The following is a 72,089-nucleotide window of genomic DNA, read 5'->3' on the forward strand; positions in this document are numbered from 1 at the left end:
AAAGTCATCAAACTAGCTATGCACTAATGTCATGGACTCCCTGGATCAAAACATATCTTTAAGGCATTTTGAAGAACTGTGAGAAATGAATTGACAAGCAATAATTTTTTAATTACTTTATATTTATTGGAACATATAAATAATGTTAGTCACGTTCAATTCTATTAACACATATATATCAATAATATAAAGTGAAATGAAACAAGTATGTAATTTCTACTTTATGGCAAGAATAAAATGAAATAGTAGATTGTTAACATGATATAGCTCTATTTTCATTTCTTTTACCTTAATCGTTTTGTTTTCATTAATTGTTTATTATTATAATTATTTTTCTAACTTATTCATCTTTTATGATAATTTTCACTATGTCAAATTTATCAAAACTTGAATTTGTGGCAGTTGACATTACCGGAAGGAACTATTTATCATGGGTTCTTGATGCTGAAATTCACCTTGACGCTAAAGGTCTTGGAAATACTATTATACAAGGAAATGAAGCATCAAATCAGGATAAAGCGAAGGCCATGATTTTCCTTCGTCATCATCTACATTAAGGGTTGAAAACTGAATATTTAACCGTAAAAGATCCACTTGAATTATGGATTAATTTGAAGGATCGATATGACCACCTAAAACTTACGGTATTACCGAAAGCTCAGTATGAGTGGATACATTTAAGGTTGCAAGACTTTAAAACCGTAAGTGAGTATAATTCTGCTATCTTTAAAGTAAGTTCTCTATTAAAATTATGTGGAGACACTATCACAGATGAGGACTTATTGGAAAAAATATTTTCTACTTTTCACGCTTCAAATGTGGTGCTACAACAACAATACCGTGAAAAAGATTTTAAGAAATATTCTGAGTTAATCACATGCCTACTTGTGGCTGAGCAGAATAATACTCTATTAATGAAAAATCATGAAGCTCGTCCCACTGGCTCAGCTCCATTTCCGGAAGTGAATGTTGTAGCAACATATGATAAGTTTGAAAGAAAACAAAATAATTACCGTGGTCGTGGACATGGTCGTAAACGTGGACGTGGCAGGGGGCGAAACAATTATCGTCATTGTGGTGGAAATAAATTGGAGAACAATAAGGGTTCTCAAATTAATCATTCAAAAGGTAAAGCTAGTATGTGTCACCGATGTGGTATGAGAGGTCATTGGGCACACATTTGTCGTACGCCAGAACATTTTGTCAAACTTTATCAAGTCTCCCTCAAGAAAAAAGAAAATAATGTGGAGACACACTTGACCTTTCAAAATAATGATGATGAAGCAGGTCCCTCAAATAAATATGATTCTAAGGCACATCTTGCATATAAAGATGATGATTTCGAAGGCCTAACAAATATTACTCATTTAGAAGTTGGAGACTTCTTTGAGGATATTGACTGAAGAACTAATCATCTTACTGGGGAATGAAGCTATAAAAGTTGTTATTTTTATGTTTGCAACTAGTTTATTTTTCTTGAGTGTATTTTCCTAATGCATTATGTGTTGCTAGTTTCTACATTCCTAATGTATTTCTTAATGTTTTTTTTCCCGCTTGTCTTTCATATTTCTTATGATGTATTATTTGTTTTTTTTATGAAGAATATGAAAATTTCCCAATCTTCAGTTGGACTCAAGATTAATAAAGATGATATATGTCTTCTGGATAGTGCTACAACACACGCTATTTTAAAAGATAAGAGATATTTCTCTCATTTGGTAATGAAAGAAGCGAATATCAATACAATATCCGGTAGTACAAGATTAATTGAAGGTTCTGGAAGAGCCAATTTATTACTACCAGGAGGAACAAATTTGGCTATTGATGAAGCACTATATTGTAGTAAATCTCAAAGAAACTTATTAAGTTTCAAAGATATTCGCCAAAATGGCTATCATATTGAGACTACAAATGATGAAAAGATTAAATATCTTTATATTACTACAATAATGTCCGGTAAGAAATATGTGCTTGAAATGTTACCTGCTCTTTCCTCCGGCTTATACTACACAAGTATTAGCAGGATTGAAACACATGCCATAGTAAACGAGAAGTTTACTAATCAAGATAATTTTATTATTTGGCATGACCGGTTGGGCCATCCTGGTTCTAATATGATGCGTAAAATAATTGAGAATTCACATGGACATGCAATGAAGAATCAGAAGATTCTTCAATTTAAGGAATTCTCTTGTGCTGCATGTTCTCAAGGAAAATTAATTATTAGACCATCAACTATTAAAGTTAGGATGGAATCCCCTACATTTCTGGAACGTATACAGGGTGATATATGTGGGCTCATTCACCCTCCATGTGGACCATTCAAATATTATATGGTTTTGGTAGATGCATCTACAAGATGGTCACATGTGTGCTTACTATCAACTCGCAATATGGCATTTGCGAGATTGTTGGCTCAAATAATAAAGCTAAGAGCACAATTTCCAGATTATGCAATTAAGACAATTCGTCTTGATAATGCTGGTGAGTTTACATCCCAAGCCTTTAATGATTATTGTATTTCAACTGGGATAACAATTGAGCATCCGGTTGCTCATGTTCATACACAAAATGGTCTAACAGAATCATTGATCAAACGCCTCCAATTAATTGCTAGACCAATGCTTATGAGAACAAAACTTCCCATTTCAGTATGGGGTCATGCTATTTTGCACGCAGCAGCACTTGTGCGGATAAGGCCCACAAGTTATCATAAAGTCTCCCCATTGCAATTGGCTTTTGGTCAGGAGCCAAATATTTCCCATCTTAGGATCTTTGGTTGTGCGATATATGTTCCAATTGCTCCACCACAACGCACAAAGATGGGTCCTCAAAGAAGGTTGGGGATATATGTTGGATATGAGTCTCCTTCTATTATAAAATATCTAGAGCCGATGACTGGAGATTTATTTACGGCAAGATTTTCTGATTGCCATTTTGATGAATCAGTATATCCAACATTAGGGGGAGAAAATAAGCAGCTGGAAAAGAAGATAGATTGGAATGCATTGTCACTGTCTCATTTATATCCTCGAACAAATCAATGTGGAAAAGAGGTTCAAAAGATTATTCATTTACAAAATATTGCAAATCAATTGCCAGATGTATTCACTAACCTACCAAGGGTGACTAAGTCACATATTCCAACTGTTAATGCTCCAATTCGAGTTGATATCCCGGCAGGACAATTAATTAAAGCAAATGAGTCTAAGCCATGCTTGAAACGTGGTAGACCAATCGGTTCTAAAGATAAAAATCCTCGAAGAAGAAAAGGAGCAAGTGATCAAAGTGAACATAACACAGAGGTAGTGGCTCAAGAAGAGCCCCAAGACGTAACAAATGATAAGACCTTAGGAAAGGTCCAGATACCTGAAAATAATAAAAATGAAGAGATATCAATAAGTTATGTCTCAACCGGGAAAAGATGGAACCGAAATAATATTGTTATCGATAACATTTTTGCTTATAATGTTGCTGTTGAAATAATGCAACAAGATGAGGATCTTGAACCAAAATCTGTCAATGAATGTAGACAGAGAAATGATTGGCCAAAATGGAAAGACACTATCCAGGCAGAGTTAACTTCACTTGGAAAACGTGAAGTCTTCGGACCTATAGTTCGAACACCTGAAGACATAAATCCAGTAGGATATAAATGGGTTTTTGTGCGAAAACAAAATAATAAAAATAAAGTCATTAGATATAAAGCGCGACTTGTAGTACAAGGGTTTTCCCAAAGGCCTGGAATTGATTATATGGAAACATATTCTCCTGTAGTGGATGCTATCACCTTTAAGTATCTCATAAATATGGCAGTGCAAGAAAAACTTGATATGCATCTAATGGATGTTGTTATAGCCTATTTGTATGGATCATTAGACAACGAAATTTTTATGAAAGTATCTGAGGGATTTAAAGTGCCAGAAGCATATAAAAGTTTTCGAGAAACTTGTTCAATAAAGCTTCAGAAATCTTTATACGGATTGAAACAATCAGGTCGTATGTGGTACAATCGTCTGAGTGAATACCTGTTGAAAGAAGGCTACAAGAATGATCCAATTTGTCCTTGTGTCTTTATAAAAAGGTCTGGATCTGAATTTGTTATAATCGTCGTGTATGTTGATGATTTAAATATCATTGGAACTCCTGGAGAGCTTCCAAAAACAGTAGACTGTTTGAAGAAAGAATTTGAAATGAAAGATCTTGGAAAGACAAAATTTTGTCTTGGTCTACAAATTAAGTATATGAAAGATGGAATATTTGTCCATCAATCAACATACACCAAAAAGATTTTAAAGTGATTCTATATGGATAAAACACATCTATTGAGTACCCCGATGGTTGTGAGATCACTTGATATAAAGAAAGATCCATTCCGACCTCATGAAAATGATGAAGAGCTTCGTGGTGCCGAAGTACCATATCTTAGTGCAATTGGGGCATTAATGTATCTTGCCAATAATTCCCGACCAGATATAGCTTTCTCAGTAAGCTTATGGCAAGATTTAGTACTTCGCCAACACAAAGACACTGGAATGGTATTAAACATATATTCAGATACCTTCAAGGGACCATTGATATGGGTTTATTTTATTCAAATAAATCCATTGTCTGATCCACACAAAGGTCGATCTCAGACAAGCTATTTAGTTACAAGTGGAGGTACAGCCATATCATGGTGTTCGACAAAACAAACTATGGTTGCTACTTCTTCAAATCATGCAGAGATAATAGCCATTCACGAAGCAAGTCGAGAATGTGTTTGGTTAAGATCTATAACTCAACACATTCAGCAAACATGTGGGTTTTTTTCGAAAGAGAATATTTCAATAATATTGTATGAAGACAATGCTGCATGCATAACTCAATGGAAAGGAGGATATATCAAAGGAGATAGAACAAAACACATTTCACCGAAATTCTTTTTTCACTCATGATCTTCAGAAGAATGGTGAAATAGATGTACAACAAGTTCGTTCAAGTGATAATTTGGCTGATCTATTCACTAAGGCGTTACCAACCTCAATATTTGAAAAGCTGATATATAAGATTGGAATGCGTCGTCTTCGAGACATTAAGTGATTTTTCATCAGGTGGAGTAACTACACGCTGCACTCTTTTACTTAACTAAGGTTTTGTCCCACTGGGTTTTCCTGGTAAAGTTTTTAATGAGACAGCAAGCAATGCATATTATAAATAACTATGTACATCCCAATATTTTTTTTTTGTAAGTTTTTAATAAGGCACATTATCTTACATGGACATCCAAAGGGGAGTGTTATGAATAGTTTGTACATTGGATACTACTTTGGATACTACATTGGATATTATATTGGATGCCCATGTTGTGAATAACTTAAAGATTAAATTTCTTACTTTATGTCCATCATCTTTACTTTTTATACCTATAAAAGGCCATGTAATTGCAATGGAAAAATACACCAAAGTGAAAGAAGAAAACACTTCTCCCTTCTTTCTATCTCTTCTTATTTACATTTTACTGCATTACTTTTATTTTATTACATGTTATCAGCACGAAGCTCTAATTTTATTCTTAGCTCCCGCTAAGTTGATATATATATATATAAAATAAAAAAAATTGCAGACTTGGACATGCAGTTCCAAGCCAACAACCATCACTACATCTCCTACACGCTAAGACAACTATTACCCAATACTAAGGGTAAAAATTCAGACTATCCAACTTCCTATTCAATTTAGGTACCTTCGCTCCTCTACAATGAACATATTTAATAACTTGCCTTTCCAGCATCTCAGCAGTTCGTCACTTATGTTGGAACAATCTTGTATTCCTCTCATGCCATACACGATATAAACAGCAAGCCAACGTCAGTCTATATAGAGTTGCATCAGTAGATTTCTCCTGCCCATACCTCACAGCCCAATAGAGCTTCTCCTGCCACCCCATGGACTTTCTATAAATCCCTTGCCACATCTATATCTTGTCCCAGATGGTAGCAGAGTAATGTCAATGAAAAACAGGTGATCAATAGATTCATCTTCATTATTGCACATAGCGCATTTCAAGTCATCAACATGCCTCCACTTTGCGACCCTATCTTTGGTAAGTAGTTCTATGGACAGCAATGTAAAGAATGAAGACTCACCTTGGTGACCCAGGATTGTCGCAAATTAGTCTCTTCCAACCGACTTTTTTGGAAGTCCCCTCTAATCTTGCAGTACACTTCTTTTGTGGAGAAAATAGTTATTTGAGTTACCTGATCTTTATTATATCTAGCTTGCTCAAATACTGTTTTTGTATGCAAAATCTTTTTTACCACCCATGAAGCTTTATCAACCTTTCATCCCATATCCTACCTTACTTGATGTAGTAGGCATGAACCCATCGAATCCAAAGCTTGTCCTTTTTCCCACACACATTCCATAAATGTTTGCATATGGTATCTCTATTCCAACCATATATATCAAGTCGTCCTAGACCCCCAGCAGATTTTGGATAGCATAGTCGGTCCTAAGCAATTAATGCTTTCTTTGATATGTCATCTCCAGCAGTCCACATGAACCTTCTATACAATGATTCAATCAATTGCACGACTTTCTTTGGTAGGACAAAAACTTGCGACCAAAAGATTTGTATAGAAAATAATACAAATTTTATCACCTGCACTCGTCCAGCATAAGATAAGAATTTTACAGTCCATGATGTGATTTTGCTAAGCATCATGTCCAACAATGGTTTGAATTGCATCACATTAGTCTTTTTGGTACTCAGTGGGATCCCCAAATACCTGAAAGGCAACTCCCCTTGTAAGAACCCTAAGGTCTGCAAGATAGCAGTTTGATCTTATCTACATACTCCTCCAAAATAAATGGAGCTTTTCTCAGCATTCGCAGACAAACTAGAGGTTATGGAGAACTCTTAAAAATAGTCAAACATCCTTCTAACCGATATAGGGTCTCCTCTACAGAAAAATAATAAATCATCTACAAACCCAAGATGGGTTATATTCAGCTTCTCACATTTCAGATAGAAATTAAAATCAGGTTGCCTTCTCAAAGTCTTCAATCGCCTGTTCAAATATTCCATATCCAAAACAAATAAAAACGGTGACAAAGGATCCCCTTGCCTGAGCCCTTTCTTTGATTTGAATCGGGCAGTAGGTACACCATTGATAATAATTGAGTAGGAAACAGTACTAACACATACCATTATCCATCTGACAAATATTGCTGGAAAGTTTAAGCTAGTAAGAATTTGCTCCAGAAAAGGCCATTCCACCGAGTTGTATGCTTTCCTCATATCAATCTTCAACATACATCTAGGCGAGATTCCTTTCTTTCCGTACCCTTTAACCAATTCGTGACTCATGATAATGTTGTCAGTAATCACTCTTCCCGGCACAAATGCAGACTGGCTAGAATCAACTAACATCTCCATGACTTGTTGTAATCTGTGTGTTATAATCTTCGAGATCAACTTGTAGAGTATGATGTAACATGAAATCGGTCTGAACTCCAATACTCTTGAAAGGTTCTTTATTTTAGGTATGAGAGTAGTAGTGGTGCAATTTACATGTTCATGCATGCAACCTGATGAAAAAAACTCCAAAACAACTTTAATAATGCCAAGCTCTTTTGAAGAACAAAGCATTGTAACCATCGCACCCCGATGCCTTTAAATCATTTATACCCTTCAGAGCTTAAACCACCTCACCATTGGTGACTGGTGCTATAAGATAAAGTTGGTGTTGTCTATCCAAGATACTACCTTCCTTCATAACACTTGGATTGATAGCTGGCAAGTGAGCCGCTGCTAAGCCCAATAAATTTTTGTAAAATATAGTAATTTCCTCAGTAATGGCTTCTTGAGTCTGTAGTAAAACACCATCTACATTGATCAAATTCCTGATCTTATTTTGGGTCACCCTATTCTTCATGTTTGCCAAGAAAAAAAACATTATTTGAATCCTCCAATTTTAACCACTGAACACATGACTTTTGCCTAAAGATGTTTTCCTCTATGGTATCCCACTTCTCCAGCTATTTTGATATCTTTTTCCTATTCAAAGAAAGTTGGGGTGTGCTTATGGCTCCTCATTTGTACTAGCACCTCTGTGAGTTGTTGCCTCAAGGTCTTGATTATCATATCTACCCCTCTAAATTCCTTTGTATTGATCTGCTTCAGCCCCTCTTTCATACCTTTCAGCCTCATCCACACACTATCCATCCAACCTCCTCTCATAGGTATTTGCCACGCATCATTAACAACTTTCAGGAAATCATTGTGCTCAGCTATGCAATTTAGAAATCTAAAAGTTCTTGGCCCCTGAAAGATCTCCTCATCCAATTTTATACATAAAGGAGAATGATCAGAAAGATTTGGGTCCATGACAATAACCTCTTTTTGAGGGAACCTGATCATCCACTCAGCACTGACTAAGGCCCTATCAATTTTACTGAATACATGGCTATTCGTCCATGTAAACCACCTACCAATGTATCTTATTTTATTCATACTAGTATCCAATAGGTAATCATTAAAATCTCTAATCCCCATCTCTTGAACTGGTGCTCCACAATGTCTATCCTCTACATGTAGGATGATATTAAAATCACCCATGACTAACCAGGGCTCTAGTTGTAGATGGTTCAGTGATCTCAAATCATCCCACATCTTCCTCCTGTCCTCAATGGTATGCAATTCATAAATGGCAGTAAAATTGAACATCAAATTCAGCCTCTGAATGGTCACCACCCCATGTATGTATTGATCACACATACTGACCATACTATAATTAATTTAGTTTGGATCCTATAGGATCCAAATTCTACCTCTATTGCTAAAGTTATAGTTATGGTACTAGCCCCAACCTCTAGAAATTTTTCTAATTATTTTAGCGGTATTTTGCTCTTTCACCCTATGATCAAGAACAACTATAATTGCTACATTGTTATTCTTTATAAACGACCTGAACTCCTTTTGCTTATAGGTCTTGTTCAAGCCTCTCACATTCCAAGTTATGAGATTCATGTTAGGATAAAAGGAGTGATTGAATCCCTAGGATCCTTACTACAACTACTCTGACCTCTGTTCCCCTCATCAAAACGGTTACGCACCAGGTGCTGAGAATAATGCTCACCAAGAGGACTAAATCCATTTGACACATTCACCACCTGCTTAGCTACATTCTGAACTCCTTTCATAGAAAAATTTCTCCTTGCAAGTTGCCATTGATCTGTTGTTGGTTTCCCTGCTGGATTGGAATCCTTTGTGGCATGGGTTAACTTCACTACTTGTATTAGTTGATCACCTTTTGTAGCTTCCACCCGTGTATCCACAGTCTTCTCAGGCTTCTTTATCCAAGCTTGCTTTTGGTTTGTATTCCTTATCTTTGGACCTGTTGCTGGAGGATGTTTTTGCACTGGTTTACACATATGTCCAACTTACAAGCAATGAGGTCAGTATGCTGGTACCCAATCATACTCTACTTCTTGTTCAAATATCCTCCCATTTGGATCTAACACCTTGAACATAGCTGGTAGTTCTCTGGAAACATCCATTTCAATCAAGATCCTAGCATGCGAAATCTGTTCCACTTTTGTTGTGCATTCATCAACATATAGAGGAACCCCTAACCCACTTCTAATTCTGCTCAGAGAATCCATTCCCCAACAGCTTAGGGGAAGGTTGGGGAGTTTAGCCCATATTGGAACAGTTTGTAGGACTTCAGCCTGAAAATCAAACTCAGCTGTCCGTAGCTTTATAATTATTGGCTTATTGCTGATTGTGTATAGACTTGAGTAAAGTACATCATCCATGTCGTTCATGCAATTGAACCTCACTACAAATTACCCATCATTGTGATAGAACACTTTTGGTTTCGAAGCAAAGTTCCAATGCGCTGAAATAAACCTCTCAAGAGCTCCAATACAATTAAACCTTACTACAAATTACCCATCATTGTGATAGAACACTTTTGGTTTCGAGGAAAAGTTCCAATGCACCGAAATAAACCTCTCAAGAACTCCAATAGTTGGGGTATCACCAACCACATACAGTATCAATGCTTGCCTCCACTTAGCATTTTCTCTTTTTATTTCCTCCTTGTTTAGTTCAATAGTTTTCTCCCCATCCTTCACAATTGAGGCAATAAAGCTCAAATTCATGCCCCTTGCCGCAATTTTATTACCCGCAAAAAGGGTTTTTCATTCCTTCATTCCAGTTGGATTATTTGTGGTTTTATCCCTCTGAGCCCCCAAAGGTGCTTCCTCCTATATTTTGTCTGAATATACATGTATATTATGTATTAATGTACAAAGAAATATTTTTTATCAGCTATTATTTTTTGAAACGGTTATACTGTATAATTTTCCCTTTAAAAAACAAAATATTACTCAATATGTAAGATCAGTAGAATAATTGGTTATACATTTCATTATTTAATTCTTTTTTTGAATTATGAGAATAATTTGAAAGAAATCTTTGATTGAATTCTTTAAATGAAATGTGTGCATTTTTTAATGTGGAATATTAAATTAAATTAATTTAACTCCAAAAATCGTTTAGGCTGGTCTCTGAAAAGAGGAAAAGCACTATATGAGCCAAAATAATGCAGGTACAAAAATTTTGAACTACATATAATCATGTAAAGTACTTATTTAATCAACTTATTATGGAAAAATATATTTCATTATTACCGATCAGTATGTCGAATTGGGAAAAAATAATAAAAAAGAGAAGAGGTATTAAGGGTAAATACTTAGTTTATCAGTTGTTTACCTCAAATTAAATCACATAATTTTAAAATTAAAGTAAGAATATAATCAAGCAATAAATGTTTATAGTAAATTTTTATCGTTAGGAAGCAGTTGGTTAAGTCAACTTAATTTCAGGATTTACAGTTATAAGAATCACAATTCGTCATACGTTGTACTATTATGGTAGAAGTCAAATTCTTTTAACCCTACCTCTCTTTACCCTTTTTACTGCCCCATTCCTCCACCTCTCTCATACACCACCACTTTTACATACAGTCCCTGTTTCTGCTGTGGGAATCAATTTTAGGAATTCTGTGCGATGCTTTTCTCTTCCTTCTAGGCAGTTTTCCAGCTGGAGTTTTCACAGGTAAGTTAAAATTTCATAGAACCTGTTTCTAGTTACACATTTATCTGTGGGTAAAAACAAATTTAACTTTGCGAAAAGCAATTTGGTTAAAGTTTCTTCCTTTTTTTTTTTGACTTCGATCTCTTATTCAATTGCTAGTTTAATTTCCGTTACTGTTTTTAGGTTTTTAATCCTGATGATTTTTCTTGTGTTTTTCATGTAATTGAAATAGGAGAAGAAGTAGAGATGGAACTGGGCAATGCTGCGCAGGAACAGTTGCAGAAAGCAGTTTCATGGGCACCAATAACACCCGACAAGTGCATGTTAGCAACACCAGAATTTAACTCTAATATTGCTGGTTTCAACAAAGTTTCGTCCATAAGTAGTTCAGGTAAGTTATATACACTGACACTGTTGATATTTTTATAGGATCAGTATAGCTTTACCTATTATAACGGTTAATTATCATTAAAGTGACCTCATTGTACAAATATTTTTTTACTGTAATTTTAGTATCACAGTTTCAGTAGGTTGGATTTTTCAATAATTATTATAAGAAATTGATCCTGTGTATTTTGTTTCTGCGTGATGGTTGCATCAATAGATTATGGAACACTTTTTTTCCAAGTATATGCAAGCTCCTTTTCTGCAAATATCCAACAGTTTTTGTATAACCTTCTCAATGTATAAGTAACACTTTATATAATGATGCTTTTTGGTCATTTCATGTAACTAACAATGATGTAATTTGTTGAGTAGTTTAGTAAACTTTCCATCCAATGTTGTTTTAAGTAACTGCGGCATCTATTATAGCAACATTTGAGAGTAATTCTTTTAGATTGCCGAATAGTTAATGGAACTTAGCGATCGTAGTTGAATGTATGACTGAAGCAATTAATACAGCTGAAGCTAATCCCAAATAAGCCATGCAGATAGAAAAGAAGGAAAACAGTAAGAATAAGGAAGAGAGAAAAGATTAGTTTTCACTCAAGTCATGCTTTACGATGCTCAGTCTAAACGAGAAGTAAAAGCCTAATGATGAACTATCTAGCAAAGTTTCTGTTGACGGTACTGATATATTGTCTCTTCTCGTCTTTTCCGTAAAAAGCTGAGGATCTATCGGAAACAACCTCTCTGCCCCATTGGGGTAGGGGTAAGGTCTGCGTACACACTACCCTCTCCATGCCCCACTTGTGGAATTTTACTGGGTCGTGTTGTTGTTGTTGTTGTTGATGATGTTGTTGTTGTTGTTGTTGTTGCTGCTGCTGCTGCTGCTGCTACTGAAATTAACAAAAAATGTAGGACTAAAATATAAGGATGGAAGAACCTCATGCTACCATTCGTTACAATAACCACTGGAAGATTAGTGTTAGAATGGTAGAATACATGACAACACTGCAAAGCATTCATTACAATAACCACTGGAAGATTGGTATTAGAATGGTAGAATACACGATAATGCTGCACTTAGTGGCTCAATTTTGATTCCTTGATGCTTAATTAAATTCTTCTTAGTTTTCCTTTTTTTTTTTCCCTTGTATTATTGTTGGAATTATAATGAGCTACCTGTTTTTGATGTACTTAAATGTAATTGATGTAATTTTTCAAAAGAAAGGGCACCAACAAAATCACTGTCAACTAATCCATGTCCAAATTTCTAGTAAGTTCAAATGTTTTAAATGTTGAGCGTCCAAATTTCTTTTTGCAGATAACAGCCTAAAAAAGGATGAGGAGGTTTCTGCTGTGATTGAAGGGAGGATCAAAGTCCAAAGTGGAAAACTGGATTGTGATTCTAGATCAGCTTCCATGTTTCCTTCAACTCCTATCCAGAAGGGTTATCCCAGGAAGAAACAGGGTGGTAGCTTTGACCTGAATGACAGACCAAGGAAGAAACCTAGATTGAAAAAACACACACCAAAAATCTTTGATGAAAGCAAGCCCAAAAAGACTCCAAAGCCTAAGATAAAGCCTTTGACTCCAAAACCAGTTAACTTAAAGGCAAGTGCTAGGACAAAGAGTAAACTAAGAAAGGACTGTGACAAAGTCTCAGATGATTTATCAGGAGATAGTGATATGCAAGCACCTAACAGAAAGACTCCAGGAACTATTCCTGAATCTCTAGTCCTAAAGGTTTCAACTCCTCAGCCGGAAATGGAGCATAATATTCATGTAGATCTTGGGCATGATGTGAAGTCATGCAGACGAGCTCTAGATTTTAATTTGGAAATTGAGAATGATGTTATTTCCGAGAGAGCTGCAGAAGTGATCAGAGATCATGTAACACATAGTTGCAACAAATTCTTGACAAATAGACTGGACGGTGTTAACGAGCAAGCAGTTGAAACTGATGTCAACTGTGCTACAAATGTAGACAAGGAGTCACTGATTCCGAACTTGATTGTTCTGGCAAAAGATGAAAGCAGCCATGTCACACGTGCTAGCCTGTTGAAAGCTAATTTACATGACGGTTATGATATTAGCACCACTGGCTTAGAACATAAATTAGAGGCAGAGTCAACTTCGCAGCCCAACCGAGGTAACCAAATTCCATTGTATGACTATTCTTTTGTTGTAAGTCTTTTACTTCTCAAAGAATTCTTGGAACTGATCTCACTTTTCGAAGAATTAACATTGGCACCATGTCTTTGGCAGAAAATGAAGCTAGTATCTGCCAAATTGACCAAAGAACCTGTCAGCATCATATTCTGAACGTTTATAAAAGGAGGACCAAAAGTAAAACAGGTATGATGTCCTTGCCAAGAAATGAAGCTGGTATCTACCAGAATGACCATGGAACGACGGACCAAATTAGTTGTCGGGATCGTTTTCTGAAAGTTTATGGAAGGAGGAGAAGAAGAAACATCGGTACCTTGTCTTTGGCAGGAAATGAAGCTGATATCTACCCAAATGACCATGAAGCCCCAGATCAAAGTGGTTCTCAGCATCATTTTCCAAAAGTTTATAAAAGAAGGACAAGAGGTGACATTGGTACTATATCTTTTATAGGAGATGAAGCTAATCTCTACCAGAATGACCGAGGAGCTGCGGACCAGACTGGTTGGCATTTTCCAATAATATGCAAGAAAAGGAGGACAAAAAGGAGAAAAGCACTTGTGTTTTTCAATTTTTTGAATGCTCATCATGTAGACAAAGGCCAGAATGTATTGAATACTGATATGAGGTGCAAAGTGCCTTCCAGTGCAAAGAGGAGGTATGGAAGATTTGGTGCAAAGAGAGCTACAAAAAAGCGTTTTAAAATTGCCAAGAGAGCTAAAAAGAGTTGTTTTATAATTGCCAAGAGAGCTACAAGGAGAAGTTCTAAAACTGCCAGTGGTACTAAAAAGATATGGTTTTCAACTGTGAACTTGGAGCAGAATGTAAACTTAAAATCACATTTTGTTGGAGAGGTTCTACCTACCGAATATCAAATTAGAGCTGCAATGGCTGATCCAGAATCTTTTGATTGTGTGTTTGGCTTGTCCCCTATAGTGAAGTCTCGGAGGAAGAGATCTATCCATCCTAAGAGGACCAAGTCTGCTTATGGGGAAGAAAACACAGATCTAGAACCTTTAAGTCTTGCCTTAACTTTGCCTCCACTAGTCATGTCCAAAAGGAAAAGATCTAAAAATAGTGAAAGATCAACTGCTATTCTAGATTCCCTCTGCCTTACATCAGAAATAAGTGCAATTAACAGGATTGAACCTTTTATAGATAAATCAGCTTGCCGTGAAATTCAAGGATGCCCACAACATGAATATTTGTGGCCTAAAACAGATAAATCAGCTCGCAATGAAATTCAGGAATGCCAACAACATGAAGATATATGGCCTAGAACAGATAAATCAGCTTGCAATGAAATCCAAGAATGCCCACCACATGAAGATCTGTGGCCTAGAAGAGATAAATCAGCTTGCAATGAAATTCGAGAATGCCCACGACATGAAGAGCTGTGGCCTAGAACAGATAAATCAGCTTGCAATGAAATTCGAGAATGCCCACGACATGAAGATCTGTGGCGTAGAACAGATAAATCAGCTTGCAATGAAATTCAAGAATGCCTACGGCATGAAAATCTGTGGTCCAGATCACAGAGTAATCTACTTCTGACCTGCATTTATCCTTTTCTCACTTATTGTAATAATTGTAATGTATATATTGATACAATTTTGCAGGTTCAACGGACTTGGAATCCTTGGTTGCATCACTTATTCAGAGGTTAGAGAATATAAGAATCTGCGATCAGAGAACCTATAGAAAAAGAATAGCGATCAGTAAGAAAAAAACCAGTAATAAAGCTGGCCAGCTTGTCTTGTGGAATCCTTTTGGTCCAATAACTGTTCACAAGGGAAAGTATAAACCCTTGAGACCAAAACTGCCCAAGGTTGATATTGATACGGAGTCACTGCGAGTGTGGAGACTACTTATAGAAAATGAAGGTGAAATTGATGAAGACCTGGATAAAGAGAAGGAGATATGGTGGGAGGAGCAAAGAAAAATATTTCAAGGAAGGGCGGCATCATTCATTGCCCGCATGCGTCTTGTCTTAGGTACATCTTAAACTTTTCTGTCTTACAAGTAGTTTGATGCTTTAACTTTCATGCTAAAAGGAAACTTCCAGGTGATAGGCGCTTTTCCCAATGGAAAGGGTCCGTGGTAGACTCTGTGGTTGGCGTTTACCTAACACAAAATGTATCAGATAATCTTTCAAGGTAAACTTCATTGTATTACATGCCCAATTTTTTTCATTCCTGGAGTCTAAATAATCTTATTGCACCCACTATGCAGCAATGCCTTCATGCTTCTTGCTTCAGCATTCCCACCGCAAAATAAGCAAGAAATGACTACCCCGCAAGGACAACCTTTTATGATAGGAGAGGGAATGCGAGATTCATTTGAAAGAGAAGTTTGTGCCAATCAGAATGATCCTGGGTTTGCTGGCTCTTCTCGAAGTGCAATGTCCATATGTAGGTCAAGTTTAGATGAATTATCTTTTGTAGATGATATACATACATCAGAAAATTTGCCTACATCATATAGCCACTTACCTCATGTGGGGGACTGCATGAATGAGAGATTGGATGGAACTCGAGAGGAAAAAAACATAGCTGAGGATACTTGTGGAAGTCAGGTTACAGTCACTTCTTGCAGCTCAGAAGTGATAATCTCCACTGAGAGTGGTGACTGCATAAATGAGAGATTGGATGGAACTCGAGAGGATACTTGTGGAAGTCAGGTTACAGTCACTTCTTGCAGCTCAGAAGTGATAATCTCCACTAAGTGTGGTGACTGTATAAATGAGAGATTGGATGGAATTCGAGAGGAAAAAATTAGAGCTGAGGATACTTGTGGAAGTCAGGTTACAGTCGCTTCATGCAGCTCAGAAGTGATAATCTCCGCTAACAGTGGTGACTGCATAAATGAGAGATTGGATGGAATTCGAGAGGAAAAAAATAGATCTAAGGATACTTGTGGAAGTCAGGTTACAGCCACTTCTTGCAGTTCAGAAGTGATAATCTCTGCTAACAGTGGTGACTGCATTAATGAGAGATTGGATGGAACTCGAGAGGATGCTTGTGGAAGTCAGGTTACAGTCACTTCATGCAGCTCAGAAGTGATAATCTCCGCTAACAGTGGTGACTACATAAATGAGAGATCGGATGGAACTCGAGAAGAGAAAATTATAGCTGAGCATACTTGTGGAAGTCAGGTTACAGCCATTTCTTGCAGTTCAGAAGTGATAATCTCCGCTAAGAGTGGTGATTTAGGAAATGAAGCGGTCAATTTGCCCAAGACAATATCGAGAAAGAAAGATGAATTCCCAAAAAAAGAAATTGATTGGGATGAATTGAGGAAGACCTATTCTACTGGTAGATCCGGTGTTCTTACCGAAAGAAATAGGGATTCTGTCAATTGGGAAGCCGTTAGACATGCAGATGTTGAAAAGATTTTTGAGCCAATCAAAGGTCGAGGACAGGGTAATGTTCTTGCTGCAAAGATCAAGGTACACTGTAGTGGTTTCAGTTCTCTCATTTTATTTATAATCTATGTGTACCACACTTAGAGTAGGGCATAGTTGATTGATTGATCTGCTTACATTGGTGTTCTTTTAATCAATCGGTTGGTGATTTAATCTTTTCAGAATTTTCTTAATCGATTGGTTAAAGATCATGGAAGCATTGACCTTGAGTGGTTAAGAGATGTCCCACGAGATAAAGTGAAGTAAGAACGTAAATTATTTACTCAAAATTATGGTCATTGTGATATTTAAAGTTAAGATGTTGTCGAGCATTGTTTTATTACTCTGCTTCTGTTCAGAGAATACTTGTTGAGCATAGATGGGATTGGACCGAAGAGTGTGGATTGTGTTCGACTTTTGACACTTCGGAATCTTGCTTTTCCTGTAAGTTTTCAGCAGGGAGTTTTTGTCCACTTTTTTTGGCCTTAGGAATCTCAACATTCTGTGTTTTTCTTATTTTCTCATTTTTTGCTCACAAGGTTGACATAAATGTTGCTCGAATAGCAGTACGTCTAGGATGGGTCCCTTTGCAACCATTACCTGATGGCATCCAGATGCATCTTCTGGAGAGGTTTTAATTGAATAAATTCTATTTAGTGTTGCTAAGGTTGAGCTAGTGTATATTAAGTGTTGATTTTCGTTCCAATTAGGTACCCCCTGGAGAGTGACATACAAAAGTACCTTTGGCCACGTCTTTGCAACCTTGATCTGCTAACACTGTAATGAATTTCCACTTTCTTTAGTGTTTTCGTGTTAATGGATTTGCTTGTTACCTTTAATTCTAAGTAACCGAAAATTTGTTCCGGAAAATCTTATGCTCATTAAGTTTGGTACGTGTGGCAGATATGAACTGCATTATCACATGATCACATTTGGAAAGGTCAGATTTACACTCAACCGTCAATGAGAGCAGAGTTTGATTAGCTATATTATTTCTTCAGAGAGCACTAACAGGGGGAGTTTTCTTCAATATCACACAGGTTTTCTGTACGAAGAGAAGTCCAAACTGTAATGCCTGCCCAATGAGAGCCGACTGCAGACACTTTGCAAGTGCATTTGCAAGGTTCGCATCGGATTACTACCCAACTATAAAATAAACAATTTTTTTTTGATGCAATTGATATCTAGGCCTGTTTAGTATACGAAAATATCTGAAGTATTAACAATTCCCATAGGTAAAGAAAATAGAAGGAGACAAGATAGGAAAAGAAGAGAAGAAAATTTGGTAAAGAAGTATCACTAGTTGGTTACTTCCTGTTTGGTGTTGGTAGAAAAACCTATATACCTGAATAACCTCAGGTGCAACAAAATGATTCTCCAAACAATGAATACTTCATATTCCAGGAAACCTTGTCAAATTCATCCTCGTGCATCAGAATATTTATAAATTTGCACTATGCAGTTCTAGGCTTCGCCTCCCAGGACCACAGCAGAAAGGAGTGGTCACCGTTAAGCAGCCTGTTAGAGTTGATGAAGTCCCAAACATGTGTCTGCCGTCACCAGCTTTGTCCCTTTCTAGCAGAAGCTTCTTGGAGTCCGGGTTCCAGAATCAAGATTGTGAGCCTATCATAGAAATGCCAGCATCTCCGGAGCACAAACCTCTAGAATCACTGGAACGAGACATTGAAGACTTTCCTTATGAGGTGGAGCATGAGCAGGAGATACCTACCATCCGACTCAACACTGAAGAGTTTCGAGAAAATGTCTTGAACTTTATCAACAAGTCCAACACTAAAGAGTTTCAAGAAAGTGTGTTGAACATTGTTGATGAGATCAGTACATTGAATCGAGATGAAGAAGTGTCAAAAGCCTTGGTTCTTTTGAATCCAGTGTCTGCTTCACATCCTGCTCGTAAACTGAAGTATGAGAGTCGACTAAGGACTGAGCACTTAGTGTAAGTAATAATTCCATCTTTTTTGCGTATAGCAAGTATTTCAAGTAACAGAACCTTATGCTTATAACACGAGCAAATAGTATGTTAAATTGAACACATGCAGTTGTTATTTGCTTAAGCTTTTGGCATACAGCATTTGGCTGATTATAACTATGACAGGGTTTGATGTTTTTGACATCAAAATTTTCATCAGGCAGCATATTACTAAGTCTTGATACTTATATTTCTTATGTGAGAAAATATCTAGAAAGTTTCATAAAAGCTAACAATTCCTCATTCGGTTGCAGGTATGAGCTTCCAGATTCACATCCTCTTTTGAGTGGGGTAATTTCTTATACATCTTAATATGTCAATTTTTTTATGCAACTACATGCATTAATGTCTACTACTTTACAGTTTGAGGAACGGGAGCCTGATGACCCCTGCCCTTACCTTCTTGCCATCTGCCGAACAGGTAAAGAAGTATTGGTGGATGCTTACTATGAATGTCATCTCCTAATAATGCATCTCTCCTGACGTAGTTCAAACTAACTATTTTTTTTAACTATAAGAGGAACTAGAAAGACGTGATGCAGAGATATGTTCAGGCAGTCCAAGTTCCTCCCAATATGATCAGATAGTTTATGGAACTATTTTGGTAAGTTCATCATGAACATTACTTCAGATTGTTTCCTAAGAGATTCTTCATTTGGATATGAGACATACTACCATGATTATACAGATACCATGTCGGACGGCGAACAGGGGAAGTTTTCCACTTAATGGAACGTACTTTCAAGTTAATGAGGTACTCATATTGTGATATTGTTTCCCCATGAACTCCTCTTTGTTGCTGCATAGTCACTACTTCATTGTGTTACAGTCAGCCTCACAAATATTTTTCTTGTACACCAGGTTTTTGCTGATCATGAGTCAAGCAAAAACCCAATTCCTGTTCCGAGGACGTCAATATGGCATTTGAGACGAAGAACTTTATTGTGTGGAACTTCAGTTACGACCATTTTTAAAGGTAGAAAATATTCTGTTGCTTGTAATATTTCACTTTGATCTGGTCATGTTTTATCAAGACTTGGCTTCATAAAAGCTGATATTACTCATAATTCAAACCAGGCATGTCAACAGAAGACATTCAATATTGCTTTTGGAGAGGTATGGCACATCTCTTCTGTATATACAAAATTGGAAAAAGTGTGGCTATTTTGTGAGGTTCTACACCTTCATATCTCTTCTGAACTTGATATATTAAATAGAATTACTAAGAATTGTCAGAAGTCTAGTGAAAATTGAAAGGAAATCTTGGCTAAAATGGATTTCACAATATATAAGTTTCTATTATTGTGGAAATCTTGGAAATACATAATGAAATGACTAGGATATCTTGCCTACGAACTAGGTGATAGAGAAATGTTGGAAAAAATACAGTATCATGTCTTTAGTATACAACGTCGGGCCAAATATTATACTCCAATGACAGTGAAAAGGCATTTCCACAAGCATATTAGCCCTGTTCATCTTTTATGTTTGATTTGATGATGGTAAGTTTCGTAACAAGGCAAGTAATATCATGACCGTAATTCACAATCACCTTATGTTTAGATGAATAAAAATTACAAGAAACAGTACTTTCTTGCTGAAGGAAAAAATTGTCTTATGTTTCCGATCTTGTATCTTTTTGCAGGATATATGACTGTGAGAGGATATGACAGAGAGCAGAGGGCACCCAGACCCCTCCATGATCGGTTCCATTCAGGATCAAAAAGTAAAAGATAGTCAATTCTGATGATTTGCATTTAGAGGTGGCAAAATTATTTGATAGGTGATAAAAGCGTAAAACTGTACCCATTTATCATTCGTTTAACATAATTTTCTTGTGAGAATCATGATCGTCCTTTGATGGAAAAGGTCATCCTAGTCGCTCATATAGTTGCTAGAATTGTTTCATTCTTTTGCTATTTCTATTACTTGACAGGATTTTCTTGTTGTAGTTATTCCAATCATTGCTTTGATCATTTGGTTAGTCTATTTTCCTGATTGAGAGCTATCCTGCCAAGTTACAAGGACATAACTTATGCTAGATCCTGGGAGACCTTTATTCTCTGTGAAACAAAGGAAGATATCTATTCTCATTTGGGATGCACTCAAATGGTATATGACTTGAAAAATATCAAGGAAAAAGATGGTGTATGACTTGAGTGCCTTTATTTAGGAGGAGTCGAACATATGTCAGTCAGCTCATTGTCATACAAAGTGTTTGATGTATTCTGGACACTATAAATTTATGGTTGTTTATTCTTCTTTGTATGGTACTTGCTCTTTCCCTCTTTATTTATTTTTTCCGTGGGAACAACCTCTTGCAGAAATGCTGGGTAAGGCTGCGTACAATAGACCCTTGTGGTCCGGTCCTTCCCCGGACCCGCGCATAGCAGGAGTTTAGTTCACCGGGCTGCCCTTTTTTTTTGATAGTCTTATGTTAGCTAAATTCATCCTTAAATTGCTTCATATAGTAGAGTCGTATGTTGATTGTTTGTTTAAGCAGGTCATAGGTGCCTAAAATTGAGGGATTGTAGCTGCGTGCAATTCATGTCAAAGCAGATTGTTGATATATTGTATTTCTATTCTCTCTTACACAGCATAACTTTTGGTTTGACGGTAAGTTGTTGGTTAACTATGCATGCTCCATGCCATGGTTCATAACGCCTTTAACAGGTAAACATATAACTTTATATATCACTCCTTATCATCTAAGTACAATTTAATTTCTTCTATAATAGATTTCGTAGAGTATGATTAACATTATCGATCCTGAACGTTGAACTGCTATACCATTATCCTGTGAAGTATACATGGATGTTTTCCATAAGTATCGGAAGTTCAGAGAATTCTTTCTGCTCCCACCATTGTCACCCACTGATTTCTGTATGGTTAGCATACTTCTGATTGTTTTGTAATGTAGAGGGCCTCAGAAAACAACTGGAATTTCTTTAGTTCAATTTAACTTGTACTCTGAACACTTGAAGGATGTTATGCTCTTCAACTTGGCAACCGCTGAGAGGATTTCATTTAGAATGCATTTCCATCCATACCATTAGGTTTGCACATAATGTTTGGGTCTTGTAAGAAATGAGACTTAGTTAAAACTTGAGAGGATGATTCAGTGAAGCACCATATCTATTGATGTTGAACTCCAACAGAAATGCTGTCTAAGAATTTCAAGTTCTAACTTCTATGCTTGGAGCCCAGTTGTTCTACAGCAATTTTTTTTAATATAGGTCTTATAGCTGTTATAATCCATGTATGAATTAGTTTACGTAATTTATGTATGAAGCGATCGGCTATTTGTGTAAAGATCCCTCTAAAATGGGTGGCCCAATGTAAAGCCGCGAAGGTTAGGTCCATTGCCTGCCATGGTATTTAGTTATACAAGGATTGTAATACCTGGATTATTATACAGTAAATAATAATACTACCGTGAAAATGTTTGTCATAGTATATTGATAAAGGGGTAGTACCTGAAGGAGTTAATGAGATTGTTAAGTTGGAGGGTATCACCCAGAGATGGTAAGTACCCTCCATTCTCATGTTTAAGCCTTCGAAATGGAGTCGCTTTTAGTAGAACACGCTTCACCCCTAAAGTGAGACTTTCATGCATGATTTAGTATTAATCGAACTCTAAGGGGTTGTTTGGTTGGAAAGATGTTCTCCCGGAGTTAATTATTCCGGGATTAGTTATTTCAACTTTTTACGGGGATAAAAAAATACTATAATTTGGGATAATTAATCTCGAGATTAATTATTCCGCAATTTTCTCTCAATCAAATATGGGATAAACTCTTCTTAAATTTAGTTCGGGATTAATTATTCATCTCTCCTACCAAACGAGCCCTAAATCGGAAAACAAAACAAAAAAGTATTGAAGGGTAGAGATTGGAAGTGTAGGAATACAGTGCATTTGGGCAGAAGCATACAAGAATGGTGTGCATTTGTAAGGCGTTTCTCTCCCTAATGTTCTCACCTGACGAACTGCTGGTCTGTGCTCGGCCTTCAGCACTGCCAAAGCTGAGAAACGAAATGAAATGAAAGGAAACGAAAGGGGAGGAACGAAAATCGAGGCACCTCTATAATGAACCACAATCCATAGTCTACTCTCTCCCTGCTCTGCGTACGTCTCAGACTCTTTGATAATCCGATAAAAATATTAGATTCTCATATACTCCTCCCCACTACTGTATTTGTTATGAATATCCAAACCCCATTATACTAGCCATCGGTACACTGAAGAATTTGGAAGCAGTGAGAAAAAAGTCTTTATACGGTAAACAGAACTAAAAGTTGTAATTTTTCAACTGTACTTTACACGAAAACAGAAAATAGAAAAAGCCTTTAAAGGTATATTTTCTAAAATTGCAAGAATTTAGTGGATTGTAAAGCATTTAATTTTTTCAAGTTATTTGGTGGGGGGTGGCGAGAGGGGAAGGGTTGGACCAAACCTGCCCCTCTGCATTTTCACCTGACTGTCATGACTTATTACTGTATATGATTTGAAAAAATGGCACTATACAATTTTATCGTCATATGCCAAAGTCAGCCATTACCTTACTACTCCTATTATGTATTCAATTGTTTATACCGGAAACTTTATTCAATCAGTTTAACCATCTATACATAAACAAAAAGAGGGGCGGTGATAATAATAATTAATAGGGTTAAATAATACGTACTTAATAATAATAATTATTATTATTAAGTTTTTGAACTAATTTTTCATTTTCTCTCAAATTAATTTTGTGGAGTGTCCAACTTTTGTATGTATGCTCATATGAATGTGAATACAAAAAAAATTGTTGTTCTCATCTTATATTTTCCACTAGTCCACTTGACTAGCGAAAATAAGACATTTAATTGGCACCGGTTGAATACAACATAAATCCATCCTACATATATATGTACGTACACGCGAGTCTCCTTCACTGAATCTTCGAAGTATGAGCTCAAACTCCATAGAAGCAACACAAAAAACGCTCACGGAGTTCTAGAGAGAGAGAGAAACATATATTTTCAGAGTATAACATTTGAGTTTTTCTATCTCGTTTTGCTCCGTAAAATGAGTACTTGGTTGGGTTTCTCTCTCACTCCCGACTTCAACATTGGCGACGATGACGAAGAAGAAGAAGTAATAAAAGATTATCAAAGTCGCAACGAAAATCAAGCTACTGGAAATGACGCTAACTCAGTAGAAGAAACTCATTTGTCGGTTATGCCTTCATACCCTTTCCCTCGCTGTGACACAACCACTGAAGGTCTAAATTTTTCACACATTGTTTTACTTATTAATTTGTTCATTTTTACGAAATTGATATGTAATATTTTTCTCCTTATTTGAATAGATTGTTGGAGGTATGAGAATCATGAGATGACTAGTGCTACTAATCCGGGCGAAGAAGGCCCAAAGCTTGAAGATTTCTTAGGATGTTGTTGCTCAAATTCTCCTCCTGATAATGAACAACAAATTGCTGATATCAACGTTAACATTCCACCAACAATAAACCCCTCTGATCACGAACAACAATTTCAGGTAATGATACCAAACGGCCAATTTCAGAGCTCTAATGAGTTTGCAAACTCTACTACTGGTAGTGTCTATCATTTGCCATTTGATGGAGCTACTTCAGTTTCTGGATTTAAATCTTGGTTACGCCAATCTGTTGCTGCTGCACCATTAATTTCATCTGCTGAAGAAAATAGTACTAACAATTGCCAAACGCTGTCGCTTGCTGCGGCTCCGAAAAAGCGGCCAGTTGCTGTTAAGAATGTTACCGGTTCAAGGGAACCGGTTCCGAGAAAATCCATTGATACTTTTGGCCAAAGAACCTCTCAGTATCGCGGTGTCACAAGGTAAAAAAACAATTACCTTAAACTCTTTGTTTAAACTTATGTTAACGGTATAACTGCTTAATAATTTCGAATATCATTGATTTGTGAAATTAATGGACCAAATTAGACATCGGTGGACTGGAAGATACGAGGCTCATTTGTGGGATAACAGCTGCAGAAAAGAAGGGCAAACTAGGAAAGGCAGACAAGGTGTGTATTATTACTGCTTCATGTACTGAAATTTAATTAATTTCTCTCTTGAAAATGTTACTCCTCAGCGAATATACTGACCTTTTTTTCTTGTTTAATTTGTTGTTTTACCTTTGCTTCCTCCAACATTTGGATCAATCAGTCTATCTAGGTATTCGATATTCTCTTATCCCTTTTTTCTTTTCGAATCTCTGACAATAGTTTCTATTATTGTTTTTTTTTATTAAAATATTTTTTGACATTTCAAAAGGAAAACTGTGTATGTGTAGTGTGTTTAAACGGTTTGGATGGAGGTATTAGTGATTAAATTAATTGTTCAACTTAAATAAACTTCAGGTGGTTATGATACAGAGGAAAAGGCAGCTAGAGCATACGATTTAGCTGCTTTAAAATACTGGGGTCCCACCACGCATATTAATTTTCCCGTAAGTACCTTTCCTTTTATAATCTTCAGATAATCAAGTTTTAAACTTGACTAGTTCTAACTTTTCTGCTCTCACCATTAAATCATTACATGTATATTTGTTGTAATTTTAGTTATTTTTCACATGTCTCTATACTTCGTTTTTGTTGAAAAAATATTGGATTCAGTTGATCCCTTAGCTTACGCAACATCCTCCATAATGGCTTATGTAGGAATTTTTGTAAGCAGTGTCAATATTTGTAAAAGTGAACAAATAAATAAATTACTGTAACAGTAAGCAGTGTCATTTTTTATGTATATACCCAATATTTTAATTTTATTTTGTTATTTATGCATACAGTTTAAAAAAAAAAGTTTGACGAAGCGATGTCTTGTGACACCGCTTCAAGCAAGGTGCCTACACCCTGATCCTCCCTGCTAATTTTTAATGATAAGAATATTAAACAGTGAAATTTTCTGTATCAGCTAAACACTTATGAAAAGGAGCTGGAGGAGATGAAACACATGAATAGGCAAGAATTTGTTGCACACTTGAGAAGGTAATGTTCCTTCCATTTTTTTCACTAGTCTTATTTTTCTTTTCCTTTTTGATGGTGTGTTACACTGAAAAAGATGAAACATACTTGTAACTCAATTGCTAAATTTGACCTTCCCATTTTTATGTTAAAAAGGAAAAGCAGTGGGTTTTCAAGAGGGGCATCAATGTACAGAGGAGTAACGAGGTTCGTAGCATAGCATTAAATCAAAAGGCAACCTTTTTTTTTAACGATTAAAGTGTTTTCACATTCACTATTTTTGCTGCAAAATTTTGCAGCTTTCTTTGAATGCAATTATCTTTGTTCAATAATAGGGCAACAGGCAAACTTTAAGATGCATGTGCAATCATGCAAACCAATGAACCATACCTATTAAAATCTAGTGCTGAAGGAAAATATATTGTATTAGTTCTATGAAAGCTCTTTACCATTCTAATAAATTTCCACAAATCTCCGATTCTCCACACACTTCGCTGCCCATAAAATAAACTATTAATACCTTTATTTATAATAGTACGAAACCCATATTAGTTCTGACTACAAATTTTATTTAGACATGAATTAAATAAACTAGCAAATATCAAATCCTAAACAATTAAGATTTTGTAGTACAACTTTCGATTAGTTTTCCAACAAGTACTACTTCCTTTGCTTCAATTTAGATAACACACTTTCCTTATTTGTCCGTTCGAAAAAGAATGACACATTTTTATAATTGGAAATAATTCAACTTTAAACTCTTAATTTTACTCATTTTACCTTTAATGACTTATTTTAGAACCACACAAAATTCATGGCTCCACAAAGTTTTTAACACTTAAGCTTTTAAAACCACAAGTTTTAAAAGTCTTACAAGTCAAACTAGCTTATCTAAATTGAAACGGAGGGACCAGGCGTATAGAATTGGGCAATACCCATTGATTAAACTTGGGAAATTGGGCAGGCATCATCAGCATGGGAGGTGGCAAGCCAGAATTGGAAGAGTTGCAGGCAACAAGGACTTGTACCTTGGTACCTTCAGTAAGTAATTTGTTTGTCTTATTGTTTTACTGTGTAAAATTTTTTATTCATTTTCTGTTCGTGTAGCTGTCTTCCTATTTCTTTTTCTTTTTTTTTCCTTTAATTTTCTAACAGGCCATTTTGCTTTTAGTCTCTTCAATGTGCTATAAAGTTATTGAAAAGGAACTACTTCTACGTCTTTAAAGTGAATTTTGGGCCAAATTTCTCATGAATAACGAACCATAAGTTCAGTAATTTTAAAGTGATAAAAATTAGTTGAGCGACTTATGTACACCAATGTGTTTTTCTCTTGTTACAGATTGGTGAAAGCAAGTTTTAATTCGTGAGACCCAAATATAAGAATTACGTAGTTACAAAAAGAATTCTCATCTCACAAAATATTAACCGAAAACAAACATTACTAAATCGGGTTTGGACAAACATTACTAATGTATCTAATTTCAGGTACTCAAGAGGAAGCAGCTGAAGCGTATGATATTGCTGCAATCAAGTTCAGGGGAACAAGCGCTGTAACCAATTTTGATATTAGTAGGTACGACGTCAAGAGGATTTGCTCAAGCTCGACTTTAATTGCTAGTGATCTAGCCAAGCGCTCCCCATCAAAGGATTCTGGCGTCAGCCCGTCTTCCTTTGAGGACTATAATAATTCATGCACATCTTTACCTCAACCCATTTTGGCCATAACAAATGGGGAGCAATTGCAGCAGCCTGCAGATAATTCATTCATGGACATGGTGCCGTTGATGACTGCAGGATCAAGCAGCAGGAGCTCTTCTAGTGCCCAGAGTCCCAAATGCTCGGGCTCTGGCTCTGCTGAAATGAGTTGTGATTTCGGAGTTGGATTAGAGTATCCCCAGGCTTATTATTCGTCCATAAATATTCAAGGCCACAAGTTTGAAGATGAACGCAAGGGAAATGATGAAAATCCTCAGAGCTCAGGCCGGATTGGGAATATGGACCTAGTTCATCCAGTTCCCATGTTTGCGTTGTGGAATCAATGAAAATTAAATACCGAGACCCTTAATTTGGTGTTTTCAACTGGTGATGATTAGTGAATGATGGTATATTTCTCTAGAGTTTAGTCTTAACTCTCAATCCTTAACTGGCCCGAAGGAAAATTAAATTCTTGATAGTATCTAAAATGCCTTAGATTAGAATTTTAGATGTTTCCACTGTTTTGGATGTTAATTCGATGGCAATGAAAACAAAAGATGAATGCAGCTTTGGTAGTCTGAAGCGGTTTTTCTGCTCATAGAACTCTCTGAAACTTATGTGGTATTCTCCTACCTCATTATTCCATCCTTTGTCAAGAATACTATTTTATAAAGCATGCATTATAATATATTGACATTCGACTATTCGAGCAGTAGATCAACTCCAGAAAATTCACATGCAGTTTCTTCACACACAATTTACTACGCTCTCGTCTATATTAAGTGTTGGTGCGAAAAGTTTATCTGCTATTAGAGAAAATTAAGATGAAGTACAGAAGAGTAAAGAGATAAAAGTCTTTGTCTAAATCTTTTCAGAAGCCTAATTTATAATTTGTGTTCCTTCGGTTCCAATTCATGTGAGATTCATATTCCAAAATACTTGAGTTAGGACTATACAATATTGGCTTTTAAGTTAAACTCAATGTAAATTATACTTGAGCTTGTCAATTTTTCATGTAGTACTGCGCCTACCTGGCTAGAGAAAAAAATAGATGAGTCAAGTGTAAGTATGTTTATTTGGTAGAGTCCGGAACCAAAATGTGGTATTTTTTGACTCAAAATACGCAAATAAGTGTTAAAAAAAAGTTACCAAACTATATATAACGCCACAAAAAGTGGCGCTATACAGTAACGATAACTGCACCGTTTCTGTATAGCGCCACTTTTTGTGGCGTTATATATAATAAAACTGACACACCTTACATAGCGCCATTAATAGTGGCGTTATACCCCAAAATCCCATCTCACATAGCGCCACTATTAATGGCGCTATACCCCTTAATAAAAATCCTCCCGTCTTCTTCTTCTTCGTTTCATCTCCATCATTTTTTACTCCCTTTTGGTCCCCCCCCCCCCCCCGATTCTGCCCCAATTTAAAAATAAAAAAAAATTGGGTCCCCCGGCACATAAAAGTTGAAGATTGGTGGTCCCACTGTCGAGTAGAGCTTCGTGTTATTGTGGATTCACTCTTCCGGAGTCAAAATTTCGATCTATTTACATTCCAAAAATTCTAAATCGAGATATTTCGATTTATTTTAAGTTGAAACTTATATAACAATGCATATTACTTGATTTGTATGTGTTCTATTTCGGTTTGTGTTTATTTTTTTCGAAACTAGCATGTTAAATTTTATCCGGATTTAATTTTAGTGTTGTATAAAATGTGTTTGTTAATATCCTCATGTATATTTATGTGTTTTTATGCTGTTTAGTTTAGATTATTTTTTAGCGTAGTAAAATGTAGACCTTTTTAGCGTAGTAAAACGTAGACCCTTTTAGCGTAGTAAAATTTAGAGCCTTGTAGCGTAGTATTGTGTAGTATTTTAGCTTAGAATTCATTTTGTTTAATTATCTTATATTCTAGCACGAAACCCATAATTATAAAAAATTTATATATATATAATTTTTACAATTAATTTATTAAAAAATATGAATAAAAATTATAAAAAAAACATAAAATTATTAATGATAGTTTGGTACCACTGGGCCTCAGAAAATCTAGCACGAAAATTATATATATATAATTTATACAATTAAGTTATTAAATAAATATGAATAAAAATTATTAAAAAACATAAAATTATTAATGATAGTTTGGTACCACTGGGCTTCAGAAAATCTAGCACGAAACCCATAATTATAAAAATTATATATATATATAATTTTTACAATTAAGTTATTAAAAAATATGAATAAAAATTATTAAAAAAACATAAAATTATTAATGATAGTTTGGTACCACTAGGCCTCAGAAAATCTAGCACGAAACCCATAAGTATATATATAATTTTTACAATTAAGTTGTTAAAAAATATGAATTTAAATTATAAAAAAACACATAATTATTAATGATAGTTATTAAAAATTATGAATTTGCAGTTGACGACATGGATGCACCTATACATCCCGGCCCTCGGACGTCGGAGCTACTACCCCTACAGCCCCAGCATAGATCCGAGCATATATGGGGGGGAGAGTTACTTACGCAGACTTTTCGGGGCTGGAGAGTGAATTTATTGTGGGAGTTTTTGACTCATCCCCGCGTTCTACATCCCCGTGTGGTCCATCACCTGGAGGAGATGGGATTATATAGGATCATTAGCATTGGTCGGATACAGCTCGACTATGCTTTGATCACGACGTTGATTGAGCGGTGGCGACCGGAGACGCACACTTTCCATCTGCCCATCGGCGAAGCCACCATCACACTCCAGGACGTCGAGATTTTATATGGCCTGTCCACCGATGGCTTGCCAGTTTTACTGCCTGGGAATATGAGATATTTTAACCGGGCTTCATATATGGATATGCTGCACAGGCTCACGGGCTTCAGGTCCGAGGACCCAGATGTAGCAATTGGGAGCAGTCGTATGCAGTTGGTCCCCATTAGAGACCACTTGGTGCAGATCCACGATACTATCACCGACGACTCAGCGGAGGTGGATGTGGAGCAATATACGAGGTTGTTGTTGCTCCTTCTATTTGGGGGGGGTCTTGTTCCCGAATACTTCGAGGAACCTAGTGAGCATCCGTTTTCTGCATCATATTGCGGACTTCGATGATACAGTCAGCTACAACTGGGGTGGTGTTGTCCTATCATTTTTGTATAGGCAGATGTGCCGGGCATCCATGGGCACATAGAGAGACGTTTCTGGCTTTCTGCCACTTCTACAGGTGACAACTTATTCAAATAATATGTCGTTTAGTTACAATTCTACCTAGTTATAGTTAATCTTTACGTCAACTTTGTATGTTAGGTTTGGGCGTGGGAGCGATTTCTGCAGCTTCGGCCACCTCTACCACAGCTACCGGCTAATGTACATATTCCTGATCTCCCTCTAGCTTGTAGGTGGGTATTGCGTCGTAGACTTGCACGAGAGTATCATGGCCATCATAATCTCCCCTTCTGTAGGGATGTGTTGGATTTTCTGGAGGACGCACAAGTGAATATCTAACTAAACTTACCAATTATTGTTTAACTAGGTGTTGCGCATACTAACGGTTTGTGTTATTATTTGATAGTTCATCTGGACGCCGTACAACGAAGAGCTGATAGGTACCCTGCCAGCGTATTGCACGCACGACCGCCATATTTGGAGGGCTTCCGTCCCTCTCACGTGCCTCGATATTGTCGAGCATCATGCCTCAGGGCGAGTATTTCGTCAGTTTGAATTTCCGCAGCCTATACCGACTCGGCCTGCATGGGATCATTTACATTATGAGAGGGATGATCGGATGAGGGTGGACGACACATTTATTGATTGGCTGACAGCATAGTTGGGTATTTGGGACAGCCGAGGGGACTTGTCCCCAGCTCCGCAACACTTTCCTATCGAAGTTTATATGGCATGGTACCGCATTATTTCTCGCTGCTCATTCGCCGACGGTGGTAAATTTAAATCAAGAAAAAATCTTTCATCCGGAACATGTCCGGCAAAAACTGATCTAGAATAATTACCCGATGACTGGGGGTTATCTTTACTACGCACAACCTCGTTTTTTGGAACGTCTTCGACCTTCACGTACATCTCCAACATTGTGATTACAAGAAATTCCCGGCATTCGTCCGGAGTCCTCAGGAAATTACTCAAAGTGTCATCATCTGAGTAAAAAGCAACCCCTTGCGGTGTAACGGAATACGGATATATTCCGGTTACTTTGAGTATCACTGAACGTTTTCTCACACTTATTTTTTTGCATAACAACGATATCAATGTTTCGTACTCCATTGAAAGTGGCAATTTAACATTACACTTAGCAGGTAAACTGTAGCCCACAGAGTTATTCTCCATCACAACCTCACCCCCCAATATAATGATACTCTTATTCTACGTTCTTCAGACATAATGAAAAAATGCTGGAGAATTTAACAACAATAGAAACCAACAAGAGTTAAAAAAAAATTTTGAATGAAGTTGTGGCGATTCTACGATGTTTATATAGGAAATGGCTAGCCGGGGAGGTTTTTTTTTTTTGTATATAGCGCCACAAAAAATGGCTTTATACGCTTTTGAATTATTGAACCCATAAATTATTGGTGGGGTTAGGTAATAAGGGGTATAGCGCCATTAATAGTGGCGCTATGTAAGATGTGTCAGTTTTACTATGTATAGCGCCACTTTTACGGTGCAATTACCGTTACTGTGTAGCGCCACTATTTGTGGCGTTATATATAGTTTGGTAACTTTTTTTTAACACTTATTTGCGTATTTTGAGTAAAAAAAATCACATTTTGGTTCCGGACTCTTATTTGGTACTACACGTATTAATATTAGAATTTCTACTTTTATTTATTTCGAAACTTTTTACAAAAGAAACAAGACTTTTTGCCTTAATATGCGTGCCTCGATGTCAAGTCTCTCTCTGGTTCTCTTTTTCTTGTGACAACTGCTGGAGGAGTTTCTTCTTTTTCCTATACTGATTTTATTCCCCCATTTATTTCAACCGTCAGCCTATTGAACCTACAATTTGACCATCACAAAAGAACAAAACACCATTGCAAAAAGTTTTCAGTAGTTTTCTATTTTCCCTTTTGCTTTTGTTTATTCAGTCTAAAACAAAAATATCAAATAAAACAAAGAGATAACATCAACAATATACTATCAACCTTTTTATATGCAGTCTCGTGATCTGGATATGTTCATTCTGCAGTTAATTTGTATGCATGTTAAGTAAATATATGAGGCTCCTTTGCACATTTGAAATAAACTCGTAAAATCTAATTTCAACGCTTACCAAATATTTTAAGTTATATCTAAATGAATTTAAAATATATAAAGTATACAAAAAATTATTACTCATATTATAGTTTAACATGTGATAGCTAAATATTACTCTAAATCTATTCCCATATTATCAATGAATATATATTATTAAAATTTCCTTATAGTAATTAGTAACATGAATATTTTTTACATCAAGAAGAATTAATCAAAATAGCAGCCAACTCAATTATTTAAATTAAAAATAGCCAGAGAATGTAAAATATATTAGTATAATATGTGTATAATTATATATAATTAGTGTATAATCTATGTATATCTATTAATAAAAGTAAACACTAAAACTGGTAAGCTATTTGTGTAAAGATTTAAATTAAGTAGCCCTTTTCTCGAGAATGTTAAGATGAGTTGAGAATATACATGGATAGATTCGACTACTGAGTTTCTGAATGTATTACTGAAAATTGGTTTGGTCGTAGCTAATTGTACGAAAAAGCAAAATGAAGAAGCTACGTACTGACACATTTCTCTTTTTTCTTCCTCAGAGCTGGTAATGCTGCATTCCCATGCATCCATCTTTTACGTAACGCCAACACATATATCCTTTCCTTTTTCTTCTGCTTCACACTTTTGGGGTTTTGAGCTTTGTATTTTTCTGCTCATCATTCATTTCTCTTTTTTCCTTTTCTATTCCTTCTTTCTGTTTGAATAAGCAAACATCATAAAACAATACTACGAATCAGTAAACAATAACTTCTAATATGCAGTTCTTATTATGTTTTGCTTAAATATATATATATATCTATATATATTTGAAGCAACAATTCCCAATGCCTTTTTGGTGTTTTGAAAGATACAACAGTATACGCACATGCAATGGGCCCCAATACGTATTAGGCCCACATTCCATATTCATGGCCCATACCCCCCTAAATGATGAGTGAGTTAATACTGTACAATTTCAACTCCTGCCTCTTCAATTCCAACATCTCTCTTTGTATGCACATTATGTTTCTTTTTAGGGATCAATAAGGAAATGCATTCTTTAGAAGAAGAAAAAAAGGGAATAGAAAACAAAATAGGGAATTCATTACTTTTCGTTCGAATTATGCATATAAAATAAGATTATACTTGTTCTAAATTCATCGCTTTAAATTCTAAATTTGCCTTTAATTTAGTGATATCCTGATCCTTTCTTTTTAAAAAAATGAATTGAGAATATAACACTTGGAAATTCATAATAAAGATTCATGATTGAAGAATTAAAAACAAACTTCATGCGTCTTAATTTGTAACGAATGATTTTCTTATCGTGGACCGGAGAGAGTATATGTTTCCATTGAGTACAAATACTAGTAGTAGTAATTTTTTTCCTGAAGAAGGTTAGCTAATTTATGAACAGTGCCAGAGGAGCGTTGTGACCTTAGGTGTTAACAAACAAAGGCCAGGCCTCACGAATTAGGGCCTAGATCCAGTATTGAGTTTCATATCCCAATCAGATCAACAATTTTTGGGCTCTATCTTACAAACAGTTCTTTGGGCATTTGTATCTATACCTGCTTTTTGGGTCACGTTTTAACTTGTGCCCGCTTTGAAAAAAAATTGCAAGCGTATCCACTTTTTCGCGTAACTTCAGCATACGGGCTTGAAGTAGCAAAGACAATCACGCAAAACTTCAGCATTCTAGTAGACGGACCTGAAGTAGCAAAAATTGCTGAATCAAGCGTCCTGAAGTTTCTGTTTGTAATTGCTGAACTTAAGCATAGTAGCTGAAGTTTTGTTCTCTATTTGTTGAAGTTTTTTTTAATTGCTGAATTTAAGCATAGTAGCTGCAGTTTTGTTCTCTATTTGTTGAAGTTTTTGTTCGTAATTGCTAAACTTAAGCATTCTAGTAGCTGAAGTTTTGTTCTCTATTTGCTGAACTTCAGCATGTTTTAGCTGAAGTTTTGTTCTATATTTGCTGAACTTCAACATATTTTATGCTATCATGTAATTGATTTTTTGTACAGATAATAAGTTTATCATAAGTAGAATTAGTAACTTAAAAAACTTGATAATGATTTAGCACAGTAGGTTAAAATGCATTGATAATGTTACACCCCACGTTTTCATATGTGAGAGTACGCTGTAAGCCATTGATGTAAGCTCGGAAATGAGATTATATTTGGAAGCAAATAAAGTAAGTTAAACATGTTACCTTGGAGGTTACAAATATTTAAGATCATGAATAACGAGTACCAAGAGGGTTGGAAAGCTTAGAAGCTAAACCAATTGAAGAAAATAAGTTTCGTCGAAAGTCGACAAGTTTGGAATGTTATAACATGTACTTTGGGGTGAGACTAGGGTTCTTAACATGATAAGGAGGTTATGCTACGAGTTATTTTAGTCGTATGATAGTCATTTTCTACGTCTTGAAGGCAAGCAAGTTGTGGAACAAAAGTTGGCAAAGGTCATCATAAGTTACATTCATAAATTTGCTGAAAATTAGGTCAAATATAGCTGAGTTTTTCTCCAAATAAACTTGGAATTATGGGGTGATCTACCTACCAAATTGAAGATATACGAGTCTAATTTATAACACATTAAACCGTTTGTCGATACGACATGGAGTAGAGAGATATTTGCATTTTCGCGAGACCGCGCAAGCAGCTCCCAATGGGACCCACTTAGGCGGTGGTCGACCTACTTCACTTTATAAACTATTTGGATGCCTATTTTTAACTCATTTTCATCTAAATTTCATCTCCAAACTTCTCCTAACCCTTCTAAACAGATACCACAAGAGTTTGAAGTGATTCCAAAGTGATTACACCATATTTTAACATCAAAACTTAGTTCTAGTGAAGAACAACACCTCTTTGAGGTTGTGTTGTCATTGAGGATTATTGTGGGTTGTGTTTGACTGAAATTCCAAGTTGTTGCTACTAGCTAAGGTGAGTATAACAACCTACTAATTGTGCTTAAGCTTGCTTTTATGTTGGTTAAGTTGTTATGATGATAAACTACAAGATAATACTTGGATTAACTTAAGTCACTTCTATGGTGTTGTATTGCCATTGAGGGTTGTTGTAAGCTGAATATAACTTGGATTTCGACTTGAAGTTACTGTAGGAGGTATGTGTATTGTGTTCTTGCAGGTGCTTAAGGTTATATTGATGTTGATTAAGTTAAATGGATGGAGTAGACATGAACTAGTAAATAAAGTTACTAATTAAAGACAGTTGGAGTTGAGGATTGTTTCCTTTGTTATAAATATATTGTATAAGGATGGAATCAATGATGAATGACTTCACTATCATGTTAATGATATTGTTAAGTTAATGTAAGAAGTCTATATGGGGTGATATGGGTTATACGGATTCCAATCGGAGCTTTCCGCTCGTCGTGAAGTAGTTAGGATTTGTTGTTACTATATTAAATAATGTTACTAACTGAAGACAGTTGGAGTTGAGAATTGTTTCCTTTGTTATAAATATATGGTATAAGAATGGAATCAATGATAAATGACTTCATTATCATGTTAATGATATTGTTAAGTTAATGTAAGAAGTCTATATGGGTTGATATGGGTTATACAGATTCCAATCGGAGCTTGCCGCTCGTCGTGAAGTAGTTAGGGCTTGTTGTTGTTATATGGTGTCTTGTTATTGATATTTATATGTTGATGGATATCTCTGGTTGTTGTTGTTGGTATATGGTATTGTAGGAGGCCCTTGTTACAGGGGAGATGCTGCCCGAATTTACGTAAATGAGCTACTAGCTTAAGTTACAGAATTAGCCTTTGCTCAGCACTGATTTTAAATCTCCTTATACTATGATAGATTGAGTTGACTTGTTTGAAGAGTTGCTTGGAAGGTATTAAGGACTCAACGGATTTAAGGTATGTTAAGGCACTTCATTCTTTCTTTTGGCATGATCTAAAGTGGAATGAACATAAACGATACGCTATTTCATAACGGATCTACTCCTAGGAACTAATGTTGTCCATGTTGTTCTTTCCTTATAAAGTTATTCTAAGCAAGTGTGTATGATTCTTGAATCCTACTGAGATTCACATTGAGGGTATGGATGTCCATAATGTTAATCGAAGGTGCAACAACCTTAAGTCCCTCCGAAAGTTTTTAAACGTGATTCCATGAGTCTAGCATACATTATATATAGTATCTATTTTACTCTATTGAGCCGCGCTATAGTCGGTCGGGTACGACACCTATTGTGCAACCACTGTTCAGTTGGGTTTACCGAGCTCCACGTGGTCGGGTACGATTCTATCAAGCCTTATGATGGTGGGGTACGTTTTTACCGAGTCCTCTTTGAGGCTGGGTACGATTCATGAGTTAGTTTGGGTAGAATGAGGTCTAACAGGCTTGCTTGGTCGGGTTTACTCGGTTGAGCGCCGGTCGCGCTCCTCGGATTTTTGGGCATGACAGGTTGTATCTCCTCTATCTCTCTTTACATTATTGTTCTTGTTTATGTTTTCCTGCCTTACATACTCGGTACTTTATTCGTACTGACGTCCCTTTTGCCTGGGGACACTGCATTTCATGCTTGCAGGTCCCGATTGATAGGTTGACAATTCTCCAAGTAGGCTATCAGCTCAGTAGAAGGTGTTGGTGCACTCCACTTGCTCCGGAGTTACCTATTTGGTCAGTATGCATTGGATGTGTATTGATTGGTATGGCGGGGCCATGTCCCAACCTTTATGATTTTATGTACTCTTAGAGGTTTGTAGACAGATGCCAGGTGTATGGATACTTGTATGGCCTTGTCAGCCTATGTTTTGAGTTTTCAAATCGTCATGTCGACCTCATAGGCCCGTATGTCACATGTATACGTTTGTATATCATGTTGGGTCGTCATATGTTGAGTCTTCTCTTATGTTTTATTCTTATTATCTCATGACGGATTTTCTAGTTCATTTACCCATGATAGTATGATAAGAAAGATATGTTACGTTGGTACTCGGTTGAGTAAGGCATTGGATGCCCGTCGCGGCCCTTTCGGTTTGGGTCGTGACAGATAATGTACAAAGCTGAATCCAAAAAAAATAATAGAATGTGAATTAAAAGAAATTGACTTACACATACATGTAAGTACTTACTTTAGAAAGTTATTTATAATTTATTTTTAAATAATCTGATAAACATACTTATGACAATCATCCCCAAATATCTATTTATGGTCACGTCCTACCTTTAAGCCATTAAATACGCCGTGTATTATTTTTCTCTCTCTATCTCTCTTCCTTCTCTCCTCCTTTCTCTTTCCTCTTTCTTCTCTTTTCCCCCAGATTTTTTCTCCTCTGCTTTTAGAAACCCTAGCAGGGGCTGTGTTCCACCAACGACAGATCCGGCCGGCGACCACTTCCCCCATTCGTTGTTGTATTGCCCCTAACCCCCTCCTCCGGCCAGCGATACTTTCTTCTTTTTCTGAAGTGATGATTACATTAGAAAACCATTTGGTTTCCAAACGTGACGATCTAAATTAGTTGAAGTTGAAAAACTATAAGATCCAACATTTTTCACGCCATTTTGAATGGAAAGTAGAGAAGTGCTTTTTTTGCTTAACTACTCGTTATTCAAAATTCACGGTCTAACTAATTCAAATTCATTCTACGAGATTATAAGAAGAATATTTCAATAAGGTGAAGGAATGCGAAAATAAAACGGCAAAAGGGAAAAAAAGAAGTAGCTGCTTTGCCTTGAAGAGTCTGTTATATTTTTTTCATTGTATTTCAATGTATCTCGCTGTATTCCATGTATTTCATTGTATTCACTATCTTTTTTTTTATTGTATTTCAATATATCTCGCTGTATTCCATGTATTTCATTGTATTCACTATCTTTTTTTCATTGTATTTCAATGTATCTCGCTGTATTCCATGTATTTTATTGTATTCACTGACTCGTTGTATTCCATTGTGTGTGTGTGTGTGTGTGTGTATATATATATATATATATATATATATATATATATATATATATATATATATATATATATATATATTCAAATGTATCTGCAGTATGTATTCATATTTATTCATGAATGTATTCATATATTTTTTTAATTAATATACTTTATGTATTCAGATATATTTGCAGTATGTATTCATGTGTTTTTGCACTATAGATGACATGCTATACTTCATGTATTCAATGCATTTTTATGTATTTAAATGTATTCAATATAATTATATAATTTCAATATACAAATCTATTTGTAAAGATACCACTAAAAAATATTTTGGTAAAGATACCACTAAAAAAAGAAACGATAGATTGAATCTCTGAAGATTGCTTTGTTTTTGGGGTATTTTTCGGTTGAGAATCTTTCTATAACTGGAAATACAAATTTTGTGTGTTATAATTGAGTTTGTTGAGTTATATTAGGAGTCTATCGCGTTAATTGATTCACTTACCGTTTTTAAACAGCTGAAGACTTTTTTTCCCTCAAATTCCATTACTGTATTCACGAATACAACTCGCGAATACAGTCGAATACATTCTCTGCTTAACTGGACTCCCCTATTTTCCGCCGAGTTTTGCTACTGTATTCATGAATACAGTAGCAAAAATACACTGAATACAGTTTATAACAACTGAAAACATAGCTATAGGAAGTAATTTAGTAAATGATAGCTATAGCAAGCTAATAATCACTAAAACATAGTGGTTTCTGAAAATTTCTCTATATATTTACCGGTTAGTATATTGGAGTGCGGCTATATTGTGTAAAAATTCCCTATACCAATCCCTCTATTTGTTTTTGTTTTTCATACCACATAAAATGTTTTACAAGGAAAAATTTATCTTCCGCGATTTCAAAGTATGTTATTTATGACTTTTACGAGACAGTAAGCCATTAAAAATAAGAGAGGAAAGTTGATAATGAAATACGAGGGAGACCTCTTAATCAATTCGGATGACAGTGCACCTAGTGCCAGAACCTGAAGAGGCGTGGCCGGCACCCGGTGCCATACTCGGCCCGAACGTACCACTCTGTAACTGTGAACTCTGGAGGGGTAACCCTCAACTTAGGCTGATAAGGCCATATCTTGAATCATCTGAAAATAACGCCTACAACCAGCAATACCAAACTAAACATCTACATAAGGCTGGGAAAAGCAACAATACTGATATAAAAAATGTACAAGACTCGTCTACAAGCCTCTAGTGATAACTGAACTGTATCATGGTCGGGACAGGGCCTCAACCTACCCATCAAACCTGTATATATAAAATGGACTCCAAGGTATAGACCTGGTAACTCCGAGGAAGTGGAGCTTACCAACCAAGCTGATGTTTGACTTTGTCTACTTGGAAGGTCTATCCAGCTGTCTATCAGGACCCACATGCATGAAATACAGCGTCCCCAGCAAAAGGGAAATATAATTCGAATATATGCTACTTCTAGGTCATACTAGGCTTTGTACCTTGCTTCCGGGCTCGCTCATAGGCGCTCGGCCATAGTAGGCTCGGTATATAACTTACCATCTTATCAGAGGTTGCCCAATAGGGGCCTGCCCATCGATTATAGCTCGATGGTGGTGAAAATATGTGTGTGTGTATATATATATATATATATATATATATATATATATATATATATATATATATATATATATATATATATAGAGAGTCCGCTCCCCTGACTGAAAGAAGATAATACTTAACTGAATATAACGTCTCGATAAGGGAGAATACTGTAGCTTATGAGACTAAGATAATGTACATAAATTCAGGAATACAAACTTCTCTTTATGCCTCGTTATCAAACGCATGTAGTAACGGGATCATACCAAAATGAAGGAAAGGTTTAGTCTTAACATACCTCAAGTCATCAATGCAACTCAACAACAAGCTTACGACAACTAGAGCGCCAACCCTATAACAAAGAAATACATGTACAACTTAGATGACGCTAGTATATCACGTATCTCAAACGATAACTCGATTCTAAAATAAAATGGGCAGCATTTCCCTAGATTTTACGGCTCCCTCAAGCCTACAATAATCGAGACAACAACACAATACAACCAGCAACTCAAAAACAACCTAACTACAATTCGAGACTTACTCATACATACCATAACACACCCAATTAACAAATTATTACTTAGTCTGAAATTGCAACGACGAGCGACCATCCCACTAGCCTACCACGTGTGGTGTTTCTCCACGTATTTTATCCTTCCAAACTCCATAAGTCAGTAGCACAATAGGCCAACACGAGTGGACTACAAAACAGTCCACTAGAAGTGAATTAAATCGAACTCACGGCTTCCGATCACTGTCCCGTGAACTCTAACTATTAGGAAGTGAATTTGTCAACTTTCCTTGATATTTAAGATCTTAAATACAGAAAGTAGGCATTTTATTAACTATGAAGTACCTTCCAAAATTCAAACTACAAAGAAAAAGAGAGACGATATAGCGATACTAAATCGTAAGGATCGTTTTAATGTTATTGCTTCTTGATTTCGTACCCAGGATATTAATCTTCTTTAGAACACTTGTAGAGAGTTTAAGGATAATTTTATGGGGGTTCTCTAGTCGTGTTATAAAATGAAGAGAAAAACAATTTAAAACCTATATATATCAACTTTTGAAAAGTCAAAGAGGTGCTAACTTGGCACCCTCGCATTGACCCTTCTTCCGATGCTTATATTTTTTATCCGGATATCGTATGAATGAACAGTTAAGAGCATTGGAAACTAAATTCCAAGCCCTTAAATTTTGTATATAATATATCCCCAGAAGATCTTATATAACACACGAAATGTATTGCTCAAAGAGCTTCAGTGACACACATACTTGTCACCTATGCAGTCTGTGTAATCTAGCGAAACTGCAAATATCTCTCTACTCTGATGTCGTATTGACAAACAGTTTAATGAATTAGAAAATAGACTCATAGATAGTCAATTTTATGGGTGGATCACCCTATAACTCTAAGTATATTTGGATAAAATCGTAATGACATTTGACCTAATATTCAACATATTTATGAATGTAACTTGTGATGACCTTTGCAATCTTTTGTTCCACAACTCGCTTGACTTAAAAAACATAACACATGACTATGATATGACTAAAATAACTCATAGCATAACCTTCTTAATATGTTAATCACCCTAGTCTCACCCCAAAAGTACATATTATAACATTCCCAACTTGTTGACTTTTGACGAGACTTATTTTCTTCAATTCATTTAGCATCTAAGCCTTCCAAATCTCTTGGTACTTGTTATTCATGATCTAAAATATTTGTAACCTCTATGGTAACATGATTAACTTACTTTATATACTTTCAAAGGTGATCTCATTTCTGAGCTTACATCAATTGACTTACGACGTACTCTTATGTACAAAAACAAGGGGTGTAACACCAAAAAAGGTCAATTTTTTGCTTTTTGTTTGAGTGGGTGTTATTAGAATAGATTGGGTACATCTTGAAGAGCTTGAATCTCAGTTATGGAATGATTTGGTGGAGTTTTGAGATTGACAATTCGAAGTAGAAGATGAACATAAAAAACAAATGATATGTGTATCACATATGTATCATATTTGTATCAAATGTGTATCACATGTATATCCATATATACCTGTGTGTGAGATACATGCGTGATACATGTTTGATACCTATGTCGCAGAAGAATTTTTTGAACTTGATTTTAACTACCAATTTTGATATCAAATCAGTCCAAATCACCTCCAATCTTTCTCAAAATTCGTATATTGACTCATCTATATGTTTTAATGAATTTCAACCCTACCCATTGAAAAAAGTCTTTTTTGCTTAGATTTTTAGAATCTTGTATATATATTTGTTTGTATTTTATCACCTTATTTGCTACCTCATCCACGAAATTTCCTTTTCATCTTGTATCTAATGTTATTGATCACGCTTAAAAATATGGAAGGAGATTTTTGGAGAGAACTGTTTGACTCAAAAGATATTGGAACCTTTTTTAATAAATCAATTAAAGAAAATGAAGGGGTAAATTGTAGCTAAGTATAATAATCTCTAAAACAAAAGGTATGTAATGTGAACACAGAGGATAATATTACTTGATTTTGTGAAGATGAATGATCGAGCATTAAGGATACCAATCATTTATGTATGCAAGTATTACAGTCAGTGTTCTTTTTCTAGAAAGGTCGAAAGAGAGAGAGAGAGAGCCCCCTTTACCACATTGTTTTTCCGTTATATATAAGGGACAAACCCCTTCTAAGCCCTAAAAGACAAATCATAGGGAATATTCGAAAGGATATTCCTAATGCCCCCTATTGGACCTACACTATTGTAAAAGTCGTGCAGTCTCTATTAGTTTGTCTATTGCCCTCCACGGGATGTCGAGCTACGAGGATCCGGTCGTTTATCGTATTCATCAACGGTCATGGTCGTCCAAATTTGGACCCATATAGTTAGTCCCTCCGCTTGTCGAGGCTGCAACTTGGTGCGTCCTTTATCAGCGGACATCACTCGCTCTTGTGGAGAAATTTGGTCTTACGAAGCGTTACAGCTTGGCCATTATTGGGAGGTCAGCATGCTCAACAAGACACCGGATAGTGTATCTTATCCGAAAATGACATCATCTCCATGTGCGTCATCATTATGCGTGTTTTTGAGACAGGGGTTGAGGGCTTGTCACTTCAATTTTGATGCCACTCTGGATCCTTCCACTTTGATTTTGGCGCCACCCAATCCTATAAATAGGTAGAGGGTTTGTTTTTTCAAAAACTCTTGGCCATTTCATTTCTGGTTATCCTATCTCATCCCTTCCGCGTTTGTTCCAACAACTTTCTGCTTCCTCTTCTCCCATTCTTTGTTCACAACTTTCTCTGCTATTTTAACACCATTTCCATCAAAGAGATGCCTAGAACACATAGATCTCGTGAGGGGTTTTTTGACGTCGCCTCATTGTCCGTGGCGCTCCCCTCTGCCGGTGAGGACATGACGGTGGAAGAGGGGAAAAGTTTTTCCACCGTGGAGAAGTTACTGCTGAGACACCCCATGTCTCGAAGCGACTTTATTAAGGATCTTCCTCCAACTCCTACCCCCGTGCTCTCTGAAATGGAACAAGTTCATATTGATGCTCTCTGTACAAAGTATAGCATCCCCGCTCATGTTGATATGGTTCCAGCGGGAAGGGACTTCGTGGAAGTCCATAGGCCTGGGTACTGTGCTTTTTATGAGTACCCATTCGTGATCGGTCATTCTTTCCTCCTTCTTCCATTAGCGGAAGAGTTCTGTAGATTTTATCAAGTTTTCCCGGTGTAACTCTCCCCATACATGCTTAAAATACTTCTGCTGTTGACAAAGTACGCGGAGTTGGCGGGGTGCGAGGTTACTGTTCACCAACTCTTGCACTTGTTCTCACCCAGATTTCATAGGAGCACTATGGGGCATTTGAGGCACCGTGGAACAAAAAGGCTGGTGGTTGGGACCGATGACCGAGCAAGTCGCAAGTTTTGGCATAAGTACTTCTTTGTCAAAATCGAACACATAGTGTCTGACCCCGCTAGGTTCCCGGAGCGGTGGAACGAGAATCGTAAGTGTCGCTACTTGTTTTCCTCTTTCTTTTCCTTCTCATTCATTATAGGGTTTGTTTGCTTCTCGTATGCAGCTATAGGGTGTCCACCCCACCCTATTACAGGTATAAAGGATTGGGTAGCCCGTCTGTTACCCCATGTAGCAGAGACCCGAGATTGGCTTGCCTCGTAAAATGTTATGGGACGAGAGTTTCATTTGGTAAATGTTTTCCCCTTACCACTTTGTTGGTTATATACCGTCGTCTATTGATATGACTCTTCGTGATAACAAGTCAAGGAGCTTCCAAGCGGAGGGCCCCAGTCCCTGCATTTTGATAGGCTATCGCTATAGTAGGAATGCATTTTACTTTGAGTGAATCCGTTCGAGGGGGTCGTACTCAGCCAATACAAATGGAAGGTCCTTCTCGAGATATGGTCGTGAGGGAAGAGGCATCTTCCATACCGACCCCTCACCTCTTGGACGAATCCTCTAACGGGGATGAGTCGTCACTGAGAATAAGGAGGAGAGTCGAGCTTGGGAAATATGTAGCCGTGGACACCAGTAGAAGTAGGGTGGGTGCATTGCAGACGGCACCTATGCCCACATTTATGGATGACACTATCTTGGCGGGGAGGTCTCCCTAAACGGAAGGGGTTTACCCAGGAGGCAACTCCGTGCACTCTGCTGAGGGTGGCACATCATCTAACATTGGAGGGGGCCTGCACGTCGAGGGCGAAGGCTCGAGTTCAGATGTCGACCCGGAGGATGTTCGTGAGTTTTTAGAATGCCATACTCATGTGGAGGTCAGAGTGGAGGGTGCTGATCGGAATATAGTTGTCCCAGGGGACTACAACTTGTTGTCAAACTGTGATCAGGTGGCGTCTGCTTTATCCCCTTTATGTGCTGCCCCTGAGAGCGAGGCGCTTAGAGCGATGAGCGACAGGGAGTTATCTCGGAATGTCGCTGGCATGGGCTTGCGGGTAGATGTCTTTCTTTTCCTTTTCGTCGTTGGGTTTGTGTCGTTATTGTCGACTTGTCTATTTAATTTAACTTATTTCTTGTTGTGCCAGACCCTTATCATGGAGATCGAGCGCGAGCGCCGGGATAGGAAGAGGACGGCCATCTACGGGAAGATGTCTTCCAAATATCAAGAATATCGCACTAAGCATCGTGTGATGGCCGACATCTATAATCATGACCCTGATTTCCAACTATTTCGCGAGGGGCTTAAACAGAGGGAGGATTAACTGGCGCACAAGGTCGAGGAGCTGAGGGAGCGAGACGAGGACCTTATGAAGGCCGTCGCCCGCAACAGTGAACTTGAGGCATCCCTTAAGGTGAAGGAAGATGAGCTCGAGTTAAGTAGAGAGGTGATGGCCGAGAATATCGACTTGCAAGCAAAGGTGGCCAGTTTGACTACCTAATTGGGTACGAAGGCGGCGGAGATTGATGGGCTTAAGAGTGAGTTGAGTGTCAGTGCCGATAAGCTGGCGACTGCTATTTCTGAAGCGGCAGTCTTGGAAAATACCCTCTGTGTCTGTAGGTTGGAGCTGACCAAGGAGAAGGAGACATCCGCGCTTAAGGTAGCAGGGCTTGAGCGGCGTGTTAAGGAGTTTGAGGTGGAGTTATCCGCATTGACCGGACAAGTGGCATCGTTGAGAATGGAGGACGCGCGTCGACACTCACAACCTTCTACGTCTCGTGTCTCGACCAATCCCATCATGCCCCATCGTTTATATGAGTTGTGGGTTCACGCCGAGGCCCAGCTCAATGTGTACAAGTATCTTCACGCCGATGGGAGGGCATCTGAAGTTGAACTTTAGGATATGCGTGCCAAAGCTCGGGCAGCTCACGAGGCATACAGATATGACCCGCTTATGCCTGACGAAGATGATATGAACTCTGATGATGCGAACGTCTTGCCTCTGACTCTTGGTACGAAGATGTGTATGGTACTATAGACGATGTGTAATTTTTGGTTTGTACTTACTTTTGCTTCAGGATTTTTGTAAGGGCGCCTTTGAGCCCATTATAAAGATAGGTGTCGGCAATATTTTGTTGTAATGAAAAAATTGTTTTGTCGATTCTGTAGCAATCTTTGTTATATTTTTGTCAATTTCGGTGTAGTAGGACCCTTTCCTTTGGTAACGGCCTTAGCCTTCAGGATGTTACCTTCGAGCCGATATCGAGGTAATATCCCATCGTAGTTCGAGTGAAGTCGAACTCATATTTTCGTCGATGGCCTTGGCCATTGGGATGTTACTTTCGAGTTGGCGTTGAAGTAGTATCCCGTCGTAGTTCGATTGAAGTCGAACTTATATTCTTGTCGATGGCCTTGGCCATTGGGATGTTACTTTCGAGCTGGCGTCGAAGTAGTATCCCGTCGTAGTTCGAATGAAGTCGAACTTATATTCTTGTCGATGGCCTTGGCCATTGAGATGTTACTTTTGAGCTGGCGTCGAAGTAGTATCCCGTCGTAGTTCAAACGAAGTCGAACTTGTATCTTTGTCGATGGCCTTGGCCATTGGGATTTTCATTCTTACATTGGAGATTTGATTATATTCCTGTAGGAAATAATTGTTGACTTTGTACATACAATGGAGATTTGGCTATCTCTACCTAGTCCCTTCATTACTCAGCCTGGAGATCGCGTCGATGGGCGGGGTAATGACTTCGGACCTCGAGATGTCCCCCTTGCCGCCTCATTAAAAACCTCACCGAGAAAACTCGATTGGGACAAAACCCGAATGAGGGAAAAAGAGTAAGACTTAGGTGGTGTCTCTTTTTAGAAGTGGAAGTATTTGAGATGGGCGACATTCCAATTGTTTTGGAGTAGTTTTCCTTCCATTGTCTCTAACTGGAATGCTTCCTTATTTGATGCCGCTGTGATTTTGTATGGCTCGTCCCAGTTTTCCCTCACTAGGGTCTTTCGCTGCTTGTGTTTTAGCTTTGAGGACGTAGTCTTCGACCTTGAGCGGTCGTACTTTGGCCTTCTTGTTATAGTACCTTTCTGCTTGTTGCTTTTGGGCTACCATTCTTACGTGGGCCATATCTCTTCATTCTTCGGCTTCATCTAGATCTTGTAGCCTACTTTCTTTGTTGCTTGGTCCGCTTTCGTTGGAATATCTCGGACTAGGTTCTCCAACTTCGACGGGTATGACCGCGTAAGTCCTGTAGGGGTTCGGTATGCCCATAGTACTTCTGGCAGTAGTTCAGGCCATAACCCCTTAGCATCCTCAAGTTTCTTTTTCAATATATACAGTATCATTTTATTGGAGAATTCGTCTTGGCCATTGCCGATAGGATGGTATGGTGTGGAAAGTATTCACTTGATGTGCCATTTTTCAAAAACTCAGTCGTTTTCTTTCCGACGAACTGAGGTCCGTTGTCACATCTGATTTCTTTGGGAATGGCAAAGTAGTATATTATATTTTTCCATATGAACGCAATAACTTCTTGCTCACGTATTTGAGTGTATGCACTTGCTTCCACCCATTTAGAAAAATAGTCAGTTAAAACCAAAAGGAAGCGTACCTTACCTCGTCCTGGTGGGAGAGGTCCGATAATATCCATCCCCCACTTTATGAATGGCCATGGTCAAGTGACGGAATGCAGGAGTTCTCCTACTCGGTGTATCATAGGGGCATATTTTTGACACTGTTCACACTTCCTGACGTAATCTGCGACTTCTTTTTTCATGGTAGGTCAGTAGTATCCGGCGCGGATGAGGCATCTGATGAGGACACAGTTTCCTGTATGGGCGTTGCAGTGTCCCTTGTGTACTTCTTATAGTACTCGCCTTGTTTGATTTGTCCCAAGACACTTAGCCAGGGGCCGCCGAACGTTCTTTTGTAAAGATCATAGTTTATGAGGCTGTATCTGGCCGCCTGTATTCGAAGCTTTTTGGCTTCTTTCTTATCTTGTACGAGCGTTCCATCCTGCAAATATGTTACGATATGGTTGCGCCAGTCCCAAGTTAGGTTTACAGAATAAACCTCGACCTGGTCTATTGATAAATGGAGAAGAGTGACCACGTTTTCCTTGTTGATATTTCTGGTGGCTGCTGCTAGCTTGGCGAGACCGTCCGCTTCGATATTCTGCACCTTGGGTATCTGGTCGAGGCGACATTCGTCGAATTCTGCCAGCAGTTTGTGAATTTTTGACTGGTACTTTTGTAGTCTCTGTTCTTTGATTTGGAAAGTCCCACTGACTTGGTTCACCACAAGTTGAGAGTCGCAATGGAGGACGAGTCGTCGAGCGCCATATTCGAGGGCTAATTTCAATCCTGCAATCACAGCTTCATACTCGGCCTCGTTGTTAGTCATCTCGGGGCATCGTATGGACTGGCAAATTACTTCACCCGTAGGGACCTCAAGGACGAGTCCTAGTCCTGATCCCGATGTATTAGATGCACCGTCGGTGTAGAGGGCCCAAAGGTCGGAATGTGCGAAAGCGCGGAGCACCTCCTGCTCTACTTCAGGTAATACTTTCGCACTGAAATCGGCGATGAAATCAGCGAGCACCTGCGACTTTATAGCAGTCACGGTTGGTATGTTATATTGTGCTCACTTAATTCTATGTCCCATGTGGCCAACCTACCCGATAGTTTGGGTTTGTGTAAGATGACCCTGAGGGGGAAGGTTGTCACCACCTTTATGGGGTGACATTGAAAATATGGTCTAAGCTTTCGTAAAGCTATGGCTAATGCCAGAGCTAGTTTCTCAAGGTGGGGGTACCTTGTTTCGGCATCAATTAAGGTTTTGCTAATATAATAAATTGGAGATTGCGTACCTTTATTTTTGCGGACCAAAACTGCACTTACCGCGACTTCGGAGACTTCTAGGTACACCAAGAGGCATTCGCCTGGGTTTGCCTTGACGAGTAATGGCAGCGAGGATAGGTACGCTTTCAGTTTCTCAAGGCGTAGACGCATTTTGAATTCCACTGTAGCCCGTGGTCCTTCCTTAGTACATTGAAAAATTTATGGCATCTGTCTGATGATCGTGAGATGAACCTCGACAGGGCGGCTATTTGTCCTGTCAATTTCTGCACCTGCTTCTTGCTGGTTAATATCTCCGGTATTCCTTCGATGGCCCTGATCTGATCCGGGTTGACCTTGATACCCCTTTGCGATACCAAAAAACCAAGGAACTTTCCTGAGGTTACGCCAAAGGTGCATTTTTTGGGATTCAGTTTCATTCTGTATCGCCTCAATATTTTGAAGGCTTCCTTCAGATGACCAATGTGATCCTCCTTCCTTTCCAACTTCACTAGCATGTCGTCGATATAGACTTCCATGGTCTTTCCGAGTTGCTCTTTGAACATCTTGGTGACTAACCTTTGATACGTCGCTGCTGCGTTCTTGAGTCCGAACGACATGACTCTTTAGCAGTACGTTCCTTGGTGAGTGATGAAAGTGGTCTTTTCTTGGTCTTCTTCTGCCATTAGAATCTGGTTGTAACCAAAATAAGCGTCTAAGAAGCTTAATAGTTCGTATCCTGCCATTGCATCGATGAGTTGGTCGATATGTGGTAACGAAAAAGAATCTTTTGGGCATGCTTTGTTCAGGTCGGTGAAGTCGACACATATCCGCCACTTTCCGTTCTTCTTTTTTACTATGACCATATTGGCGACCCACTGAGGATACTTTGATTCTCGGACGGAACCATTAGCAAGCAACTTATCAACTTCTTCGCTGACTACCTCATTGGTTATGGCATTGAACTTTCTCCTCATTTGTCGTACTCGCGGGTAAAGAGGGTCGACATTCAGCCTGTGTGTGGCGATGTCCCTTGGGATTCTCGGCATATCTGAATGTGAAAAGGCAAACAAATCGGCATTGTTAGTTAAGAACTCATGGAAATTACCTGGTTCTCAGAGGTTGTGTCCGATATAGGCTTTTTTCGTGCTGTTGGTGTTGTCCAATTGAACGGGGTTGAGGTCTTCTACGGTCGCCTTACATGCTTCTATGACATCCGGGTTTTTGATGGCCTCTATTTGTATGTCGGGTTTGGTTCCCGATATGGCTGATTTCTATGCTTCCGCACTTGCCCCCTTTAGTTGTTGGGTGTGTGTGCAATCTTGGGCGATTCAGTAGCACTCTTGGGTGGTGCGTTGCTCGCCTAGGATGCTGAATATTCCCCATGGGGTAGGAAATTTGATTACTTGATAGAAATTTGACAGGACGGCTCGCATGGGGTGTATCCATGGATGCCCTATAATAGCGTTGGAGGCTGTTTCCTTGTTCATAGCGTGAAACATTGTTTCCAGTGTGACTCCTCCTACCAGAACGAGTAACACTATCTCTCCAGAGTTTCGTTCCACTACATTATTAAAACCCGTTAGTGTTATGCAATGTGGTACTATCTTATCCTCGAGTCTCATCTGTATGAGGACTCGTAGATGAATAATACACACTCCGCTTCCATCATCCACCATTATTCTTTTTTACATCGGTATCCATGATACATAAAGTTATAACCAAAGCATCATAGTGAGGGAAAGACAAACCGTTGGTATCTGACTTATCGAATATGATACTATCTTTAAGGTCATCATACCGTTCGTGAGCGACTGTCCGCTTGAGTTTGTGTGTAGTGGTGAATTTCACATGGTTGATTACTGTATCATCGCCGCTGCCAATGATCATTTGTATGGTACGATCTAGTGAAGGTGGTTTTGGGGGTCCTTGAGGTTGATCGCGTCCACGAGCGAAGTTAACCCGTCCTCGATCGCTCAGCAGTTCTTTCAGGTATCCCTGATTTAGCATTCTTACCACTTCCTATCGCAGACCTATGCAGTCTTCGGTCTTGTGTCCTCTTTCCTGGTGGAATTCACACAGAACGTTCGATCTCCGGGTGCTCGAATCTGACTTCATCTTTTGTGGCCGCTGCATCTTTGTGCCGAGATTTTCTAGTGCATACACTATTTCTGAAGGAGAAACACAAAAGTTATGAGTAGATAACAGTGGAGGCATACCTCTTTCGTTTTGATGTGGCGCGGTGTGTTGAGGCATAACGTTTGCATGTTGTGGAGGAGGTGGGATGGATGTCTAGATGTAGGGCTGGTGCCTTTCTCGATTGAAATGGGATAGTTGGTCCCTTCGACCATCATTGCGGCGATCTCTCCTTGTTTCGGTTTGGACCGACGTCATCCATTGGATCGAACCATTTAGGTCATCCTCGTCTGCCCTTACTTTAGCACAATAAGCATTATGGATTTCTTCCCACGTGGTGGGAGGGTACTTCATGAGTCTACTTAGCAGTTTTTTGGTTGCTTTTGACCCGTTTCTATTTAACCTATTTTGGAAGGCTGCTACCGCCATCCCTTCTGATAAGTTTGGTAGGCTCATTCTTATCCAGTTGAATCGGGCTAGGAAATCCCGAAGTCATTCGCCTATCGTCTGCCTGACGGCGAAGATGTCGTTTACCCTGGCCTCTGCCTTTTTCACTCCCGCATGAGCGGTGACGAATTTATCTGCCATTTCTTCGAACGTTGATGTTGATCGTGCTAGTAGTTGGGAATAACATGTCAATGCTCCCCCTGTCAGAGTTTCGCCAAACTTTTTCAGCAGCACCGATGGCACCTATTCTTTCGACAGATCGTTGCCTTTTACTGCAGTGACATAGTGGATTATGTGATTTTCCGGGGCCGCGGTGCCATCATATATTTTCAAGTATGGCGGCATTTTGAAGGTTTTCGGAATAGAATGGGAAGCCGCCCCTTCGTTGTATGGTTGTTCAACGAATCGGCCTACGTCACGTTTTGGTAGCAACTTCAGAGCGCCCGGTATTTTATCAACCCTTTCCTGATGCTCCTTCATCTGATCGCGGAGCATTTTGTTCTCATTTTCCATCTCTTCCATTTTCTTTAAAATGGACACAAGTGCATCGTTACCTGCATCAATGACAGTATGAGTGTTACCTGTGCGTGGAGTTTCTGGCTCATCGGCGACGGTTGCGATTTCTGTGTGTATTGTGCCTCCAGTATCCCTTTGAACGATTTTGTCGAGTATACTGCTCAAGGTGTTTGTTAACTACTCTTCTAATAGCCTTTTCACATCCGGTGGTGCTTCTCTTGCTGCGGATGTTGAGGTTTCCCTCTCGCGCGAGACAGTCACGCTTTCGAGGGGTGGGGGCGGGAGGTTGAGGCATCTCCCTCAGGTGTAACGCTTGGCATTGCATTTTCATTGTCTTCCCTACCGGCTTCGTTGATGGAATCCAGAAGGTTGTTCATGATACCTACTATTACCTTTAATCTTGCTTCCCCCTTTCCTGCCATTGTTGGTCTTTTCGAGGCTAAGAAGAGGTGATTATCCCTTTCAAGGATCTGGACGAAACTACAATCTCAGCTATAGAATTTCCCACAGACGGTGCCAAATTGTTTGACTCAAAAGATATTGAAACCTTTTTGAATAAATCAATTAAAGAAAATGAAGGGGTAAATCTTAGCTAAGTATAATAATCTCTAGAACAAAAGGTATGTAATGTGAACACATCGGATAATAATTCTTGATCTTGTGAAGATGAATGATCGAGCATTAAGGATACCAATCGTTTATGTATGCAAGTATTACAGTCAGTGTTCTTTTTCTGGAAAGGCCAAGAGAGAGAGAGAGAGACCCCTTTACAAGGTTGTTTTTCCATTATATATAAGGGACAAACCCTTTCTAAGCCCTAAAAGACAAACCATAGGGAATATTCGAAAGAATATTCCTAATGCCCTCTATTGGACCTACACTATTGTAAAAGTCGTGCAGTCTCTGTTCGTTTGTCTGTAGTCCTCCACGGGACGTCGAGCTACGAGGATCCCGTCGTTTGTCGTATTCATCAACGGTCGTGGTCATCCAAATTTGGACCCATACAAGAACGAACCTTATTTTTTTTGGGTTTTAAATTTTTTATATGTATTTGACTAGTTTTGATAAGTTTATGATTAATGACTAGAGGTTAGTAAGTTGGAACTTATTTGGAACATTTCTGTAAGATTCCCTTTTATTTCTTCCTATCTATCGGGCCAAGTCTGTCTTGTTAGCTGTCGAACAGCACACACTAACCTTTTTAGGGTCCATCCTGCTACTTTTCCTGAATATATCTGATTATCATGGAGTTGACAAACTTTTGGGAGGATGATGGAGAAATAAAGTCTTAATATTTCATAATTTAAGTTTTCTTTTGCTTAATCTATTGGTTGGTACCGGGATGGGTTAAATTATTCAATGAAACTTTTTTTATGGCAAAAATATATATACTCCTGGTAGATTTTAGGCTGTCTGATTGCTAGACAAAGCTATTGTACACCAAATAACATTGCTAAAATAATGCCCCCCTAAATAATTGAACGTTAAGTGTAAGGCTGTGCAATTATTCTTAGCAATGTTGGTGTACCTTTAGACAACTACCTTTTTATTTTTAAAATGGATACTGATTTAGATCGCTGTTCCCATTAATCATTATTGTCAATGGTGAAAAAGGGAATACAGATAGAGAGATTAGTTCTATGGGCAACCAAATAATAAGTTGGTTTAGATGAGAAATACAAAATAAAATATGAGGACTGAAATAATTATTATAGTATGTAGGGTAGGAAATCTTGGATTCCCCGGCAGACGTTATGGTATTGCAGAATTCAGATTTACCAAATTATACTTATTTAATTCACTAGAGATCTGCTGAGATGCCCAATCGATAGATAGTGATTTTCTATGATTGTGGCATTCTTGATCTTAAGAAGAACATTCAAACATTGAAGTGATCAAAATTCTATCTTTGCATCACTTGTTAATTTAATGAAAAGTATTTTCTCTTGTACATTCTTTTTAATGAGTTCTCACACCAAATCACCCAAAACAATATTTAATGGAAAAAATGAGAGACATTTGCGTGCAATCAAATTCTTCTACTCGGGGAGCTAGGAATTCATATAAAAATGTTCAGAAAATATTAAAATGTCACACGTAGAATTTGAACATGTAAACTAATTGAAACAAGTTTTGAACTTTTTGCTGCTACAATAAAATCCTCCTATATGTAAAGGGAATTCAACGGTTTATTTATATTATGGAGTAATAAAATAAGTCATTTTATTACTTACACGTAGTTTGTAATAAACTTCTCAAACAACACACTTACAAATAGGAATTGTGAATTGATCTTTCATTAACGGAAACTCAGTACATAGAATTAGAGAATAAGAAGATAGACATTAACATAACAAGGATAGTAACCGAAAGAAAGTAGGGGGAGAGACAGAGCCGCAGAAAGAAATAGATCAGAGAGAAAGTTTTTACAATATTAAGGCTGCCTGCATAATGTCTGTACTCTACTCTGGTATTTAACTAATTCCCTCAACCAGGGTCCCAAACAAGCCCGGATTCATTTTCTTTCATAACATAGTTCTTCTCCTGCCTATTTCCTATGATCCCGATGTATCTCAACCATCAAATCTTACTCATACTCATCCCGATAAATGGAATGATTTAGTATTTATTACAAGAAGTATAGCGGAGCCTCTTTCAGGAAGGGTCCCTACATGTGAGAGTATGAATGAATAAAGTAGGAGATAGATGTGGGAGCGGTTGAAAGAATTCTTGTGTGTTTGTATTGTAGACAAACATGGACATGGTTGAAGTCCCATTTGCGTGCCATGTTCACTTCACCATTGCCCAATTTTTTCCTTTTTCCTTTAAGAGTATATATAAGATTAATTATATCGGTTTTACTTTGATTTTTTAGGTCTGAGAAGGAAGTCTGTCAGTGACGTGCTCGTGCTTCTTCCTTAAATTTTCTTATTACTGCATCCAAAATGTGAATAAATTATTGCTCATGTTTCTGACTCTTCAGTATATTTTTATGGACGTCACAGTAGTTAATCGAAAAATATCTTTTTCTGGCTGGATGAAAAGATAAAATTTTGCCTAAACAAATGCGAATCTGAGTATAGTAAAACACTTGTTCGAAGGAATTTTATTTAGCACTCTCTTCCACATCCTCATTATAATAATATAGAAACAGAGGCGGCAAGAAGATTTATGGCCTAAAGCCAATTTTTAGTCTGGGACCTATCAGAAGGAAAAAAAAAATTCATCTATATTTTTAACGGAAGTCTTATTTTTCTATTTTTTTAAGATGTAAAATTGTTAGTAGTTTCTTTTATAAATAATTTAATCTCTCCTAAGATATTATTGATCTTAGATAATTGAACTAGATTCAAGAAGTTTATAGCTTGATATCAAAATAATTTTTGATGTTCTAATATACTTGTTGAAATGCTTGAAACTTGAGGGAGGAAAAAAGGAAAAAAAAGAATGCGCAATATAGATTTATTCAACGGTACTCTTCAACTCTTGTTTTTTTATAGAAAAAATAAAACTCTTTTTTTTTCTACAGAGAACAATATAACTTATCGAGAACTTAAGCTTTTTTTGTAGAAATCAAGAAGAGAATATAAGAATATAGTACCCGTTTTCTGATGAGAAAGATAAAAAATAAGACTTGGACTATTGAATTGCATGTTTTTAGTGAGAAATGTAAAAGGACAATAATAATATAGGTATCTCACTAATAATGTCAATCGTCAAATTTAAATAATGAAAAGTTTTATATTCGTGACGGCAGTTTAACGGGAGTGGTTCTCTTTCTCCAATTTTTGCTTAAACGGTTACATCAATACTAAATTAAAAGTTATATTTACTTTTTATAAAATAATTTTTTTAAATTTTAACATACCCAATATATTTAGACCATACCTCTAAAGATTGTTGTGAGATGTATATGATCCAACTTACCTTATATTGGGTTCGAGTCATGTGGTTGAAATAAATCCTGTTAAAACGTGTTCTCTCTTGTACTAGGCCTTATGTGATACGAATCTAGATTAGTCGGGGGCTCAATACAAATACGAGTAGAAAACAAAAAAAATTTGGGGCCTTCAAAATTTGGGGGCCTAAAGTCTTTGCTTTAGTGGCTTGACCCTTGGGCCGCCCCTGTGTAGAAACGTATTATTTACACATGAAAATAAAAACATAAGTATTATTTACTGGACTAAAATCGGAATTATTTTCTTTACTAATTAAAGAAGTGCGTAAATGCTGCAAAAAGTAAAGGTAAGAATAAATGAATTGAAAACAAATCATATTATATTAAAAGAATTTAATATAAACAAATCATATTATATTAATATAAACAATATAAACAAGTAATATTAATATAAATAATATAAACATGTAAAGGTAAGAAGTGCGTAAACAAATCATAATATTAATATCTATATTATATTAAAAGAAGAGTAGTATTTATTATATTAAAAGGAAAGTAGTATGCGTTGTGGTTAAGCCAAGTGGCAAGCTAAAATGAAGCCACTTGGCAATTTTAAAACAACATTAACAATTAAAAATTATAAATGGAAACATAATTAATGGAGGTAGTTGAACTAATCTTATACATAATTTAAATAGATGTTAGACAAATCTAATTTATATATCTATATTTGTATTTATATGTATATTGGCATCTACATCTATATTTATATATTGATCCACACATAGATTTTCTTCTATATTAGCTAAAAATATGGAGGTGAAAAATTAATTGAAAAGCTATAATAGAAACAAAATAAAAAATATAAAAAGACATAATTGAGACAACATATGACTATATATACTTTGGAGTGAGTTAAAATATAAATCTATATTATATTAAAAGGAGAGTAGTATGCATATTGGTTAAGCCAAGTGACAAGCTAAAATGAAGTGTAATATCTCTTATTAAATAAAAGGGTAGTTAAGTAAATTTTAAAAAAACTAATAAAACAAAAACAAAGAATTGGGCTTTAACCCATTAACAACGTGTTAGGTTATTAGGAGAAAAAAAATAAGAGTTAAAAGAGATTTTAAGGAAGGGAGTGCAATACTTATGTTGCGGCCAAATAAAAGCTATAGAACAGGAAAAGAAAATAGATGCAGAGAAAGAAAAAAAAGGAGGAGAAGAAGAAGAGGTTGGAACCAAGCTTTGGAAAATAGGTAACAAAGTATTCTTAATTTTTTTTATTCTACTGACATGATTTTATACATATTGTCATGGGTTGAGTTAAAGGGTAATAACAATGATTTGGATATGGAAGTATCAATTTTCTTGAATATTAGAACACCCATGAACTAGAATAAGATTTCATTCGAGATAAGTTAAGTAAAGAATTAGTCAAATTGGATCAGCTATATATTTTCAAAAGTTTGGGTGAGCAGATAAGATGCTAAGTTAATTTTTTCTATTGTACTCCTTTAATTCTTTTAAGAAGATGTGGGGATGTAAACTCAATACTACTATTTCTTCCATGTTTCCAATATACTTAGAAAAGAAGTTTGAAGTAAAGTTTGAGAATAGAAAAGCGCATTCGCAAAAAGATATTTATTTAGATGAATGAGTTGTGGAATTGATGGGTGGTAACACTAGACTTATATCAATTTATAGATTTACACACAAGTTGAGCATTTGGATCGACAAGAAGTCGAGCTTTGGCTAGTTGTCTTCTAGAGGTGAGTAGTAATCTTACCACAATTTGTGTTTTCATAACCTGCATGGTTTATATACGATTTTGAAAATAAATGTGTTACCGACGCTTTGAAATTGCATGTGGGACAAGTCCTTTACTTGATATGGTACCGAACAATTTATTTGAGATGTTTACCAGTTAATCTAAATGTTTTTACCGTTACTAAATATGTTTTACCATTAATTGAGATGTTATAGTTATTTGAATTATTTTCACTGTTACTAGACATGTTTTACTGTTACTTGAGACATGATTATCGTTACTGAAAAAAAATTACAAGATTTGATAAGAAACGATATGCCCTTTATTATTTTGAAAATGTTTTTGTACAAGTATTTACTGTTTACAAGAAAGAGTATAAATGAGAGGAGACTTTGAAGGATCCCGTAGCTAACGACTGATTCGTTAGACCTGGTGCACCTTGTATCTGCAGATTACCGATTACAATTATAGCCCTCGCTAGTGGAAAGGTAGAAATAGCATACAGTTACAGTTTTCCCTCTAGTAGGGACCTACAGTTATATTTGACTCCTTTTACGAAGGGGACCACAGAGTGACACGGATTACATGATCCATTCTTGGAAACCACCCAAACATAAAGATATGACATAGTGCTTACCGAGTTTATTACTGATTTGTTAAATTGATTTGTGCTATAGGAAACACATGAATAGACTGATTATATTTACCGTTTTGAGAGGGCATTTTATTTTTATGATAGTTTCTGATTATTATTGTACATGCATGTTTTCTGACTTGTCCCCGATTTAAAACGGTTGTGGTTAAGTGTTATTACTTATTGAGTTAGCGATTCACTCCCCGCTATTTTTTTACAGAGACACCAGTTTACGCGAGCGTGGATTTCATTAATTAGAGTATACGAGTTGATAGTTCCTGGTGAGCTCCGCACTTGTTCGCGTGGGCGAAGAGTTTATTTATTTGTTATCATCTTTCCTTATGAACTCTTAGAGTAGCTCCATAGTCATTTTTATTAGCGTCATGAGTATTCATTCGTTATATTGGACTAGTTACTAGTATTTCACTTCTTTCCATATTTTTTGATGGGTTTAGTATTATTATGTTGATAAGGTTGGTAATGATTGTGAAACCTCATTTTTGGTTAGTTGATGAAGATTATGAATTGATTTAGGTGAAAATTGGTTGGGTGTTATTTATTTATGAGACAGGAAAACTTTCGGATAGTCCTAAAATAGGAGAAACTCTGTCCGATTCTTTGTAAAATATCGATGAGGCTTACTTGGGGGCACTTACTCCTAAGCACCGGTTTTGATCCTAAAATGGGTCGTGACAAAGTTGGTATCAGAGCACTAGGTTATTCTTGTGACAAATGGAGCACACGTCCGTAGTAGAATCTCAATTATGGTTATGTAGCCGGCCATTCCCATAATCGTGATTCTGCGAGGGCATGATAGGATGTGTCTTGTCTTTCTTTCTTATTCCTCCGTACGTGTGTGGTGATTAGGACCAAATAACTGAATCTATCATTACTTATCCTATTTTTGTATAGCTCGGAGTAGTTACTCTATAATAGATTGGCAAGAGGTTCAAACTTTAAAGACATCAAATTTTGTCAATGGACATGCAGTTATCTCCAAGCAAAGAAATGCTACATAAGTAGTATACAAGACTAGTGGAAGGTTCATTATGCTATATGAAGTGCTTTCCGGTAAGATGCATAATAGAGTGCATTTTAGAAATTTATACTAGTCCACCACTACAGCGATAGAGGAGTGTTATCACAAAAAGGTACTTAACTCCATGAAACAAAATTGAGATCTTTATGGATATGCTAGATAGATATAAGAAGAATGAGCAACATAATGGTGCTCTAGAGTCATCGTGTGCGTAGAAGATTGTAGGGAACATAAAAGTATCCTTAATAAAGTTTCCAAAGTTGTAACTACCAAGTGTATTGTTTCTGATAGTTCATATGATCCTTAAGGGTTTTTGATAAAATATTTACCACATTACGAGCTATAGGATATTGCATAAAGTGGTCTATGGAACAAGCAACTTATAGACTAGAGAATATGTCGAATACATAAATTGATACCATATTCTTAGGGATTCCAACAAGAGTAACACAAATAATTTGTGAATGTTTTCACTAAATTGTTTATGAATCACTTCCTTCTTGACAAATTTCTAATATGAATTTGCCTGCAAGATGGTTAAGAAATTAATTTAGACGATGGGTGTAACGATATATAGTACCTGGATTTCTCAACTGTATAGATAAGCAATATATTAAGTTTAGTGGCTTGCAGAAATATTGGTTATCCATTTTAATAAAGTAGTAACTACACATACGAAAGCTTTGATCTATTCTGTGGCAGTTACACTTAGCAAAAAGATTGAAAAATATGGATATGGTACGCGTGCTCGTAAGAGGACCGAGATTAGGAAATATTTCAGTACGGATTTTAATATGGGTCGAAGATTTAAAAATCAGGGATATTTTGAGATATTAAACGATCCTTTTTAGGGATACCATTTTTTTGAAAAATCTATAGTAGTTAGACATTCGTTTAAAGCTTTTAAGATTCAAGTTAAGCGGCAACCAAGTTGTACTTGATATGGTTGACTCTAACGTACTAAGGGGTATGGATTAATTATCTTCTTACCAAGCTATCCTAGATTATTATGGAAAGACTATTAAGTTTTTTGAACTTTAAAAGCCAGTTTTGTCCAAAAAAAGGGATTATAGGTTTTAGAGATGAGCAAAGTATATATTTTGAAGGCTTAATAGTTATAAAAGAAATTGGTTAGGTCTTATAAATACGATAAGGGACACAAGAGAAGAAACACTTAGTTTGAGAAAAAAAATCATAATGAGAGATTCTCTAATGCACTCCTAAAGATTTACTAGGACTACCTTCAATATGAGAAATAGACTTCGGGTATTGAGTTGACACCTAACACGCAAACCATATTATATGGCACCAACATAGTTGAGAGAGCTAAAGGAATAATTGTGAGACCTACTGGATAAGGGTTTTATCATATCGAAAGTTTCACCATGGGGTGTATCAATATTGATAAAAAAAGGAGAAAGAAAGAGAGAGAGAATAGGTCCCTAAGAATGTGCATCAACTACAAATAATTCGATGTCCGCCACTAGAACTCGGTACATACATTAGGAGTTACTTGTAATGCCTTTTGGACTGACTAGTGCTCTAGCTGCATTGATGTATATAATGGATGTGGTGTTCAAGTTGTTTTTGGAGAAAAGGAAAACAAAAAATTCATAGTTTTTACTTACTATATTCTGGTATATTTTTGTAGCCAGGAAGAGCATGAGAATCAGTTGAAAAATACGTTAAAGTCGCTGCAGGAAAATCAACTTTTTACCAAGTTCTTCAATTCGCTAGACTCAATAGTATTCATAAGACAAATGGTATCTAAGAATGAAAAAAATGGTAGATTCTATGAAGATAGAAACAATTCATAAATGGCTGAGACTCATTTCTCCTATAGAGATTACTTTTGGCTTGACATGCTCCTATAGGTATTGTGTAGGATTTCTCTAGAATAGCACCACCATTCACCAAGTTAACATAGAAAATCGCTAAATTTTAGTGGATGGAGGAATGTACAACGAGATTCCAGAAGCCCAAAGCATGTTTGACAATCACACAAATGTTAGCCTCAGTCTAATAAGCTCTAGAGAATTCACGATGTTATATGATACTTCAAGGGTAGGATTAGGATATTTTCTCATGCAAAATTGGTCGCGTGATAGTCTATGCTTCAAGGAAATTGAAGAAGCTCAAGTCGTATTATGTCACTCATGATTTGGAGATGGTCATAGTGGTATGTCCTTTTAAGATTAGAGACACTATTTATACGAAGAAACCTATGAGATTTATACCTAGCACAAGAGACCGAAGTACATCTAAAACCAACAGAGATATAAATATTTAGCAATGCTGGTGGAGGGAACTACTGAAGATATAATTGTATTGTTTTGTACAGTTCGGAAAAGATAAATATTATAGCTTATGCAAAAAAAAGGGCGATTTAGCGCATATGGCTCCTGTAAAGATACTTCTGGACAAGATATGCATAGACTAGAGGGTACACATAGTAGATTTAATATGAAAAAAAATTCAAAGAAATTATTGGCTATTGGTCAAGCCTGATGTAGAGTCCATAAAGGCTAGTTAATACGAGGAAGAGCGATTGTTTAATTACCGAGATTAGTTTCTAGCTGGTAAAGTAAGGATATGACTGTTAATAGTAAGGGTATTCTCTGACTATGTAATTAATTATATGTAACAAACATATATGGGTTGAGACAGGCTATTCGTGATTGAGCTCACAACTCTAGATACACTGTATATTTCATATCTATAAGATGTACTATGACTATAAAAAATAAAATGATTGGTCGGAAAAGAAATAAGAAAAAAAAATCGCTAACTTTGTTTTTAACTATTTGACATGTCGGCGTGTTAAGGCAAGCACTTGCGACTCACATGACAACTACAACAACTAAAGATTCTAAAGTGGAAAACAATAGAATTACAATACATTATATGACTAAATTACTCAAAGCATTAAAGGTATTATTATATGTAGGAAAGTTATAAATTGGCTAAGACACATTTTTTGCTAGTCAAAACCTCTTATAGTGAGGTAAAATATGCACAGATATACGTGAAAAGAAAATTATCTGACTCAATAGATCTCTATGGTTCATCATCTCTAATAGAGGATCACATTCACTTCACGATTTGAAAACCTTTTCAAGAAACGTTGGGTACCCGAGTAAATCTTAGTACTAGATTTTAGCGCACTCAAACGCAAAGTCTGAATGTGCTATACAGATCTTGTAGGATATGTTGAGAGCTTGCATTCTTGAGTTTGGAGGTAGTTGGGACGCTTATCTACCTTTAGCTGAATTTGCTTACAACAATAACTTTCAGTCCAATATTCAGATGACACCTTACAAAGCATTATACGGTAGGAGACGTCGTTCTCCTATCGGTGGGTTTAAAACTGGCGAGACTAACTTATTGAGACCCGAAATAATACTAGAAGCTATTGACAAGGTCCAGTTGATCAGACAGAGATTGCTTACAGTTCAAAGCAAACAAAAAACTTTTATGCGGATAAGAGGAGAAAAGACATAGTGTTCACAATTGGAGACAGAGTGTTCACACGGGTATCTCCTATGAAGGGCATGATGTGATTCAGGAAAAGAGGTAAGTTGATCCCAAACTTTATAGGACCGGACGAGATACTTGATCGAGTGGGAACTGTGATATATCGTTTAACACTTCCTCCTGAGTTATCTTTTATTCATCCAGTGTTTCATGTCTCCATGCTAAGAAAATATATATCCGACTCATCTCAAGTGCTTGAAGCACCAACTATATAGCTTGATGAGAAGTTGTCTTACGAGAAGGAGCAGATAACTCTTATTGATAGACAAGTAAGAAAGCTACGGTCAAAAGAAATTATGTTCGTGAAAGTCTTATGGAGAAATCATACAGTTGAAGAAACTAGATGGGAAGTGGAAGATGCTATGTGAGTCAAGTATCCTCATTTATTCAGTCTACAGGTACATAGTTAAGTTAAATTCGGGGACCAAATTTTATAATATGGGGAGAATGTAATATCTCTCATTAAATAAAAGGGTAGTTAAGTAAATTTTAAAAAAAACTAATAAAACAAAAACAAAGAATTGGGTTTTAACCCATTAACAATGTGTTAGGTCATTAGGAGAAAAAAACAAGAGTTAAAAGGGATTTTAAGGAAGGGAGTGCAATACTTATGTTGCGGCCAAATAAAAGCTATAGAACAGGAAAAGAAAATAGACGCAGAGAAAGAAAAAAGGGAGGAGAAGAAGAAGAGGTTGGAACCAAGCTTTGGAAAATAGGTAACAAAGTATTCTTAATTTTTTTTTATCCTACTGACATGATTTTATACATATTGCCATGGGTTGAGTTAAAGGATAATAACAATAATTTGGATATGGAAGTATCAATTTTCTTGAATATTAGAACACCCATGAACTAGAATCAGATTTCATTCGAGATAGGCTAAGTAAAGAATTAGTCAAATTGGATCATCTATATATTTTCAAAAGTTTGGGTGAGCAGATAAGATGCTAAGTTAATTTTTTCTATTGTACTCCTTTAATTCTTTTAAGAAGATATGGGGATGTAAACTCAATACTACTATTTCCTCCATGTTTCCAATATACTTAGAAAAGAAGTTTGAAATAAAGTTTGAGAATAGAAAAGTGCATTCGCAAAAAGATGTTTATTTAGATGAATGAGTTGTGGAATTGATGGGTGGTAACACTAGACTTATATCGATTTATAGATTTATACACAAGTTGAGCATTTGGATCGACAAGAAGTCGAGCTTTGGCTAGTTGTCTTCTAGAGGTGAGTAGTAATCTTTCCACAATTTGTGTTTTCATAACCTGCATGGTTTATATACGATTTTGAAAATAAATGTGTTACCGATGCTTTGAAATTGCATGTGGGACAAGTCCTTTACTTGATATGGTACCGAACAGTTTATTTGAGATGTTTACCAGTTAATCTAAATGTTTTTACCGTTACTAGATATGCTTTACCATTAATTGAGATGTTATAGTTATTTGAATTATTTTCACTGTTACTAGACATGTTTTACTGTTACTTGAGACATGATTACCGTTACTGAAATAAAATTACAAGATTTGATAAGAAACGATATGCCCTTTATTATTTTGAAAATGCTTTTGTACAAGTATTTACTGTTTACAAGAAAGAGTATAAATAGGAGGAGACTTTGAAGGATCTCGTAGCTAACGGTGGGTTCGTTAGACCTGGTGCACCTTGTATCTACAGATTACCGATTACAGTTATAGCCCTCGCTAGTGGAAAGGTAGAACTAACATACAGTTACAATTTTCCCTCTAGTAGGGACCTACAGTTATATTTGACTCCTTTTACGAAGGGGTCCACAGAGTGACACGGATTACATGATCCTTTCTTGGAAACCACCCAAACATAAAGATATGACATAGTACTTACCGAGTTTATTACCGATTTGTTAAATTGATTTCTGCTACAGGAAACAAATAAATAGACTGATTATATTTACCGTTTTAAGAGGGCATTTTATTTTTATGATAGTTTCTGATTATTATTGTACTCACTCCCCACTATTTTTTTTACAGAGACACCAGTTTACGCGAGCGAGGATTTCGTTAATTAAAGTATACGAGTTGATAGTTCCTGGTGAGCTCCGCACTTGTTCGCGTTGGCGAAGAGTTTATTTATTTATTATCGTCTTTCCTTATGAACTCTTAGAGTTGCTCCATAGTCATTTTTATTAGCATCATGAGTATTCATTCGTTATATTGGACTAGTTACTAGTATTTCACTTCTTTCCATATTTTTTGATGGGTTTAGTATTATTATGTTGATAAGGTTGGTAATGATGGTGAAAACTCGTTTTTGGTTAGTTGATGAAGATTGTGAATTGATTTAGGTGAAAATTGGTTGGGTGTTATTTATTTATGAGACAAGAAAACTTTCGGATAGTCTTAAAACAGGGGAAAGTTTGTCCGATTCTTTGTAAAATATCGATGAGGCTTACTTGGGGGCACTTACTCCTAAGCGCCGGTCGTGATCCTAAAATGAGTTGTGACATGAAGTCACTTGGCAATTTTAAGACAACATTAATAACTAAAAATTATAAATGGAAACATAATTAATGGTAGTAGTTAAATATCTTATACATAATCTAAATAGATCTTAGACAAATCTAATTTATATATCTATATTTATATTTATATGTATATTGGTATATACATCTATATCTATGTTTTGTATCTATATATTGATCCATACATAGATTTTCTTCTATATTAGCTAGAAATATGGAGATGAAAAATTAATTAAAAAGCTATAATAGAAACAAAATAAAAAATATAAAAAGACGTAATTGAGACAACACATGACTATTTATACTTTGGAGTGAGTTAAAATATAAAATAAAGTGGCATCTTAATGATAAGACACATACCAAAGTAAGACAAAATAAATAAGAATTTAGGAAAGGCTTAGGATAAAGTTAAAAGGATAAGAAGAAAATATAATTAATTGATTTTGTATCACATTTGAAGATTTGGACAATCTTAATTTTTAATTGGACTAATAAATGCCTAAAGTTATGGAATATTGTAAATCCTATTTAAAACTACTTTTCCGCTTTAATTTTAGGCATTAAAAGGGTTATTTGCAAGAAACATATATATATATATATATATATATATATTTGAAAGGGTAACATCGAAAGAATTTTTTTTGAAGCCTACATGCTTTTTCTAATTTATATTGAGTTTTTGTAATATTGTTAACTTCTCGAAAAATCAAAAAACTTATAAACCAAATTCCAAGAGAATATGTGTGTCTGCATATCTATCTATCTATCTATATATATATATATATATATATTACGCCAAGTGACAAACTATTATAAAGCCATTTGGTAATTTAGGATAATATTAATATTAATAGTTAATTTAAATTAAAATATATTTTTTCGAATTTGAATGAACAAAAGTAAATATTTTTATAAAGATATTGTCTGACGTATCTTAATTAATAAGATTTTAAAAAAAATTACATTAAAAGATAAAAACAACGCCTCTACCTTAATTAATTATAAAGATGAAAATATATGTCTTAAAAATAATACAATAAATTTAAACATTAATATGGACAATAGAATTAAAAAAATTAAAAGAAAAAGAGAAAAAAATATATAAATAAACAATTTTAATGTAGAAATATTTGGAAAAATAAGACTTATTTGATTTTTGAGAAGAGAAAGTATTTTAATTAACGATGAATAAAATTTGCATTGTGGTTAAGCCAAGTGACAAACTACTATAAATTCACTTGGTAATTTAAGATAATATTAATATTAATACATAATTTAAATTTTTTTTTTGAATCTGAATGAAAAGAAATTGAATATTTTTGTAAAGATATTGTTTGCCCTATCTTAATTAATAAAATCTAAAAAATAAATAAATTGAAAGATAAAAACAACGCCTCTATCTTAATTAATAATAAAGATAAGAATATAGGTATTATAAAAAATATGATAAATTTAAAAATTAATATGAACAATAGATCAAAAGAATAAAAGTAAATAAAACATTTTACTACAAGAAAAAAAAACATATTTTTATTTATAATGTATTATAATGGAAGTAACAGACAAGACTATGATAATTTTAAGTTATGGGTAATGCATTATGGACAAGAAATTATGAGTTAATTTTAAGAGATTTCAGATTTTTTTGCTTTTTATTAACATTTTGTTTAATAATTATATATAACTTTTATCTGAAAGATTAATATTTTAAAGTTATTTACACATAAATCAAATAACTTGTAACGACCTGATCGGTCGTTTTGAGCTTTTGCATTTCGCTCGCCAGTTCTCGGACATGACTTGCCCCGTGTGATGCAATATGACTTATGTAAATCGTTGGTGTTGGGTTTCAGGTTAATCAGAATTTAATTTGGAAGAACAGTCTCAGTTGAAAGCTTAAATTTTGAAAGGTTTGCCAATATTTGACTTGTTTGTATATGATTTCGGATTGGAATTTTTATGATTTGGTTAGCTCCATTAGGTGATTTGGGACTTAGGAGCGTAATCGAAATACATTTTGGAAGTCCGTGGAAGGTTTAGGCTTGGATTGGCGAAATTGAGATTTCGGCGCTTTCCGGTTGATAGGTGAGATTTTGATATAAGGGTCGGAATGGAATTCTGAGAGTTGCAGTAGTTTCGTTGTATCATTTGGGATGTGTGTGCAAAATTTCAGGTCATTCAGACGAGATTTGATAGACTTTTTGATCGAAAGCATAATTTAAGAGTTCTTGGAGTTCTTAGACTTGAATCCTATGTTAAATTGGTGATTTGATGTTGTTGTGAGTGTCACACCTCCTTTTTGCGCGCCCGGCCCCGAAGGGTTAAATGCACGAGGGGAATTTTTCCAATTTAAGTGACAATATTCGAAATGAGATTATTTATTTAGTTCAGAGTCGCCACTTGGGAAAGGTTTGGCTTTTGGTGTCCCAAGTCACCGGTTTATCTTGAATCCCAAATCGAGGAAAATATTCGACTTTTCCAAATGAAGTCTGCGAACCAGAAATTCTAAGTAAGGAATTCTGTTGACCCGAGGGAAGGTGTTAGGCACCCTCGAATCCCGTGGTTCTAGCACGGTCGCTTAAATTGTTATAATGGCTAAATATCTGATTTAAATACATGTTATGACTTACATGCTTTTATTAAGTTTAAACCGCTTTTATTATTATCATTTATTTTTATAGAATTGCAACGTCGTGAAAATGCATCTCGAACCACGTCACAATTAATGCACCCGTGGTCGTCAACACATTTTGACTCCGTTGAGACTTGGATTTGGGTCACATCAATGTGCACCCGTGTTTAAGAAGGTTAAATTATTAAAGGTGCTCCTAAAGCAACTAGTGTATTGTTACTTTTGGGAAAGGCCATGAAGTTTACTAAACGGCCTGTCCTGAATTCTAAATATTTATTATGTTTAGTTGTTGAGGGCCTCGCAATTTCGCATTTTTTATTTGGCGAGGCTCGTCTCTATTTTAGAAAAGGATATCCTACAGTGGCTACATTTCTAATGCATTTGTCTTTAAAACGAGAAGGAAAAAAGATACATGCTAATTTAATTATATGCTTTGGCCTAAAACGGATTCTTATTAATTTTTGTTTAATTGTTTACAAAGTGAAGAGGCGTCGTACCTTGTGAAACGTGCGAGATTGACCGAATGCTATACTTGTATCCAAACATTTCTCGAATCGGACTTAACTAGACTTATTTAGGCTAAATTAAGGGAATTAAATGCTAGGCATTATTACTAATGGGGATTCGAACGTGCTCCTATATATTGCCTAGCGGTCCTGATAAAAGAACTAAAATAACACAGAACATTATTGTGTAAGGTGGAATATTCTATCCTATGCATGTCATTATAGTTAAACGGGAATCCAGTCGAAAATTCTATGCCAATTATCCATACATTCTACGTATTGTACCATTACATCTTGTACTAACAAACAACTATAAACTAAGATGCAAGAGGCTAAAACTTGATTAAGTATTAACTAACTAATCTTTCGCTACTGAATTACGCACTAATCAATTTATACAAAAGAAGTCAATATACCATGAGCATTAAAAACAGACATCTAAATTTCTTCAAACTCCTTTCATTTCATGCTTTCGAACTGTTACAGTTAACACCAAAAATGGGACTCGAAATGTGTACCTGAATGCTGAAATGCAAAGAAGAAGTGAAGCAGAAGAGTTAGCGGCAGCAGATAGCAGAATAGCAGCAGCAGCAACAAAACAAAATAATTGGAGTAGAACCAAAATCCCAGCTAGACCAAATCCCAGAGTGAACCAACAAACAACCAGCAGACTCAGTTGGATTTAGAAGAAATCATGTATTGGACAAACAGGTCAAGACCATTGAAATCAAGACAGCAAGAGGAATGCAATTTATAGTTTTGTCTGTCTGTGTTATCAAACAGAGTTCTTTCCAGTTTTCTGCTTTTCAGAACTGCAACCCTCAATCTCCAAAACTAAATTTTTCTATGTGTATTCTCTCTTTCTCTGTCTGTGTGTGTGTATCTATGTCTATCTTAAAGTCTGTATGCCTGACTTATGTGTGTATGTGTATGTATTTTTGCTCTCCTCCTCTTGGGTCTATCTGATCTCCTCCCTAATCTTTTCTGTCCCCCTTTTATATGCCTAAAATCAAACCCTTGACAGCCTCTTTGGACAATCAGTACACCCTCCCATGTGCTGCCTTTCTTTTCAGTTTCTACTTAATAAATAAAAACAAACCCCCATGATATTCCCTTGGCAGGCTTACCTTTTTAGTAATGTTTATTATTTCTGAAACTTAAAGCAGAATATGGGCAGCAGAATGTAATCTGACAGCATGTGCTGTCGAATTACTTTAGACTTAATAAAAACCTTTATGCAGGACACAGGTTGTGCACAATGCACATGTGGTGCATAAGTGCACATGTTGTGCAAAAGTGCACATGCCCTCCAATTCAGAACTGTAACTAAACAAAACAATCCTTTTACATTTTGATTCAAAATAACAACTATAAGTAAAGAAACTCAGTTCCTAATTGATTCAAGCAAATGTGTCCAGAAGCAAATCGATTGGTTATTGTTTAGACAGTTAAAACTAATTGACGACACATGTCGACTCGACTATATTAATCATAACATGTACAATCGTAGCCAAAATCAGACAACAGTATCAAGCACATGATTTGAATTGTACTGACTAAGCAGAATTGTACTCGAGGAATCAGTTAATCAGTTCAAATTTGAAATTCAGCTAATTGCACAACACATACATACTTACACATTATCAGAACAAGTAGAAGAAGGACTCAATCAAACACCGAGGTTCAGGCAAGGTGTAAAGGACACAATTGGTAAAATTCAAAAACACAAATTTCACAAAACATGAACAGCCTTTTAAACAACACATGGACTAAAAAAAATAAAGAGAAAACAAAACTTACCTTAAAACTTTGAAAGAAGGAACAGAAAATTAGCTTGTGTTTGAACCGACCCTTTTTAAAGTAGAACGGACTTTAATCGAAGGGTTTCTCAGATGAGAAACACTTCGATTAAGGTCCATTAGACCCTAACCTCTTGGCTTAACAGGCACGGACCGGGCTTGGGGTTTTTAGGTTTTGTGGAAGGTAGATTTGGAACTTGGGCTTCCATGGTTAGATTCGGACCAAACCAAGCATGGTTTGGTCACGAGGGGGGTCCGGGGATTGTCTGGTATGAATCTAGGGCAGATCGGTGTAGATCGAGTTTTGCTCGAATCTTCAAATGAAGATTCGAGGACCTGGAGGATGATTCGAACTAAACGGTCAATAGGTCCATGTTCAGGGGGGTGAGATGGTCCTATGGTGTTAAGGTGAAGACCACTGGCGTTCATGCCGCCGGCTTTCATGGTGAAGAATACAGGGGCGGCTTAGGGTTTGGAGGGGAATGGGATGAGGACGAAGGCGGGGTCTTGGATAGGGGGCAGGGTATGGTAGGGGGCTTATATATGGAATGGGTGGGTTGATCTCAGCCGTCGGATCAATCGAAATCAATGGCTTGGATCTGAAGGCTTAGGAGAAACGGTGTCGTTTCATCTAAAGGGGGTTTAGGTTGGTCCGGGTGGAAATGGGTCGGGTTCATCATGGGTTATGAGGAAGTGATCTTGGACGTTGATGAATCTGAGATCAACGGCCCAGATCAGGCAAGGTTAAAACGGCATCGTTTGGATGTTTTTGAAATAGGCTGGTCTGGACCGGGGCAAGCACAGGTTTTGGGTTGGGTTGTGGGGTTTGGGCCTCAGATTTTGCAATGGGAATTGGCCCAAACTTAACTAGAAACAAGTTTCAAACCCCTCTTTTTTATTTCTAAAATTTTTTTAAACATACAACCTAATTAAACTAAAAACTAAACAACATTAATCAACACTTAATGTATTTATTACACGCATACATAAAAAAAATGTTAAAAGTAGGTAAAATTAAACAAGGCAAACAAATCAGGACAAAAAATGCGTATTTTTTATGATTTTCTATTTAACAAACCGGATTAAGGTTCAAATTACGCATGACATCTATATTTTTTGTATTTTGTTTTGATAAAAAATAAAAATGGGCAAAAATCATAAATAATTAACAAAGTGCCATGTAAAATCCAAAAATTGCACAGCAGGGCCGTTTGTTATTATTTTATTTCTTTTGGAGCGATTGTCTCGTAAAACAAAAATCACGTGCTCACAGCTGCCCCTTTTTGTTCGGAAACACGAAGAGTTTTCGTGCAAAGATAAAGTGAGCGGATATGAGCGATTTTTGCCTATGGACTACTCCGTGTGAAGCATTTTTTGAAAGATTT

General features: G+C 36.5%; 3 protein-coding genes across 6 annotated transcripts; 2 read left to right on the forward strand and 1 right to left on the reverse strand.

The window, feature by feature from the left end:
* Positions 1 to 8,041: 8,041 nt before the first annotated feature.
* LOC142182223 (uncharacterized) lies at positions 8,042 to 8,761 on the reverse strand. The gene has a single exon (XM_075256325.1). The coding sequence runs from the start codon at positions 8,759 to 8,761 to the stop codon at positions 8,042 to 8,044; it is 720 nt and encodes a 239-aa protein (XP_075112426.1).
* Positions 8,762 to 10,836: 2,075 nt separating this feature from the next.
* On the forward strand, positions 10,837 to 21,285 carry LOC142182137 (protein ROS1A-like). Of its 3 annotated transcripts, XM_075256113.1 has the most exons (22): positions 10,837 to 11,107; positions 11,319 to 11,477; positions 12,795 to 13,622; positions 13,739 to 15,178; positions 15,259 to 15,633; positions 15,705 to 15,795; positions 15,872 to 17,087; positions 17,226 to 17,305; positions 17,402 to 17,486; positions 17,582 to 17,673; positions 17,753 to 17,821; positions 17,946 to 17,982; positions 18,083 to 18,165; positions 18,505 to 18,996; positions 19,284 to 19,320; positions 19,393 to 19,450; positions 19,548 to 19,633; positions 19,718 to 19,783; positions 19,891 to 20,005; positions 20,107 to 20,145; positions 20,675 to 20,812; positions 20,982 to 21,025. In XM_075256113.1, the coding sequence occupies exons 2-21, from the start codon at positions 11,333 to 11,335 to the stop codon at positions 20,764 to 20,766; spliced, it is 5,526 nt and encodes a 1,841-aa protein (XP_075112214.1). In that variant the 5' UTR covers positions 10,837 to 11,107; positions 11,319 to 11,332; the 3' UTR covers positions 20,767 to 20,812; positions 20,982 to 21,025. The 3 variants fall into 3 exon arrangements, with proteins under 3 accessions (XP_075112214.1, XP_075112213.1, XP_075112215.1); XM_075256112.1 differs by having other exon boundaries at positions 20,675 to 21,285; XM_075256114.1 differs by having other exon boundaries at positions 19,557 to 19,633; positions 20,675 to 21,285.
* A 2,598-nt stretch (positions 21,286 to 23,883) lies between these two features.
* On the forward strand, positions 23,884 to 28,309 carry LOC107823845 (AP2-like ethylene-responsive transcription factor AIL1). Of its 2 annotated transcripts, XM_016650546.2 has the most exons (9): positions 23,884 to 24,293; positions 24,381 to 24,888; positions 24,995 to 25,077; positions 25,220 to 25,228; positions 25,414 to 25,502; positions 25,967 to 26,040; positions 26,173 to 26,223; positions 26,981 to 27,057; positions 27,502 to 28,309. In XM_016650546.2, exons 1-9 carry the CDS (start codon positions 24,098 to 24,100, stop codon positions 28,056 to 28,058), a joined length of 1,644 nt encoding a protein of 547 aa, XP_016506032.1. In that variant the 5' UTR covers positions 23,884 to 24,097; the 3' UTR covers positions 28,059 to 28,309. The 2 variants fall into 2 exon arrangements, with proteins under 2 accessions (XP_016506032.1, XP_075112216.1); XM_075256115.1 differs by lacking the exon at positions 25,220 to 25,228.
* The last annotated feature ends 43,780 nt before the right edge of the window (positions 28,310 to 72,089 follow it).

Source organism: Nicotiana tabacum, chromosome 6 (assembly GCF_000715075.1).
Source record: "Nicotiana tabacum cultivar K326 chromosome 6, ASM71507v2, whole genome shotgun sequence".
Lineage (NCBI taxonomy): Eukaryota > Viridiplantae > Streptophyta > Magnoliopsida > Solanales > Solanaceae > Nicotiana > Nicotiana tabacum.

What these genes read in the sequence shown, in the direction of transcription:
- LOC142182223 (XM_075256325.1), bottom strand. Translation starts at nt 8,761, where the DNA reads ATGTGTGATCAATACATACATGGGGTGGTGACCATTCAGAGGCTGAAT.
- LOC142182137 (XM_075256112.1), top strand. Translation starts at nt 11,333, where the DNA reads ATGGAACTGGGCAATGCTGCGCAGGAACAGTTGCAGAAAGCAGTTTCA. An exon ending in TTCGTCCATAAGTAGTTCAG is followed by an intron (nt 11,478 to 12,794) that starts GTAAGTTATATA and finishes TTCTTTTTGCAG; the next exon opens with ATAACAGCCTAAAAAAGGAT. An exon ending in CACATCCTCTTTTGAGTGGG is followed by an intron (nt 19,321 to 19,392) that starts GTAATTTCTTAT and finishes ACTACTTTACAG; the next exon opens with TTTGAGGAACGGGAGCCTGA.
- LOC107823845 (XM_016650546.2), top strand. Translation starts at nt 24,098, where the DNA reads ATGAGTACTTGGTTGGGTTTCTCTCTCACTCCCGACTTCAACATTGGC. An exon ending in CTGTGACACAACCACTGAAG is followed by an intron (nt 24,294 to 24,380) that starts GTCTAAATTTTT and finishes TTATTTGAATAG; the next exon opens with ATTGTTGGAGGTATGAGAAT. An exon ending in CTTGTACCTTGGTACCTTCA is followed by an intron (nt 27,058 to 27,501) that starts GTAAGTAATTTG and finishes ATCTAATTTCAG; the next exon opens with GTACTCAAGAGGAAGCAGCT.